The following is a 61,639-nucleotide window of genomic DNA, read 5'->3' as shown; positions in this document are numbered from 1 at the left end:
TATCGACTGATATAATACACGGTACACAATCATTGTCGATCCATCACTCAATCACCAAATTAAAGACGTTTGATCTATGTGTACGTGTCATTATCATCAATCAATCGATCATGATGATGTTCAAATCAGATTTTCTCACATGCCTGCTCTGGCATGTAAATCCATATTACATGATTGTCCCATTCTATTTTTGTGCAAGCGAGACTTGATGCCAGAGGAAAATGGAATGACAGTGGTGCAAGGGGAAGGTGTATACGTGACTGAAATGGATGAATTCTACTCAGTTTTACAGCATCGTTTGTTCCCAAGGTTGTAGGTTGTACTATTACCTAACGAGCCGTTCAGTTCAGAGGGTGAAGTCCAGCATTCGGATACCACTCATAGACCATGAAGGGGCGGTTGACGGTTGTTACACGAATGTCTGTTTCCACGCGTGTAGATTTATATACGTAGTCGATAATCACAAGACCCATTTCCAAAACAACATAAAACACCAGTTGCGAAATGAATTTGTAATAATTAAATAATTATATAAATAGTAAATAAAGTTGGTGACATGTGAGAGAGGAGCAGTTTTCGGTTTTCAATGACGCATGCATGGAAGACTCAATTCTAGGCATGACATCCAAATCAAATTTTAAATCTCGAAAATAATTTCCCGGTCGAATATTAATATAAGTATCTCAGTCTGGCTTTGATCGCAAATGTTCATAAAAAGCATCATATTGATGTAATAAACCTCGATGTTTATGCGCTCGCACGGGCGTTATCATCAGAAAGGTCGTCTATGCATCATGCCAAACCCTGCTCCATATAAGACAACAAATTGCTGTTCCGAAACTGGATGCTATTTCATACTAGTTGCACACATTATACGCTGTCTGTGTTATGATCACGTGACCCAGCATCATTAGTTCACTATACGACACTTTGCTGAGATATCGATAACGCCAAGATCGAAGCAACCCACCGATTGCAAAGGAAGATTGTTTTTGTTTGTTCATTTGCTAATCGCAGTAATTGATTTTAAAGAGGCGATTCCCGAGATGTAGGGCAAAATATCAATCAGCGCAAATTTATTCGAATTACACAATAGGTAGGTAACGTTGTCAAACTTTAAACGCATTTTAACACTATATATAGTGCAGATATGCGCAATGACCCTCAATGGGGTTGCTGTGAGTTCAAGTCCAGCTTATGTTGGCTTCCTCTCCGATCGTACGTGAGAAGGTCTATCAGCAAACTGCGCATGGTCGTGGGTTTCCCCCGGACTCTGCACGGCTTCCTCCCACCATAATGCTGCATGGCCGCCGTCGGGTAAGTGAAATATTCTTGAGTGTAAAACACCAATTAAATAAACAGTACACAAACTAGTCTGATATTTACCGAAAAGCAATAATTTGAACTATTCTTTGTAAATACAGAAAACTTGATTGGCTTGCGAATATGGATTTTTTGCCCCCCAAAATAATGTAATGATGCAGAGTACACGGTTGATAAGTCTTTTCTCTTTGCGTGTCTTGATTGCACATCGCTAGCTTAATTGCATAGAGCTTTGTTCTCGACGCAGCCGATCAAACCGTGGTCTTTTAGGTCTAAGGTTCAAATCCAGCTCTCGTGTCAAATCTGCAGTGGTGATCAGGAATCAATGGCGAATTATTAATTGTATTGTGTTCCCCTCACATGTAATTAACAGGAACATGAAAACAGCGCAAGTGCTCAGTCCCTCAGCAGGAAACAAATAGATATATACACTGAATGTGGATGGTCGTGGGTTTCCCCAGGGCTATATCCGATTTCGTCCCGCCATAATGCTGGGCGGTGTCGTATAGGTGAAATATTCTTGAGTACGGCGTAAAAGGCCAATCAAGTAACAAAATAATTTTAGCTTGTTGACTGGGCGGATGTTAACGGCACGCTCAAAAATATTTCTCTTACGCGATGGTGTTTGGCTTCATTGATGAAGGAAACCGAAATTCCCGAAGTAAACATTAACGGTTCTGAAGGTACGATGTCCACCATGCAGTATAAGTTTTTAAGGGCTCCATGTTTTCAAACTTAACCAGCGACACAATCATCTGAAAGAAGAATATGGAACCTTAAATCAGCTTAAGCTGCACATGTGATTAAACATTTTAATTACATATCAAATTGAAAATTCATTATTTATTTATTTGATCGTTACTTAACGCCGGTCTAAAATCTTTTCACTTATTGACTTCCATGTTACGTTAGTGGCATTACTTTGCTCTCTGAATTTCAATACAGGCTACAGTTAAACATTGAATCTTTATATACATTTACTTTACACGTAAGCGTGTCGTCGCTATTACAAGATAAATGTCTGGAATAAATGGCTAAACCGTATAAGACATGTCAATTTACCTCAGGGTTTTATTCTAACTGTTCATGTAAATGCGTATACAGTAGTAATTTGCACGCTTTAGTAAATCTGTAATAAATTTATACCTTGGCCTACAGTTGCGCTTGTTTGCCTGAAGAAGGCTTATTGGCTTACATGCACGTTGGTTGCGGCTTAATTGCCTTTTTATGCCGATGGATTTATTCATTTGTTTATTTGACTGGTGTTTTACGCCGTGCTCAAGAATATTTCACTTATATGACGGCGGCCAGCATTATGGTTGGAGGAAACCTGGCAGAGCACGGGTGAAACCTACGACCATCCGCAGGGTGCCGTCAGACCTTCCCGCGTACGGCTGGAGATGAAGCCAGCATGAGGTGAACTTTAACACACAGCGACCGCATTGGTGAGAGGCTCCTGGGTCATTACGCTGCGCTAAGGTGCTAACCAAATGAGTGTGCCGATGGAGGTCAATATATTGTGTGTGTAGCAGTATTATACTTTGCACATTTGCATACAAGGGCATGCAAGCTCATAAAGGGGGATAACATATTCGATGAATTCAGACAAAGGTAACGTGCTACATTGCCATCCAAACAGACTTGCAGAAGGTCATACTGGGATGCACGTTGACGTCCTGACTGCACATGACCTGCAGTTCACCCTTCAGCCTTTAAGACTGGTCAGTTACAGCGGTCAATTGACCAGCATATAATCTAAATCGTGCACGTGTACGCATGTCCATGACACCGTCACCCCCAAGGAGTAAGGCGGCTGTATATGCATGCTTCTAAGCATCATTTTCTCTCACGATCAAACGCGTATGTAGTAATTTGGTTTGTTACCACGTACCTGAATGCATTTATTCCGTATTGGGTACAGATTACTCAACTAGATCGACGAAAATGCAATTCGCCATCACTCAGGGATCGAATTTAACGGAAGATGTTTTTGAGGATTCAAATGTCTCGGCCTTTGTAATACAGTGCCAGGCGGCGAGAAAGTCAAGTAGAGATAGGTCCTCTACTGGCTTCGATAACCCAGGATAAGGAATGCACAGATTTGACATCACGGTCGGTCTCGTTTTGGGAATGGGTCTTGTGATTATTGACCTAGAACGTCCATATTGGTGGACGGCTGGTATACGAATGTCTGTATCGACGCATAGATCATGTTCTTGTTTACACCATGAACAACGTTAGTAAGCATAAGTTAAGGTACAAAACATTGATGATACAAATGACGTGTTAGAATAAAAAAAAAATCAAACTTATGTCAAAAGGACATCAATCTGGTGCTTGGTCGCGTACTTGACTCCAAATGTATGATGCACTATAAAAGCACAACGCAACGGTCATTTCGCGCGGTAGTAGATATGTCAGATGTTTTCTACACATTGCTTCAGTTATTTGATTGGTGTTTTACACCGTCCTCAAGAATGTGTTGTATTGTGAATGTTAGCAGGCCTTACACATAATCTGTTTTAATCTGGGAAGGAAACCGGATCCAGAAGAAACCAACGGCCATCCGCATCTCGCTTGAAGATATAACCGTGGACTTTTGAACTCACAGCCACCATGTTGCGCTAACACGTTAAGCTCTCGGCCACGGAGACCCCTTCTGCGTATCGGCTCATTTCTATTTCGATGAATGACATTCCACAAAAAAAATTTTCTTCATAACTTATATTGATTTAAGTTACATCTTCAACGTCGAACAAATATTTCACGTATATACGTGTTGTAGGTTCATGGAAGGACTAAGGTCCTGAAGTAAAGCAGTTGCCTTACGGGATTTTGATTTAAACACCTGAAAAGTTAGTCGCCTTCGGGAGAACAACACAGGCACTGTGAACGTGGGTGCTTAACTATGATAAACAGCCCCAAACGTCGCTTCAAACAATAAAACGAAGTGCAGGTTAGTTCACAAACATTTCAGCTTTATATTGCACAAGTTTTTCAAGATATACTGTACATGTTGAATACTTATAGCAACAGTCATATTTACATTTGTCTGGGAGAACATCGACAGTACAGAAGCAGTCCATGAATCAAATCAAAACCAATCATTTTGGCGGTATCTTGGAACCAACGTCAAGGGAGAACGCATGAACTGATAATAAAATGCCACAGATCACTGATATGTCAAACGCACAGAGCAAATTTCATTTTTCTGGTTTAAGATTACACAAACGGGTTTTTTTTTTGACATATTAGTGGAAGTAGTGAGAGGCTATGATAGTGTGATATGTCACAAACAACTTGAATATCTGTACAGTCCAAATGAAAAGCCAAAATATCACTGTTATATTCCAACCTCGAAAAAGCTGACTGATGTGAAGATGGACTAAAGCATCTATCATAGACTGGACACATTGGGCCCGTTTCACAAACTTATGTGTAAACACTGCCAACGTATAACCACAATTGCAGATTTCATTTTGGTATCAAGGTGCCAACGCAGTTTCCGTATTTCAAAACCGCTACTTGAGAAACGCCCTTTGCCACTTTTTCGCCTCTAACATTCCATTCCTGATCATCATCTTATCCCTATATAAGAGATTTGGTTCACGTAGCAATTCCTCTGTAACTCTAAAATCCAGGATTTACCAACTACTTTTAGCGATGACTAGTTAATGTCACATAACGAATACACGAATAAAGAACTCACTGCCGTCTAGGAACCATATGTTTTTATGACTGGAAATGTACAACCTAAAGCCAACAGGATGCCAAGGCGTAAATTGATCATCGAGGAAATACACAATAAAGAGGATTGCATGTATTCAGCTTATGTTTACATGTAAATCTGAAATTTGGCATGAAATCACCTTGACAAGGTTGGATATACAGTTTTAGGAATTTCAGCATCTAGACGTTTTATTAGCACACAGAAAACCCTCCCATTAAATTTGTATTTCAAATATTACCTGCTCTGGCAAAGGAGGCGAACCATAACAAGATCAAAGAACAAAGCACTCACTGGACCACAGATCGTACAAGACCAATACCAAATGCTAAGATTTACAAGAAACAGAAATCAGATTCTGGGAAACATGTATCAGTAAAATTGAAAACAAAGACATCTCAGCTGGATGAAGACACTTTACCAATATGCATAAAGCAATTACACTTGGTTTGCTTGGACAGGACTGACTGTCCAAAAAGAAATTCACATTAACAGATTAGCACAGCATGTAGTATATGCCACGGAAAATAAATAGGACAGAGAGGCCTGATTTTACACAATATTGACATAGTTCCACAACAAGGATTCTTAAAAAGGGGTTATGTACAAAGTCAACATGATATATGCTTCAACATTAACAGTATCATACATCTCTTCATTTACTAAGAACAACAGTTAGTAATAATCAAAGTGGATGGTTAGGTGCATCGTCGTCTTAACAACATCTGCATAGAATACATGGTAAAAAACGTCCACCATAATGTGGTAACAATTGTGAAAGTAAAACTGAAACCGACACTACATGTATCTCAGAGTGCACCCATGATGAATTAGAGAAAACGCAAAACCCAAAGGCCACATGATCAGTGCATCTAAAGTGTGAACCGTACAATAAATTGTTATTAATTACTACACATTGTGAACGAACTTATCTTCTGGAAAACATGATGGGTGCATATGAGGCAATTCAGCAAAACCTTGACATGTTTAAGTATACAGAAAATATTTGACAGCGACAAACTGCTTCACTTTCAAATGCCAACTAAGCGATATTCGCCATTATTAAAAAACGCCCTGCATAAATTTTCCAAGCGGATCAAATCATTAAGAAGTCTCTTTCACCTTTACGATATTGCAGGTCTTACACCTTCAGGTCCACACATTCAGAATATACAAGCTCATTCACAGGACCACATCGAACCTACAGGAAAATGGCAAGATCAAGCAATCTATATACGACAGTGGTTTAATGAGGGATGGAAGAACAAGACTCAATTCGCACAGGTATTGATGGATGACTGCCATTCTGTAACATGTACAAGGTGATGTAGCTGCATGTTAAGCCTACTCACTAATGCCTTTATTTTGTTTATCTGCACATGAATATCACTAGACCCGAGGAAAACACAGAGTGGATTGTACATTGGAGTGTACAATACAAGGTGTAGATTCTATGGGACAGACAACACATTGCCGTATAGTACCGTTGATGACAAAGGCATGGTACTGGTTCACCACATTCCATTACCATTCCTCAAGGTGTGTATATAGGCACTGTAGGTTGGTGGTATGTTCCACTGGCAAACAACTGTAACACACTCCAACCAGTGCACTACCATTCCACTGAAAGAAAACACTGACTGGCCAGTGGCACAGCACGTATGAACCAGTGGTAACACCTCTGACCAGTGAGAAACGTTTGTCTGGCCAGAGGGATACTACATGATAACCAGTGGCATACTCCATCTTAACCAGTAGCAACACCTCTGACTGGCCAATGGGAAACCATTGTCTGGCCAGTGGGATACTAAATGCAAACCAGTGGCACACTACACATAAACCAGAGGCAACGCCTCTGACTGGCCAATGGGAAAACATTGTCTGGCCAGTGGCATACTACACGTGAACCAGTGGCAACACCTCTGACTGGCTTCTGGGAAACCATTGTCTGGCCATTGGTATACTACACGTGAACCAGTGGCAACACCTCTGAGCAGCTGCTGGGAAACCACTGTCTGGCCAGTGGCATACCACATGCGAACCAGTGGCAGCACCTCTCTGTTGAAACCAGTGAGAAATCACTGCCTGTCCAGTGGGAAACGACAGCTTGTTAACCAGTGGCAGACTACTGGCAACCACAATCAGGCTACATGTGCATGGATACCATTGAAGAATTTGTAGCCTGGACTGCATCACTAGAAGTGGACGAAATACATTTAACCTGCTTTAACTTGTTTAAGCTCTCAGCTTTTTTGCAAATCAACTTTCACCAAATTAGATGTTAAATCCTTTTACAATTACATTCACAAGTAGTAAAAATAAAAAAAAGTGCATTTTACACTTTTGGTATGAAAGCAAGGTTTTCAACTATCTCTTTTCAAAAATGATTTCAATGTACCTTATTGCATATCTGGAAGACAGCAGGGTTACATGCACATGTACATAATCAGTAGTTTTCACCGTTTGGAAGTTACCATATGGCTTGTGCCTTACACGTATACGAGTAACTGAAAATGATACCCAAACGCTGTCTGGCATTTCATCAGCATGCTGAACATGTATTCTAAATAACAGTGGCTCAAACAAAATATGTGTATTCTCAGTCAACTTTGGCAGGTGCCCCTTCATGTACATATTAGTGCATTAACAAGCCTTACCACTGTAAGTGCAAAAACTACGACACAGGTACCATGCATTAATGACACGTATAAACAGCCCCACTGTACATAGAGGTCCACATTCACAACAAGCTCGACTTTTACCATTCAAATGTAACATTGGAGTCAATTCAAATATAGATGGTTGCATCAAATTTCCAACATGGCTTAGCTCAAATGTACATTGTATTTTACAAATAATCTGTATTTACATGTAACATACATGTACCTTGACACACAACTGTATTGAAATGCAGCCTCATATAACAATTGAGAGCAAAAGCTAAGACAGTCACAACCAATAAGTGGTCAATGCCTTAACGTTTGAAAATGTCACACCACAAGTAAAAGAAACAAAAACATCTCTATGCATAGCATGCAAAGGGCTGGTAAACAATATACAGAACAGTTCCATTCATCATCTACTAAAGTAACACAGCAACAGATCACATTTACATAATAAGTTCAAATTACATAATGTCCACAAGGGCCATTTTGTTGGAGCAACTATAGTAGGATCCACCATGTACATCAATAAGTTTTCTTATTTTTATGAGACTTCATACCTATGAGGTAGCATCATGTAAATGTACAGCTTGGAACAAAGAAGAGCGGCTAATATACATGCATCCAAATGCATGGGTGACTAGGTCTCAGACTTTACATTGATCAACAAACACTGATCAAGGGGAGAGAACTGACAGGCTTAATCATCAATCTGAGTGTGGATTAAAGACGTGAAGGATTCATGGGGAAGGTCTTTCGTGTGTCTTGAGAAACCTATCATGACTGTATTTCTTAAATATGATATGGAATAATCCAAGTAACACCAAAAGTGACTAATGGCTGTAAAAAAAAAAAAATTAAAATAGAGAAAGAAAGAAATCATAATACCTTGAACTGAAAGTGTTATGTTACAAGAAAGCAACTTAAGCGGTTTCAGTGAATGCAAATCGACGAGCATACAACAACAATAAGACATTAATGTCAATCCTCACATGCATACATGTACATGTAAATAATAAATACATAAAAAGCCGTCATTAATACGGGCATGTATGTACAGGTGCAAAGTATGCTTAAATATATGTTAAATGATATGGCACTTAACCTAACTACATTGTGTACATGTACTTGTAATCTACAGAGCATGTGAACAGGTTTGCTTGGGACTGGAAATGTAAAGTTACCTCACAGTGTATGTGTTGCACATTGCACTAGACAACATATCTTCACTATACTGATATAATGTATATATATGATGACCTATATACAAAAGTAGAGAAAATTTTACCCTGAAGCACAGGGTAAATCCCATGTTCTTGAACACACAAACAAAAAGGAACTCATCCATGAATCTGAACTTTCATGTAAATAGCTGTACACGTGCAATATATCAGCATTTCTGAAAAATAATGATCAACAGCTTTGACAACTAAATAGGTACATATTTGCACCTGGAATCTCATGTGTCAGTCATATCATTCCCAAATAAATGTGTACAGTCAACACAGCGAATCTAAACACAGCCAAGAAAAGTTTTGACTATAGCTGAGTTTTTGCAATTTCCAGTGGCACTAGGGGAGCTTTCTGTTGTTCCTTGAAACACTTGGAGCAGTAGTTATTGTTGGATTCACTGCCATAGAATGAGCAACCAGGAGTCAGACAGTGTTGATGTTCAAAGCCCTTCTTCTTCTCCTGGTAATCAACATTGTCGTAATGGCAGTCAGGTGACGGTGTACGCACCACTTCACGACTAATTGACGGCAGACTGCTGTTGATCTCGTGAGCTCTGTTCACAGTGGACAGTGGTCGGCATACGTTCGCTTGTCCTGCAGCTATAGCGCGGGTCTCTGCAGCTCCAGCGGACAAAGGCCTTATTGGTGGGACTTGACCTTGCAAGGGTGCTAACTGTGATTTCTCTGGGTTCCTGAGTTCTAAGCTCTCTTCCACAGCTACTGGGGCATAAAACTTGGACTTGCCACACTCCTTTCTGTACATGGCGTCTCCAGAGAGTGTTTGGGCACGGGGCCCCGGGTATGTGTTGTATACAAATGGGCTGGTTGATGAACCCACCTGTTCCAAGGCCTGCTTCTTAGATCGTATGAAGCAGTCTGAGCAGAGGTAACTACAGGATGCTGTCCCGAACATGCTGCAGCCTGGTGTCACGCACTTCACAGGTACTTTTCCGAGTTCCCTGTCAGCATTCTCTGGGGGAAGACGATTCCTTAGTTCCACACCCTTCTGCCTCTTCAGCTCCCGATCAGCCTCAAACCGCTTTTTCGCTTCTGTCAGGTAATTTTTAACCAGCTGCTCCTGCATGGGGGATCTGTGAGTGGACAGTTTGGCACATAAGACAACATGCTCCTGGTCAAACAGGATCGGAATGCATGCCGCCATTTTGGTATTCTGTGTCATCCCGCAGGCTATCGTAGAATTCTTCCCTCCTCCTCCATTCTTGTCAGGAGCTTTACCCTTCATTGCTTTGCTGATGTTACCGAAATTCTTCTTGAATTTTTTCCCCATGCTTCTACCGAGACTTCCAAACTGCTTACTGACACTGTGCATCTGCTGTTGCAGTTTTGTGTCTTTGCGTTTCTCCTTGCCCCCGCTGCCTGCACTCTCATCGGAGTCCACAGATCCGCTGGAGCGCTGGTCACTGTCATTGTCAGTGTCAGCTTTGTGGAAGGGCAGTTTGACTAGGTTCATATACCTCTCAATGAGCTCCAGCTTTTGACTGATGCTCAACTCGAGATGAGACGTCACTTGCTCACTGTCAGCAGATGACCAATCAAATCCTTCCCCGGGGTCAACAGCAAAGTGCAGAGGTAAAAGGTCATACTGGCAATCCACAATGGGAATAGCCACTAGAAATGAACAAACCATAAAAGTCATGTTACAATTCTGCTACATTTCACAATGAAATTTAAACTACAAGAACTTCAAAGGTTTTGGAATCAAAACATATCATGAAACTTGCCCCTATAACAAAAAATAAAATTGGCGTCACCTTTTACTATAGGGTAGATATAATTGTACCATGGTCCAACAGACTGATCAGTCAATGTACTCAACTGATGTCTAGAATTTTCAGGCAGTATGCACAAAAATATGGCAAGTTGCTCAATCTAAGAACAAAATTAAAATAAAACAGCAGGACACTTACATTCTAGACTTATACATAGCTACATTATCACAGGATCAAGTAATTTAATTTCTGAATAGCATGGAAAATGTTTACAAATGCACCGTATATTGTGATGAACACGGTACAAATCCTGATTGACCATTCCAGTTAATCATGTAACATATCTGCTTGTTTACTTGCATGTTTTTTAATTTTAAATTCACCAAATGCTAAACACAAAATCTGGATTACATACACAGACTGATCGTCAGAATGTGAAAACTGTAACCTGCAACAGGAGTTTTGATTTAGCTACACCTCCTCCCGCCCCCCCACTTCAACTCATACAGATTTAAACACTTACCAGGCAAACTGTGACCTTCATCCGGGGGAGACCCTTCCTTCTTCATGGGAACCAGAGCTGAGAAGTGGGCAGCATCGTAGGTCAGCAGTAACGGGGTGTGGTGACAGTTTTCTGGCTTACAACCCAGTGGCAGATATATCCCACCAAAGGGAATGGGGGCAAGAGCCTCTCCGTTGGTGTCCCTCAGTACCTTGTCAGCCACAACGAGCACGGGTCTACGCAGAACATGGGACAGCACAAACACATGTAGTTCCTCCAGACTCTCGTAGACCACAGGTGAGTGTTTATGGTTGACGGATCTGTAACAGGTGAAAAAACCACTGGAATAAGACACGAGTTGCTTAATCTGACTGATAGATCAGTTAAACACACAATGCAAGATAAATAACATACAAAAGAATAAAATAAGGTTAATATGCTGGTCTATTTGACCTCTCCTAGTGGCAGGAATTCTTAGGCACATGAATAATGAATGAAGAAATCTTGAGGAAAAAAAAAACAATGGATATGACTGGGAAATTAAAAGAGGAAGAAAGGTCTTCAAGTATCACAAAATTCCAAACATTCACAAATGTTTACCTGAAACGACTTTGTATATGGACTTGTGAAGTGCTTGAAATTTTAATGCCTCAAATGTGGCAGGTACTTTGGAATCTTGAATGTTAACAACTTTACGTTATAGTTTATTATGATGTCAACGACTAAAACATGCTGATGAAGATTTTACCATCTATAGCAATTCTAGGCTTTGCAAAGGTTCACATTGTACAACGTGGATTCACATGTACCTGACAAAGACACTAATTTAAAAACTGCCCTAATAAGCTGGTACTGACCCCTGAGTGATGGGACTATCACAGCAGCTTTTTTCTCGTGCTGTTTCCTCCTGGGTTCGACGTGGCTCTGTTGATGCCAAACGCAACAAGTTATCCCACTCTGTCTTCCATTCTTCCTCGGAGTAAATTAGTCCCGTCTGCAAACACAATATACTGACAATAAGCAGCTTCACCTGATCCACTATTAAACTTGTTCATATTTACACCACTGCATATGTTTTAAATAATTCCAATGCTGACATTAATTTAACAATGTTTTTGAAAGCTGTTGAACTTTTCAGATTTCAATCCCAGGTCGTTGCGATAGCTTCACAGTGAGTAGATTTTTGTACGTCTTTGGTTTAATTTGAAATTCTGCTACCTTATGAACGGAGCAACGCCAAAAAAAAAAAGCCTAGTTACCTGTTTGTTGACCTGTGTTTGCTGGTAACGCCATCGTCTGAAGAGAGCTCCATGGAATGCCCCACTTGTCATCGAGTGGTACAGGGCTTTCCTCAGTATCAGGTCTCGGTCATGGAAGCCCCACATGGCTGCAACAACAAAGCACAAATCAGGTATAATTAACACATAAAGGGTGTGGGAGTCGGGGGTGAGGATGGGGTGGGGTGGGGTGGGGGGGGGGGGGGGTGCCTTTCCAAATACAGAGACTGACTGCTATTAATTAATCAAGTCAGATTTAGCAGATAAAGACTGTGTTTATTTGGGGTTTAACATGTATCTCATCATCATTACAAAGGTGTCTATCGACACTGTATACACCGAAATCAGAAATCTTGAACTGGACCTTGAATCTTGAACTGACTTACCAAGTGAAGCTGCATGAAGCAGACAGTTGCCGTCCCCAGTTGTGGCCATAGGGTGTAATCTCTGTGAGATACCAACATCTGACCACCAGTTAAGACATCCTGTAAATGCAGTATAGCAAAATGATCAAAACCTTTTCTTTGAGAAGGCTGAAATGAAAAAAGTCTTTTAGTTTGTGATTTTTTTTTTCTCATGTATAAAAGAAGAAAAAAAAACAAAAACAAATTGAGCATGTACATGTAAAAACTGAAGTGGTTCATTATTTGCAAAAATGTATCGCCAAATCATCTGTTATGTCACTAAATCGTCTGTTATGTCACTATAGATTTTCCACAAGATTTCTAATGACAAGGGGAAATAACTCTCATGGTGCAGTCACATATGTGAGTAATCTCCCTTCACACTGACCCGCCTGCTCTAGGGATATCAAAGTGGAAGTTTCGATAAGGTCTTTCTCCAGGAATCCACGGAAGTCTTCTTGGTAGACGGTGAGGTCTGGTAGTATAAAGGTCAACTCAGGTGTGTCCACAAAGTACTGAATATGGTCCTCAACAGATTCCCGGATGTCATGTAGAACATCATCCCTAGCTTTGTTGACAAGCTGTAAATTATCAGAAGTTTTGGAAATGCCCCTCTTCAAAACTCTGCCTGATGAAGAAAGAAAATGTCAAATCAGTTATACACCACTTTCACACAGTGGGTATTCATATGCACACAGTGGGCATTCATATGCACACAGTAGACATTCATATGCACACAGTGGGTATTCATATGCACACAGTAGACATTCATATGCACACAGTGGGCATTCATATGCACACAGTGGGCATTCATACGTTCATATGGACACTTTTCCGACCAACAAATCAGTGATCAGGTAATATTTGCAATGCCGTAACAGCTGTCAAAATGGCGTTCATTGGCCGGAATTTCAGGCCTTTCTTTTGAATGGAGGAGTTACCTGTCCTTTGTCGACATGGATAATTGTTTCTATATACTGTCTTTAAAGCAATAATGCCACTATCAAATTAAATTCATTCGTGATTCTGACAGCTTGTAATGAGGTCGGCATCACATAACTTTAGCTATTCAAGTTGTTTGTGGATATACACAAAATGCTCACGGAAATTTCCAACAAAACATCCTCTTACCTGTCCCATCATCGGCTTCAGTTGCATTACTTCTTACTAAAGGAGCTTTATGAGTCGGTGTATCACATGGTGGACCATCCACTCTGGAGCCTCCTGATAATGGCGTGGGACTAGGGGCTTTCCTGACACCGTGGCTCTGTACTGGGGCAATTGAAACGAATCCTGATGATGCCGGTGGAGGCTGGGAAAAAGGCCGCTGTCGACTGTCGGCTGTGAAGTGAGTGATGGGCACCTCCACCGCACGAGTCCGGTCTGGAGCGTAGTCCTGGTAAGGGGGGGGCAAGCTTGAGGACGGGATGTGACGGACAGGCTCCTGGTACTGAAGCACAGATGCCGGGCGCCCCATCACAGCAGCAGGAGGAAAGACTTGCCGGGTTGGGTTGATCACAGCACTGGGCTGATGGGTGGGGGTGGGGCGTGTGGCTGTCGGGGTGGTGACGATATGAGGGACTTGGCTGGTCACCTGGACTGGCCTGAGGGGTGCTGCCATGCCCCCTCCCCCCACCAAACTGGCAGGTTTACTGTCCACGTTGTTGGTACACATTGCTGAGCCACTGCGACTAGAGTTGCTTGTGGGGTAGGCAGAGCTGTTGTAATTTGTACTGTTGACAGGCTGTGAGGAAGGCCTAGCCACCTGATTGGTAGGTTGGTTGGTCGCCCCCACGTATATAATGGGCACATGGCGCACCTGGGGTGCAGAGGGATATTGGTATGTATTGGGGGGTCGGGACGAGGGCTGACGACTGGGTGTGAACATCTGAAGGGCTCTCTGATAATCCCAGTTACAACCTGCAGAACAAACATATTCAGATCATCAGTGAATGACTGAAAGGTTAACTCAAACAAAACTCAATGTGTAAAGCAGAACAGATATGTAAAATAAACTTACAGGGGTGGGGGTTGTTGGGTGGGGCAGAGTGCATTAAACATAATATCAAGGCAGGAAACTCAAGACGTGCTTTAATTAGATAGAAAACAATGGACAATTAACATATTACAACAACAACTAGATCAAAGAGCAGAAGGCCTTGGCAGAAAGCTGGCCCAAATATGAGCTGGATATGTTATACCATCAACACCAACAGTCAACATACCAATGGCACATCTAACACTTTGAGTCTATAAACAAAGTCATAGCAAAACTACACTCATGAGTCACTTAATAATCTAATGACCACTACAGTTTGTGAATACTCTGCTGTGCTTATATATTTCTCTGCATGGACAGATGGCTTAATAACAATAGACCCTAATTCATCAAAACACACTCAGGGGTGCATAGCGTAATATCCCTTTAACAGTTTATAACTGTCAATAACTTGAAACGTCAAATTATTTAATTAGCCTTATAACATATCAAACATTGCCATGCTTCTACACATGTACCTTGCCCTGCTTTTAGCATTTAAATCCTGGAGTCCTGTTGACTATTGTTACCCTATGTTCTTACAGTATATTTCATAATCTTTGTAATACTGTAATTCTAAAACCTTTTCACATGTTTTCAAAGGTGTTTATTTAAAGATATTCTGAAGGCATTATTCTTTGTTGACTGATAAAATCATATTTTTTGTGAAACCCTGACACTGGCCAATTCAAACAATGTAGTTTTGTTTCTAAAATCACAAAAAGTCTATTTTTTTTTTCAGTCTACACAGAATAATGTCTTTAGAACATGCTTACATGAACACCATGCAAACATGTGAAAAAGTCAACGAATTACAGTAATAAAGACAAACCTTCCCACATATGATATACAGATATGCACATCATAATGGTGGAAGACAGGTGGTCTTAATTACACTGTGCAATTGTTACAATGCAAGGCTACATCCCACATAATGATCTAGGACTAAATGAGAATAAACATGTACATTGTGCTTGTCCCACATGAGGTCTACATCCATGTAATCAGATATGCCCGAAACTATTGTGTGGGTACAGGTTTACACGTCTGACAGTTATTAATGAAAGAGGGATACATGTAGTTGATGCTGACAAAAATGATCACATTTTCATGTACTTACATAAGGCGTGCTGGGGATCAATGTACAGGTATTGCCCGACTGATCAGTAATCAATATAATGCCGCAGATGTAACTGTATAGATGTACATGTATGAGATTACCACTGGGCAGTGAATATGCTGAGGAAGCAATCGACAGTGAAGCCCAGATTACACATGTATTATTAATATACATGTGTATGTATGTAAATATGCTGCTGAGAATGTTCTCAGTGTGAGTAATTAGTTACTTTTGTACCTGACACAGGTATGCTACTTCATACACCCTGCACAGATGACAGTAAGCATGACACAGACACAGTCACTAAAGCTGTCACACAGAGTTACCTTGCCTTATACCACACAAAAGCCAGCAAGCTTGTAATACCTGACACATGTCCTCAGAGCATGACCTACTGTAAACATCATATATACATGTGTACAAATGTGAACTGTAGTGGAGTGCAAGGCAATATAACCTTGAAAACAGGATGCTGAGTCAGGGCAATGGGCAATCCTCTTTTTGTTTACCTATAGAAATTACAATTTGACACCATAATCATCATTTTTTTACCTGTTCATATGAACATGATAAATGCACAAATTTCAATGATAAACACATCACACCAGTTTACACATGATACATAATGTCCTGAAAGATGATATACATGTACAGGTGTTCTCTTTCAGTGCTAGACTTGAGGATAGCTATAAAGAACATATGATTTATTTATTTATTTGATTGGTGTTTTATTTCGTACTCAAGAATATTTCACTTATTATATGACCTCGGCCAGCATTATGGTGGGAGGAAACCCACGACCTCCTCTGGGTATGGCTGGAGAGGAAGCCCGCATAAGCCCTGGCGTTCTATTAACCACCTCAGCTATGGAACACCCTCCCCCTTCCCACTCTCTTTATACATGTACGCTCATATGAATTACAGTTCACTTTCTTAAAATTTTAATGTCTTCAGCAGTCACTTTTCACGCTGCTTCATTTCTTTAACCAGGCATGGGAATATTAACGAAGTTGTAAGCTAGTATTTGTTTATTTATTTAATGAAAATAGCCTTAAATCTCTGCTTGGGCATGTACATGTAGGCTGGTAGGGGCCTACAAGCACTCATATAACTGATGCTACATACATGTAGATGTAGGCTGGTAGGGGCCTACAAGCACTCATATAACTGATGCTACATACACGTAGATGTAGGCTGGTAGGGGCCTACAAGCACTCATATAATTGATGCTACATACATGTAGATGTAGGCTGGTAGGGGCCTACAAGCACTCATATAACTGATGCTACATACACGTAGATGTAGGCTGGTAGGGGCCTACAAGCACTCATATAACTGATGCTACATACACGTAGATGTAGGCTGGTAGGGGCCTACAAGCACTCATATAACTGATCCTACATACATGTAGATGTAAGCTGGTAGGGGGCCTACAAGCACTCATATAACTGATCCTACATACACGTAGATGTAGACTGGTAGGGGCCTACAAGCACTCATATAACTGATCCTACATACACGTAGATGTAGGCTGGTAGGGGCCTACAAGCACTCATATAACTGATGCTACATACACGTAGATGTAGGCTGGTAGGGGCCTACAAGCACTCATATAACTGATGCTACATACAAGTAGATGTAAGCTGGTAGGGGCCTACAAGCACTCATATAACTGATGCTACATACACGTAGATGTAGGCTGGTAGGGGCCTACAAGCAATCATATAACTGATCCTACATACATGTACTTCAATTAATGTAGGTGTGGCACTTTCATATATAATTAAATGCTTTTCAATTTCCTAAATTGTGAAAACTTATGTCTGAACTAAGTTAGGACTTCATATAAAACTGTTTCTATCTTTACTACAGTAAATTCAAATAACAACATTACCTTTCACGCCTTTCTATTATGCACATGTGTCAGTTTAGGGTTGGAGAATGTGGCAATGTGAGAATTCTAGGCACTCTGTGTAGTGTATCACCCGATACATGTTCATTGTTTTCAAGCTTTAAATAACCCTTCCAGTGTAGATATGGTAGAGAGACTGGCCTGTAACAGTTTGAGATAGCCTGGCTTGGGGTCATCATCCTTTACAGCCTGTTTAACAGAGCCTCTGGCCTCATTCTGACCCACTATAAATTCCTGTATGCCTTGGTAGAAGTACATGTACATGTATGCACTAGTATACAAACATACATTGTACACATACACTGTACTACAAACATGAATGCAGGTCTTCAACATCAGAGATTTCATCTGAAAGCAGCCGGGAGGTGCACACAAATTATAACTCTTTTACACAGACCTACAATACATGTATATGTGCATGTGATCAGGAATTTACTAGAACCTTAGATAGTAGGGCTACTTCAATGGTAAATGAACATGTTTGTTTCATGCAAATATCAACAGATGTTTAGTACAAATAATGTATATTAGAATTTATTTATTTACAGTATTTACCCAAATTCTTCAACCTTTTCAACCATCACTGCGACCAATATTTTAAAACCTTCTGAGAGAACTGTATTGCACAGTTTTATGAAGCTTGCATCTTCAGTGACACAAACAAATCATTTTGGGTGCCATTTTCATGATAATTGTATGCACAGACTCTCCTGTAAAAGGTCGAAAATGTTGAAGATTTATGGTATGCATAAATCTGGATGTCTGATTTTCATAATAATTGTATGCATAGACTCCCCTGTAAAAAGTACTTTAGAGGTCAAAAAGGCTGAAGATTTACAGTATGCATAAATCTGGTGTTTGTCTGTACATGTATCTATGTAAGACCTGTAGATTCAGGAGTGGAGGACAGTAAAGTAAAATGCAGTGTTATACAAGATGCTTACATGTACATATAGTTTCAGTATACGTGTATCATTTTGTCAAGTCATCAAACTATTAACACTCCTGTTATACAAATTAAATCTGTAACTTCAAACTATAATAGGTTAACAAATTCTGATTTGAAGTTACAAGTTACAACTTTGTTCTTGTAACAGCTAACTAAAGGTCTCTATTGTCCACAAGTGGCAAAGTATTAATACAGGACAGGTTGAAAGAACAAACACAATGCATGACCATTTTGCAGGCTGTCTTGGTTTTGAACCAATCACAGGTGTAGAGTTTTCACAGCTAGGGCATGTTACTCCTTCACCTTAAACATGTGACTGCAGTCTAGGCCACACCTTTTCTGATCAGCTTACACTTAAGTTCATTCCCACCTGAACATATGTGGCACACAATGGACACCAGTAACAGGTGGCCTATAGCAGAGCTAACCCACCAGTCTTCCATTTTCCTACAGCTTTACAAAATACGTCCCCATCTGCATGTAACCTGTAATCTGTAAGTAGTCAAATATAACAAGTCTCCTTGATTGAGATGTCTTTAATAAAGCTACATGTTTATACTGGCATGCGTAATTACATATCAAATAAATGACAGTTATGTATTCCATGCATAGAACACATGCATGGTTCATCAGTTTATTGCCTCTGCATTATTGCATAAATTTTTGCCATGATCAAGAATACTGATGGTCATATATCACTGTTGGATTAAGATGCATGAATACAACAACAACATCGTGCACAAGTATGTGCGCACTAGCAGGGCAAAAAACTGTCTGTTCTAATTGAGACTACATGTAAGCATTTATACAAAATAAAATCTACATGAACCTGTGGAAAAAAAAAACAAAAAAACAAAAAAAAACAACTACCGGTATCCATATTAATTGTCAAATATCTTGCTTCATAAATAAGCCCAGTTTACAAAGGGGCTTGCTAGATTTGGTAGCAAGGCTACCAAAGATGTCCCCAGTAGGAAACACCTGAATGCAAAACTTCCGTTCAATACATAGATGCAGAGAGTTAATGTCAAAGGGCCAATACACATTAAAAAATACACGTAGAGTGTCAAAACTTTGACCAGAACCAACAAAGTGACTTACTGAGCTGTTTGTAAAAGCTAAAACGTATTATGAAACAAGCTGTTCGAAAAAAAATCAGTGAAACCATGAACATACCAATGCACTCCTAATTAAGTTCAGAGAAAACATACTCAATAACTGTTACATGGGCATGCAATTACCTTCTCCAATCATTTCTATTTAACTGGCAATCAGCTGATCTAGTTTGCAGACTGGTGTGTATCATCAGTCAAATTTACACAGGTTTTCCTAAAAGTCATCAAGTACTATAATTGTGCACTTGAACTAGTTCATTACTTTAGCACCAATATTATAAAGTAACCATGACAACGGCATGACCAGATAACTCCTGATGACTGCAACATGAACCGCTGCTGGCACATGTTTGTTGCCTGGTTATGTACTTTCTTGTCTATTTCCTCATGCTATTACCGGGACATCTTCAAAGAACAAGTAATTTCATCTCATTACATCTATCCTGCTTGCTACGATACTATATTATTCACTTTTATTCAGGAAGTCAGCCTATTTCATGTCTCTACCATATAGTTAGTTAACAATTACCTGTGATTATCTAACCAAGTAAATATGTCTTTATCCATGTTCTTTGTTTGTATTAAACTGTAGTACTTCCATCAAGGAAATAAATGACAGAAAGCATAGCCTAAAGTGAGCAATGTTACACACAAAATCATTATGTTTCAAATGTGACAGAAAAACTGATATTTTAACCGTGGAAATATTATAATATGGATGTTCGTATTAATTTTATGCATACAGCCAAAGTCCACAAAGCTGTTATTGACTACTAAGATCATGACTTTATGTACCCCTAAATGATCATAAATTTCGCCCATGACTAACTTGCTGAGAGTTCTGAGAGTTCTATTGATTTTAGTACGGTGTTTTGAGGTTTGTTTGAAACATGGGATGATATTCTACAAGAAAATTGTAATATTTAGCACCAAATATAATATTTTGTGACATTTACTTGCATTTTGTGGGTGGAAGTTTAGATCATTTAGGGTAACTACTGTAGCATCACCTCATATACATTTGCATGTACATGTATGTTGCCATGGTAGTCACATACATGTATGTTGCCATGGTAGTCACATACATGTATGATGCCATAGTAGCCACATACATGTATGTTGCCATGGTAGTCACATACATGTACGACGCCATGGTAGTCACATACATTTATGTTGCCATGGTAATCATATACATGAATGTTGCCATGGTAGTCACATATTTTTGTGTTGCCATGGTAGCCAAATAGAGACCATTTAAGAATCTTAAGGAGTGCATGTAAATCTACACGTGTTTGCTTCACGTAAACATCTACATATGGCTTATGAATTGTAGAAATAATGTATGTAAGAGTTCATTTTAATATTTTACCGTACATATTTATCTTGTCCGCATTTATATTTATGCTAGATCTGTGGGTTCATGAGTGGAGGATGGTCAAGTTAAATACATTCATAAACATGTACATATAGTTTCCATGTATACATGTATACATGTACTTGTACGCAAGCACAGTAATATAAACACGTACAGTACAATCAATGTTAAGCTAACTGTGAGGAGGTACTCAATGGTAGAGTGGTCTGCTTAGAGTGTACATCTATGCGAGCTGTATATATGTCCTTCTGCTTACTACATGTGCATAATGCATGTGAGCTGTATGTATGTATATTTACTTTAGCTTACTACACGTGCATAAAGTATGTGAGTTGTATATGTACATGTACTTTAGCTTACTACATGTGTATAAAGCGTGTGAGCTGTATATAAGTACATATACTTTAGCTTACTATACTTTCATAAAGTCCAGATCATCAGTACACTGAACAACATGGTCATTTATTCTATCTATGAGATTTATTTATTTATTTATCTGATTGGTGTTTTACGCCGCACTCAAGAATATTTCACTTATACGACGGCGGCCAGCATTATGGTGGGTGGAAACCAGGCAGAGCCCGGGGAAACCCATGACCATCCGCAGGTTGCTGACAGACCTTCCCACATACGACCAGATAGGAAGCCTGCATGAGCTGGACTTGAACTCACAGTGATCGCATTGGTGAGAGACTCTTGGGTCATTACGCTGCGCCAGCGCGCTAACCAAATGAGCCGCAGAGGCCCCCAACCTATGAGACCTTTAGTGTCAAGAGGTGTGTCAGCTAGGTACACATGTACCTGGTATTGTGCAGCGGTTTCCTCACTCTATTTTTTAGCAAAGCATATGAAATACCAAGTATTATAGTCATTATAAGTTATAATATATTATATTATAATCTCAAGACTATAGACTCAAGAACAACTGCAGCTCCTGAGTAAGGACTAAGGACTCAACGATATATCTGATATCCCTTCCGGCTCACTGAGTTTGGATATTAAGTGGTACTGCAGGTAGGATTCAGCACAGAAAAGTCAGAGGAGCATTAAAAATTTAGTTCAAATCATAGCCCATTTGTGATGACATCATTGTATAATCTGCACATACAATGTAACACAGATGTGCGAAAACCCAACACTGCACTTCCTTCCATCCTAAGCAATACACATTGCAAGTGTGAAGTCAACCAGAAAACAGCTGTGCAGAAAATCAAAACAGAAACAAAGATTCCTTCTTTAATACTTACCTGTACATGTAGATACACAGATTGCAATACTTACAGGTAAAAACACAGATACATCATATATCTACTTATGTACATCTATATGGTAAACATTCCTATCTTCTGAAATAAACATCACTTCTCTGCAATAGGTGATGAAAATTCCAACTCAGCTTCCAAATCCATGGGTCAACTGGGATACTACTGTAACATGTATAGCACCGATTGCAAATGTCCTGTTGGGACAGTCCGATTTTCATTTAAATTACAACAATGTGCATAAATCCATTTATCGCACGAACTATGCATATATGTACTTGAATACTGTACATGAACAGTGTGCGCAATATATCTGGGTCATGTTCGCTTGAATAAATATGCTGATATGCAAAAAGGGCCATCAACACTATTGGACATGCTGGCCAGCTATTGTCCCTAAGGTTCTACTAACAATGTGTCATTAACCGTGACCATGTACAGCCATACAGCCCTGGCAGAAGCAGGGCTAGGACAGCCTTTATTGTATACTGTGATTCCAAGTCGTGAAGTCTATATCTATACAATATGTCCACGCAGACTGACATACTGGTCCACACCATATAAACCCTCAGAGGAGCTGGAGCATCCATCAATAACTCATCAAGAGACAATGTAATTCTTCTGCATAGATGCTCAGGTGAAATGAGGCTTAACGCAACATGTCCTACATGGATGAAGGATTCTACACTCCTACCACACTGCCAGGATTTTGAAGAAATATTCTCATGCTTCGTCATCTTTGTAAAGCAATGATCTGCGACTAAGAGACCCCACTTGACATGTCCTTGTATACCGTTTTCACTTAGCAAATGCTATCTAGTCATGAACATTTGGTTTGGATTAATAAATTCATCAGAAAATCTTTGACTTTGGCTACAGTTTGTAGATGTTCTGGGTCCCTTTCTATATTTCTATGACTGGCACTTAACACTGCCTATAAGAACTTGTTACTCGCACAGTACATGTACAGCCATGACACTGGCCATCTCTATCGATCTACATAATCGGGCAAAGGTGTGGGAATCCCTTAACTTCAACAAATTTTGTGACTTAAGACTGCGACCAAACTGGCAACACAGCATTAGTACCATCAGTAAGCCTGTGTATTATATATCTGTCACTTCATTTGTTTATACTTGGCTCCTGTTCATATATATCAAACTCCCGGATGTTTCACTTCTATGAGGTCGGTCAGTTTTATGGATAGAGTAAACACAAAGATGGACATACATGTAGCATAATCTATGTTCTCCCCTGAATATACAGAGGAGAAAATATGATAAAAACATCTAAGATCGTTGTCATGGATGATAATGGAATAGAATGGTAAGAAAACACGTACGTGATAAAATATCCTTTGCAGCCTCTGGTTTTGCTCCTGTCAATTGCACAAATCTCTCCAAGATATCCCTGCGGTAAACATCCATAGTTTTTCCTGTTAGTCATCTTCGCCTTACATGTTCGGAAGTCTGCAAAGAGAAATACAGTGATAGATATTATTTTAACTCCTGGACACGTAAAATTAAAACAGAATGAAAAGTTCATTAAAAGTTAATGGTACAGGCATAAATACAACATAAACTTACGCTGACATGCTTCTAACAATAAAACTGAGCATAGCAGACCACATGGATATATTACAATGATTTGAATATGTGTACATATTGTTCCACGTACATGTACATTATAACTGATGTATATATCAATAACAGATCACTAACGTATACATTTTAGATTCTGATTTAATAACTTCTGGTTTTATTCTCAAATATCAACAATAATCAGTCAAAAAATTTTACACTATTTAACTCAGGTAGAAAGAGGCCTATATTACAGTTATCCATTTCAGCTAGCTGTTATTTTAAGTAGAACACAATTTATTTGATTGGATTTTTATTGTGCACATACATGTATTTAAAAATTTCTCGCTTTTCATGCCCCCCTGTAACAGTGGTTAGGTCTTAACATTCAGGGTGGAAAGACCAGCAGTCCCAAACCAAACCAGTTGAACTTTAGGTATGACAGGTACCTGTTTTACCTTCCTTATGCATATACATGAACAAATGTACCTGATAAACCTCCTTTTAACATACTAAACAACAACTACATGCATAGCATGACTACACATTTAAGGTACCAATACTCTTTACCCAGTCACAGATCAGCTGCTTGTTACAATACCTTGCATATGTTTCCCATGTGCTTACAGTATGTAACTAGTACCTTACAACATGTATACTAAAGCGATTAGAAGTCAGATGTGAGGTGCTAGATCAGTGCTAACAGGAACAGGGCTTGCAACGTGCCTAACTGGTTCTAGTCCTATGTCACATCCTGCTTTCTGCTTATCCCACTATTAATCTACCTGGTACACAGCATTTCACAAGAACATGTACATATATGTACAAAGATGTACGCATAACGCCCAAATTGTGGTATACAACTATACAAGAAAGGTGAAGAAAATACTTTAGATACTTCTGGAAGACAATAATTACATGCTGATGATTAATGACGCTAAGATTATATGGTAACATTAATGAGAAAATCAGAAACACAATAAGACTATGTTGTTCAATGACAAGTGGTATCAGAAGTGGTACCTTAAGTTATTCACTCAATTTCCATAAATGTACAAAGTGCCTAATTATTGTCTCCAGGGTGCCAAGGGTAAACCACCAACCTTTAGGAAGTTATATTTACTGATGAACATCCATCATTTGATGTACACATTTGCATGGCATATCTGTTATTTTCAATGGGTGTTTTAAAGACAACCACATATTGTCCTAAAGGATCAACAAAGAATGAGGCCGCAAAACCACCCACAATAGCACACCCACCCACACCTCCAAATCAGAAGGTTTTTTGAAGCACATATATCCTGCTTCCTAGTTTAGATTTATATGTATATTTATTGCATTTAAATTTACGTTGAGACAGATTTGCTTGCTACAGTGCTAGTTTAATTTGTTATAGCTTTGTTTACTTATATTTAAAGTATGCTTCAACCTGTGTTGGTTCTTTTTCCAATGATACAGAGAAAACACACTACCCATACAAATCCACAGCTACCTACTATGTGTCTGGTGTTGAACGCTCCAGCTATTTGCAGGATAGCTATAACCTGCTAAACCAGTCTGAAGAATATAGCAGTCATCAGCTACATGTAACTACAGCATAAACAATAGCCTACAGGTAACTGTATACCCCATCCCAATCAGAATATCGGACGCATTAAATGTACACAAACAACACTAAATCTCTGCATAAAACCGCCATTTTCTGATCATCAGGTTTGCGTGCATTCTCTGTGTTCTGCATACATGCAGATGCCCAACCATGACAGAATCCACGCACAGTACAACTGTATGCACACACTCTCTTACAACAACATGTGCATGTACCTGTACCTGTACTTACACATAGGCATTCATGTAGATAAATCCACAGCATGCACTCTAGTATTAAATTACATGTATATTGAAACTGGCTATTAAACTATACATACACATCAAGGGTAAAGCCCTCCCACACTTGTCTGTAAAACATAACTTCTAAGACCTACCGGTACTTTACTTACAAGCTGACAATCCTTCTGTCTGGATGTACATCTACAATGTAGCTTCATGTCCAAAATCACTCAAGGCATGTAAACTTTCACGCTACATTACGCATCATACTTACACAAAATGCCTATAAATGTACATTTACAAGTGTCTCTGTTTTTGTTTCAAGCTTGAGTGGAGATACCTGATGACTTCATTTTTTCCACAAATCCTTGCCAATTTTTTTTTTTTTTTATGACTAAGTTTTTATGGATTCCTAATGGTTGAAAATTCACCTACCTTTAACATGTTCAGTACATGTATAGTACATTATCGTAAGTTACTGACAATTCAATCAGTGATTCACATAGCCGAGTTATACACGTCATATAAACTTTGTAATGAACCCAGGCTTCACCTTGTTCATGTTGTCACCAGCACAGATTTCAACAAAACATTTTCATTGCTTGCTTATTTGCATTGGGTTTTATATCAGATTGAAATGTTTTTCTCTGTTCAGAATGAAACGCAATACTGCCAGGTCATACTATCACATATCGGTACTGCTTCTATCATATTACAATACAGGCAAGCCTACAAGTATTTAACATACATGAAGTAGAAATAATGCATACGGGATTATTATATGCATTGCATGTATATTTATACGCCTGTACATATATTTGTAAGAAGACTAATCTTACTTTGAAAATTTTGAGTGTGCTCCATGCAATCTTAAAATGAAGGAATTTGCTTAATATATTTTGTTTTACATATGAATCTTTGAAAATTAATCATAGTCTGTCTACAAGTCAACAGGTGTACTAATGCAAATAAATGCCAGCTCTGTTTAACTAAAAATACTGTCATTGACCTAATGATTGGCATGTAGGCAATTCCTGGCACAAACAAAGGCCTTAACATGATACTTCGGATGTCAACATTTTAAGTTTTTCTCTACATCGTGGACAAATCAATCAGAATTAAGCAAACTGTGTCACTTGAAAATTGATACGACTACATCTGAGAAAGTAACAACACTTTATTAAAACAATACTTACACAGTGTATTTGCATTTCCTGCAGAAAATGGCAATTTTGAATTTACATGTGAGAGTACTGCTTGATTATGTTCACTGCAGTGATCCGACTTGCACATAATGATGCAAAGAACTAATTTTTTTTTGACATGTGCATGTTTATGCAAATAGCATTTTTTCTTCTTTCATTTGTGTTAAAATACACCCTGAGAGAGTAAGCCCATTAAAACTGCATCCAGATTCCTCTGGCTTGTCTGGGGCAAAACGTTTACACATTTAATTTATTATACTGGGATTTTCTCCTCACGGTTTGAAATGCAATATGTACCAGTCTGTTCTTTGCGCCCCCCCCCCCCCCCCCCACAAACATATTATTATGGTAGTGTACAACAAATGTACACATTTAAATGGATGTTAGCAGCTAGGGCGACTTGCAATCGTAAGCAACTAGGTACAACTCGATGCAGTCCACCTACACATAGCGCTTATCTCGAAAACGTAGACTGACTAAAACCAGCGTCCGGCCATTTGCTTCCGGCTGTTCCTAGTTGTTTCCAGTCGCCAAAAAGCCAGTTGCTCTCAGTCACAAGGTCGATCTACACCCGGCTATTCACTACCCTTTTTCCACAGCTATGGCTCTGTCAAAAGTGTGGCATTAAAAGTTAGTATATCAGTTACAATCACTGCAGATAAAAAATATTGCTACACTGTCAGACTGTAAAAGATGAACATATATTCGCATCACAGCATATGATGGATATATAAATCAAAAATATTAATAATTTCACAAATACATGTATTGATTAAAACACAGATATTATCAGAAAAAAAAGAGAAATGATTCATTTGTTTGTTGGTGTTTTACGCTCTACTCAAGAATCAAAAAATTGAGGTTGATGTTATGTGTACTGTATATACATGTATACATATACACATACACACTATGTATTTCCCAATAACTTCCAAGCTTCAATCCACAATATGGCTACAATGTTGCTGAAATAGTGTTAAGACATGTTCATTCATTCATTCTGTATTAAGCTTGCTATCTTAGATATCTAAAATAAAAGCATGTAGATCCACACATAGATAGCTGTAAGGTTAAAAGTGGGCTTGTATTAATTCTCTGTACTATTTCTACTCCCCAACACACCTCAACACACACAAGAAGAACACCACCACCAGCCTATGTCTACAGATTTGCATACATGTTATTGCAAGCTTAAACTACATTGTAAAACACATATATGCAAGCTTGCCTATGTCAGCGACACTTTCTTTGCCAAAACAAAGTTAATTCAGAGTTGAGAGCATTTTGGAACCTCAAGAACAACAGTACCAAAGTAGACACTTTTCCCATGTACTACTGATATGCTCCAGTGGTTTGCTTATTGTGGATCTTTATAATGGAGGCATCTGTTCTATATGTACAAGGTGACATGACCTGCCTCTGCCCACCGTCCAATTATAAAGTCCTACATTCAGGAATAATGAGATGACCTCTACTCGCCCACCACTTACTTGCATGTATTCTCTTGCAACTGTCAAAGTTCCTCGCATAGTCTGACAATACTTGTAACTATTCACCACCATGGCATTACACACGCATAAAATGCAGTTCTCATTGTTGGTAAATGTCTGCACGTAGAGCAGTTGAATTGTATATCTGCATGAATGCAGTCAAGGGTAACGCCACACGTATATAACTCTCAGACACGTACATGTTAATCTACGCATCAGGTTTTTCCTCAGTTTTTATATTTAATGTCTGATTTAATTCTTTCCTTCCCTATGATTCAATAATAGTCAGCTATTCACCAGAAATAACTCTCCATACATGTATGATAAGGAAATCATGCCAAAGATACAAGAAGATTATCTGAGGTTGATGACAAGTGGAAAAGCCTTCTTTCTACAGCATGTGGTATCATTATGTATTGGTGCCTTGATAGGAAATATAGTTACATGACTGCATTACTTGACATTAACATTTGATGCTATATTTAAGTACAGCTTAATTCTCTTAGATCATTCAGTACACACATGCATGCAGGACAATGCATCATCCTTATACATCATCATGTAAGCCATGCTCAAGTGCCGAGGAGATCTCCTGAGATCCACAGAATTTTGCTTGTTAACAGATTATGAAGAGTTCCATCACTTCACGCTGTATTCATCAGTTACAAAATAATATCATTCTCCTCCTTTTCATATAATTATGACTTTACAAAGTACCGGACAAAATTTATGCTGACATGCGCTGGTATATAAACACTAAAAACTGTTGTCCATGCAAATCAAGTGCAAATTATATATATATGTACACACAAACATACATATATATACATATTATATAATTTCTTGATATCAATATGTTATTGCTATGTTTAATTCACAGAGTCCGGTTGCTCTTGCAAAATTTTTGTGAAATTTGAATAGGGCTTATTGACAGATAATCATGAAAGATACGTTAACATACATGCACTATCAAATATAGTCAGAGATTGCTCTGACGTTAGTTTTGGCAAAATTTTGTTTGGCCAAGGATGGCCCCAAGCCATCAGAGCATGCTCCATTTAAAAACCTGATGCAATTTTCTGCCCTTGCCAAATATGTTCGCTTTGAGCATCACCAAAGAATCTTGGACCCTTTCGGCCTCGGAAATACGAGATCAACATTTTACTTACCATATATCGACAGCCGAAAAGGTAAGGAACACAGACGTCTGTAAACTTGAAGGATTAGTGTCCAGATTTAACTCCTGGTCCTAATTGTAAGGATTCTAACCTGTTTAGACATATTATTTATTACACAGAAGCAAATATACTGCTATCTGAATTTGAACCCGTCAAGGATGACGTTGATGTTCTGATTTATGACACTCTGGTCAGACTTCGGATTCCGAGATATCCGACGTTGACCTTGATCTTCATCCAGACATTTCCAACCACACTGACAATGTGGACCGTACCTTTATCCTGTAATATGCTACATGTATCTAATCTTAAGATTTAATATTTATCTACTATCCTGTCTTTCTATCCACTTCACACTAAATATTCTATTGTTTGGAAACTTAAAAAACTAACTCCATGGTTCTTCAATGACAGCAAACTTTTTTGTGGAGAAATTTAATACACTTGTTGTTACTCAACAAGTTTAGCTGTTTTCAACAATGTAGTAAATGGTGAAGCTTTGACAGCTCATAAAGGTTGGACTGGTATGATGTGATTCGAGGGAAAAAATAAAACCAGCCTCATTATATAGTGATTTTAAGTGCCATATTACTTGTTCCACCCTTTTTCAATATATTTTGGCACTCAATTTAACGATGTATCCAGGGGTAGCTAATTATGAAACAATGATGGATCTGGACACTAATCCTAAAGGCTGTGGAGACGTACTTGATAAATACTTTTTGTCCCAAACGCTGTAACACACTGCCACGGCAACTGCATCAGGTTTTTAAATGGTGCGCACTATGACATTAGATTGGGGCCATCCATGGCCTAACAAAATTTTGCCAAACCTAACGTGAGAGCAATCTTGGACTATAGCAAAGGGATCATCCTGAAAACAGACTTTGTTATCGTACATTCTGTGAATGTTACAAGTACAAGTATATCTTTATATACAATCATACATGCAATCATACATATAAGTGTAACACAGACTACCAAGCAGTATGCATGTCTAAGTCTTGCTGTACATTATTATACAGATGCAGTGCATGCGGGTAGGCGTTCTGCCAGGAGATACTGCATGGCACATGCTATGAAATGATGCAAGTGCACACATGAATGACCATGAGCTAAACCCCAAAATTCTATTGTATTACACATGTTCAAAGGAAGAGACAAAATCTTGTATGGATGAATAAAATATTAAGCTTCACATGTGTACCAGTATTTATTATACATAACATGTGATATACACATGTGTATTTCACTACCATTATCCTGACTTGAATCTTAAGACAACCGGATACATGTACGTGTGCCACTTTAGCATGATTAGCATGTAATACTGTGGGTAATCAGCAATAATTTAGCTGCTGTACACACAAACTTGAAGGACTTGTGCACGTTTGTTAAGCATGTTACAGAGGACTATTGGCATTATCGTAAATTTTAGCAATTGGCTTACATGAACATTCGTATTTGTGTAATGATAAAAAAAAAAAAATTGTAAACTTACACTGAATTTCTTATTCTGAGATGATTGCTCATGCTTGTTATAGATCTTAAAAAAAATCTCAGGTGACTTTCATATGCTGCAAACCTTAACCTGCACGATAATAACTGAATCACGTCAGAACCTTCTACAGAAAATGAGGTAAATTCCAATAGAGGCCAGCGAGATCTCCCAGTTTGGAAATGAAATGTCAGTTGACTCCCGAGAACTTCGAAAATACCGACAGTTTGAGAGAGGCCGCAAGCACGGACTGAAAGAGATTTAAATTAACCATGGCACTTTTCATGAGGCATGCCCATGAACGACTCACATGTTTGTTATTCTGTTGGGAGCGAATCATACCATATTTGACGCAAAACTATTAAACAAGCTTGTCGGATGACTCACGTTGAACGAAGGGCACTCTCGGCTGACAATCAGATCGACGCCATGTTGCTTTAAGCCGGCTCCCTTGCGCATGCGCGATTGGCCAGATCAAAGGTTAAAGGTCATTTGTCATTCTTAATAAAGAACATGTTGACCAGAACGTGTTTACTGCGAGGGCACTCAACCGTAAAATTTAATAGCCTTGTTGATGTCAGAAATATGATTCATAAGGATGAATCCAGAAATCTGATTCAAATGGGTGGACGAAAGATGCATGGGAAGGTTAATTTTCTTTTTGTGTCTTACATCTCTTCACATACCGGTATACGATTTATACTGCATGTAGCTTAATTATTCGGAAGCTATATATGGGTAACAAGTTTGGTGGCCGTGTGATTTTTTGCTATTAAGCCTGATGCCAATTCAGATGCCAGTTGCCAATTCGTTCCTGGAGGCCAAACCCAAAACCAATGTCACAAAAATGTGCCGTGTGTGTGTGTGTGTGTGTGTGTGTGTGTGTGTGCAAACATCCCAAGTTTGGTGGTGATATTTTTTTAAATAGCGTGATATAGCTGTTTTAATCTGAGTATCAAACTGGGAACTGGCACCTAAGTTACTTTTGAATATCGAACTGGCAACCGTGAACTGGCATCTAACTTCACAAACATCCCCTATGCTTGTTTTTTTTTCCACTTTCGGACGGTATGGGTACGTACATGTATAAAGAAGCCACATGTCCACTTTCAGATTAAATGCAATATGGCAAGGTTAAAAATTACAATTAAGTACATGCTTAGGCAGGTCGAAGCTGTTGTCATTTTCAGAAAAGTTAAGTGTCTATTTAGGCCTGCCCAATTCTTTAGCAAAGGAAAACAGGGAAATGAGTGATATCAGAAGAAAAAAGGAACACTAATTAAAAATACGTTGATTTTTTTAATGCATAAAATGAAGTCTACATTTCCCTGATGAAGTCTACATCACCAGCTGAACACTTGTTTGCTTTGATGTGAACCGGTTTATATATCCGACTGAACCCTGAATTCATGTTATTAATTCAAATCCATCTGTCAGACTGCGTGTCCATGTGTTAATGCATAATTCGTCTGCGACGTTAAACGTGAACTGCCCAGCTTTGAGATTTTACAAAAACTGTCGCAACAAGATTATCAGTTTTGTGTAAGATTGTTGAAGTTTTCTTTGTGAAAACTGTTCAGTAAGCATTTTTAGTATAAATCTTTACAAGTGCCCAATGAATAACGTTGTGTGGATAATATCCATCGTTTATAAGTCTCTCTTTGATTGGTCGCAACGTCGTGAGTAGTGCCAGTCACTCATATAAAAAAAGTAACAGATTTTGTGAAGTTGACGGCGATGTGGATAAGCCAGGGGCTAGTTGTTAAGCCAGGTTTAAATCTTAATACCAGTCTCATCCTAATACACAGTAAATGGCACTTCAGTCTGGACTAAAGTTAATACCAGGCCTAAGTTTTTTTTTTACACTTTGGAACAACTGGGCCAATTTGGCCACTTTGGCGTTACTACGCTTCATAATCCAAGTGGAACAAGCCCTGGCGTTTTGAGCAAATTATAAATTCTTCAGATGCTCCATGCGAGTCTTACTTCACCTGCCGTATTACATGTGAAAAATGTTTGCGTGACGGCTTGCGAAATAATTTTCACATAAATACATGTAAACCTGTAACCGAAGGCTTCAAGCATTTTATTTGGACACATTTCAAAATATTTTGTTAAAATCGATCCCATAAATATTTTTTAGACCCTCCTATTGATTCAAGGGCGTAGGAAGCAATTTCAAAGTGGGGGGGGGGGGATTGAGGGGGGCAAGAGTCCCAGCAAAAAAGGCGAGGGTCCAGGGGTCGCCTAGGCCTCGGAAGCTCTGAAGGAGCTATATTGCCTTAGGGACGATTTGCCATATGTTAGATATACCAAGTGAGGTGTTACTGACTATTTAAGCCTGCCTGAACAAATTGAAATAAACGTTCAGCTCAGTTGTTGAAGCTTTTGCCTGGAGATCCACGTGTCAACAAATAACACTGTAACAATTTATCCCGAATTCAACATTAAATTTAAAAAGGTCGGTGTAGATAACAGAAATAATCAAAATTCACAACCTTACGGCAATTGCAGCCATGGTTGCATGGATGCAGAAAATACAAAACCGACGTTGGAGTAAAAATGTTATTAAAAAAAGACCATTATTTCAGTACACGTGGCGTGAACATTTGAAAACATACGTCAAAGACCATCTACGCTACGTAACTCTCATAAAAAGAAAGGAAAACAATAAAATGAACTATGTGTCAAACTCCTTGAAAAATGTCCAGGTGGTTGGATTTATTTTAAAGATTATTTTGAGCCGAGCAAAACTCATGAGAAAAATTGCATGCTATGCAGACGTATACATTAGATACAATAGGTGCCAGTGCACAGCACTTTTATGCCGTGTAAATATATTTATTCAAAACTAAACTACCGGGCAAAAGAAACGTATAACTTTTAAATGCAGTTTTTTTCTATGGAAAAATAAGTTGAATAAGTTTGAACGTTGTGCGAATACGTTTGCACATAAGCACCCTGTGTACACGTCACTTTTTAACGAGATTCATTGAAATTGGTGTAAGACATCATGAAAAATCGGAAAAACAGAGTTTCGGGCCCTGTTGAAAATTCTCGATAATGACCGCCGTATAAATACCGATGTAGCACATGGTAAGGGTGCAATACCATAAAAAACATCGAAGAGATGCCGAGACTCACACAAGCAGAACGTGATAGAGCCACTGGTATGGCCGACATGGGGGCCAGCCAACACCACATTGCCAGAACATTCAATTGCAGTCAAGCCACCATCAGCAGATTGTTGGGTCGTTAACGCCTAACAGGCAGGACACAAGATCGTCCAAGATCGGGCAGGCCAAGTGTTACAACGCCTGGCGAAGACCGGTACATCCGCACAATCCACCTGCGTAACCGGTTTGTGACGGCGACGTCAACGGCGGAAACGGCGGAAAAGCCGATATAACATCTTCAGAAATAATGGTCGAATTCGTGTGTATCGACGCAGGGGACAGCGATTGGCACAAAACTGCATTCAGAATGCCCACCCTTTTTGTGCTGGTGGGGTGCTTGTATGGGGCGGAATTTTTGGACAGGTGAGAACGAGATTGGTCATCATCCAGGGAAATCTGACTGGCCGAAGATACCGAGAAGAAATATTGGAACCTGTTGTGGTGCCATTCGTGCATCAACAGCAAAGGGGTATCCTTTTGAAGCAGGACAATGCACGACCTCATACCGCCAGAGTTGTACTAAATTATCTGGACACCGTTGATGTCAACGTAATGCCTTGGCCAGCACGATCGCCAGACATGAATCCCTTAGAGCATCTGTGGGATCATCTTGATCGACGTCTGAGACAACGCTTCCCTCCCCCACAAAACAGGCAGCAGCTCGAACGGGGTTTATCTGAGGAGTGGGACAGAATTCCTGATGACGTCATCCGGCGGCTGACGACTTCCATGAGGAGACGTATTTTGGCTTTAATTGATGCAATGGGTGCTCACACACGCTACTAACGATCTGTCTTATGGCAGGATAGGACATTAGGTACACCTTTTTAAGGGAGTCCCTTTACTTGCTTTTGTGTAATTTTTCAGATTTACCCCATGCCTTCTTTACTCGGCCTGACAGCAAGTGTAATATCCATATGGCTTTGAATTTTTGAACAGAACTTGGAAAATGGTTTATTGCAATATAATGCTTATCATGTTGATACTGTCTGTCTTTCTTTCTCTTTCTTGTGGTGCTGAACAAGGTTATACGTTTCTTTTGCCCGGTAGTTTATATAAAGAAGCAGTTATAAATGCGTTGTTAGAAAATTGCAGTTTACCATGTTTCGTTTACCGAGAAAATATATTTGCAATAGTGTGATGTTTTATTCGACGAATGGGCCTGTTTGTGTTACAATATATATACTTTCCGGAACATGAACACTGTCCTACAGCTTTAATTAAGGGACCTCGAGTGTTTCTGTATTCTTTTTCATGTGCACACTGTTGTTAACTAATTGTAACAGTTCGCTTTATCCTTTAGCGCGTGTTAATTTATGTATTTAATTATTATTATTATTATTTTTGGTTTCCTGAGTTTACTTAATCTTCTTTTGCAAATGCCATAGGCCTTTAATGGACACAGACCCGCATTACAACTTCCGTTTTTCGGTAGGGTTGTTGCGATTGTAGTTCTGTGTATTTTAGGGTATAAAGTTTTTTTTTGCACCCAGGCGGCCATGTTTGGTGTACAGGTGCATGTTTGGTATTAAATTGCTGGAAACTGTCTAAACTTTGAGGAGGTATGAGCTTTATTGATGAAAGTTTGAAATTCTGGTCGGGAGGACACAAGGTGTGAGGTAGTGATGAGGCTGCGAGTGACGTCCCCTTGGCGTTGCTAGGCACGCCTCCCAGCTGCAGGCATGGAAAGGTCCAGAGTTTGACGGTCAACCTATGTCAAGATTTTTATGGCTTGTTTCTCACAGGCTGGGCCAGGTATGCACCAAAGCTTATTGGCTACGGAATGTTTGGGACTGAGCCACAGCGCTAGACGTTAACATTGTCGCTTATGGAAAATTAATGGGGGTCTGAGGCCTGTACTGACAAAGTCACCAAAATATGTGAAGTGTCACTATGCGCTCAGATTTTGCAGCAGCCTGATAATTTTTGGTGGGTATGTCTGGGATGTGTTTTGCATTGATTGAGCCATTTTATAGCTTCTTGGGGCTATTTATTTTCTGAAAATATCCATTTTGATGAAAAATTAGTAAAATGCTGTTCAGTGTAGGGTGACATGCGTATAGGCATTCTGAAATGAACACAATGCAACGTTCTAATATTCCTACGCTTGAAAATGGAGACATCCGGAGCAGAAAGTGCTGCAAAAATTGAAAAATTCAGTGTTTATAGTGAAAACGGAGCCTGTCGACTGTGGACTGGAGCATTGACAAGGGATGGCTGATATGGCCATGCCTCCTACAAACACTCCATTACACATCTGTGGAAGAAAAAACACCGTAGTAGACTTGTTTATATGGCCGGGCAGGGAGTATTATATTTAGATCCCAAGCTTGATTGCTCACACGTGTGCCACAACACACGTTGGGTAAATGTGGATCACATAAGCTTGGAACCGCATGGTATTAACAATAACAGGCAGCGCTGCTACAGCCATGGCGCTGTCTCGGCCGTGGGCAGTATGCAAGGTGCATGCTGCATTTAAGACTGAGCAGGTTGGTTTCCCCTCATTAAAAATAATAAACAAACAGATGTGTCAGGTTTTGCTCAATTTCTGTATTTAATTATTTATTAATTTCTTTCATAAGCGACAACAGCACTGACAAATTATATACAAAACTGGCGGTTACAAATATCTAGCGTATGTGTGATATGCTGGGGTGTTGCCCAGTTGTCCCTTGGCATAGTCAGTTTTCTCTTCTGGATTTGAAAGCCTGTACTGAATGTGCTCTTGGAGTTTTCTGGCTGTATTGCAGAGTGATCTCCCCTTAACTGTCTGTCGCTTCTTATAAACCTTGTGGTACTGGTTCACCCTTTCAATCTGTTGTACAGTTTTCTCGCTCCTAGGTGAAATACTGGCGCCGACAGCTCGGAGTTTGGCAGCAGTGGACTTGTCCTGGCCATTGTTAAGTCTGTGGACGCCGTCCTTCCCTCCATATTTATGCTGTAGTTTACATTCTTGGGCAAGGAGACACTGAGTGACCTGTTGACAGCTTCGCACTTTTGAGTGCTGGTGTTCATCCGGAGGCTGGCGACGGCTGTCTTGCTCAACTTCATGTGCAGTACTTCGGTCAATAGTTTCCTGTCGTTGTCAACCATGTTGAAAGCGCAGAGTTTACTGGTGGATAGAAACAGGGACCTCTCCCACCAGCTGCTGGGTTCTCCTCCAGAGCAAACCACACTGTTCCTGCGGCACTTGGAACAGTCCCCACTGTAACACCTGACTGTTGCATCCACAACCCTGGGTAGGTAAGTTTTTATTTTCTTCATGTCACCACCGTGCTCAGACATAAGTTGAGAAAATATCAAGCTACACCAGGCGTTAACATCCTGGCTCAACACCTTCGTGCTTTCTTCCTGGCTTCCCTCATTCGGCCCTGTCCCTCGAACATGACATCACTGAACTTGGCCTGGTTACATTTCTTGAACTGGGATCTACCTAAGTGAGTGGGGTCTGCTAACCGTTCGACCTCCCACAGTGGCTCGACCAGTCGGATACCGTCTTCCACTCCCTTGGCTGACCTGGAGTCGCCGTCCGTGGTTACATGCTTGGTTAAACACCTTGTCTCGCCAATCCCTCGCCAGTCTCATTCCCCATATTATACTCGGACCAGGGGGCATGTGGGTTTGTGTTCGCCGTGCACTCCTTGCGTCCTCCAGGGCACTTTACTTGGAAGCCCCCCCACCCCCCAGCCAGGACCCAGTCCAACACAATTTATTCTTCAGTGCAGCAGAGACAATGTATTGCTTGTCTGTTGATGTCTCCACAGCCAGGAAAATGGCCTGTGAAGCATTCTGGCCTGGTTTCTTGGGGCTTGTTATGGTAATGCTGTTGTAGCGAGTATCTGTGGCCAGATCTGTTGTGCTGTCATCCTCTCCTCTTTGCCTTTTGTATGCCTTTACCTCTTCCACCTTATTTGCCATATCCTCTCTGTTCGGCTTTGCGATTGCAGATGCGACATGGTTTGCAGTGCGAAGCATGTTCCTACGGGTGGCAGGAGGCACGTCCATCGCTGCAAATAGGAGTCTGGCTCGAGTGTTTTGCCATTGGTGTGTCTGGAGGCCTACTTGAAGAGCTCGTTCACCGCCGCAGCTTTTTGGCCAGGTCTGTTGTATTCTACCTCTTTGTAGAATTTGTGGCAGCCAGATACATAGTCACAGTCACAGCACTTAAAACTGAACGCCCAGGCTGAACCCCACATTTTCTCTGCAGCTACATGTATCTCTAACCTGGGCAGTGGACAGTGGTCCTCGGTCTCACTATGCTCAAGCATAACTGTGTTCCATATACACACCATTTTCTGTATATCTATGAGTCGCATTCCTTCAGCAGCCCATTGCCGCTCATGTGTATCTCTGTCTGATCCAGCCGTGGAATCTACCTTGCCGTCCTGGCCACCGTAGACTCCTGATTGGGCTGGAAATCTGTCCCCTTCCAAGAACACCCAGGCACATGATTCAGCATGTCTGTAACTGCTGACAGGTTTTTTAAGCACCCCTGGGTCTTTCCAGGTTGAAATCTAGACTGTTTCCTGTTTCCGTCTCCCTTCATGGTGTTTTGGGGTAGATTGTTTGCCTTGTTAACTGTCAGACTGACCAATGTAGGTGTACTTGGTGGCTGCCTGATTGGAAATGTTAAATTCATGTTTTTCCTCTCTATTTATCTCTTGTAGATGCCAATGTGACACCCTTTGATGTGACTGTGCAGAGTAATAACCTGCTGTGTGACAACAGCAATGGTGCAGGGATGCGTGGTAAGCTGGTCAGCCAATCTGCAGTCATGGGGAAGGAGGGGGAAGGGGGAGGGGGTGGTGCCTGGCTGGGTAGTCTTTTAAAGGGTTTCATCATGTAAATCAGTGGGGAACAGGGATACTAGTCTTTTCTTAAGTCCTATCCACTGGAAAAGTGCCTGTGAGCAGGTCACCTTGAGGCATTATTCTTGCTTTGATGTTGGTCACAATTGATTGTTCCGAAATTGTGACAATCCGTTTTGATACCCCCTACCACACTGTCAGTCAAATTTTTCACAAAGTTGCTGAAGTAATTGTCTCATATTTTGACGTTTAATTGTCAGATAAATTGCCTATATTTTGATGTATGCTTTGACACTTTGGGCTTGTAACTTTGGTTTTTAAAGCCGCTCTGAGTAGAAAAATCTTCTTAAAAATGCATATTTTTCGAAATGGTTGCTTTTGAAAAGTCTTAAGTGCTCTGTCAATGTGATTTTTTAACTTTTCTTGCAGATAAACATCTTGTCTTTCCAAAGCAGTTGACCTGATGGAGACATCTTGAGCGGTATATGTGCTGCAATGCTTCAAAGTTTACCCTTTAGAGTTTTTTTACCCTGAAAAAAAGACACATGTCCAAGATGGGGGTAACCCAACTTGAATTCATCCAAATCCAAAGTTTCTGTATGTATCAAGCCCTAATTTTGCCTGTGAGGTTCAGAAGTGTCAGGAATTATGTGGTGCAAAAATTATCGATTTTGATAAAAGTTGGCTGGTGTGATAGGACACAGATCGCCATTACAACTTCCGTTTTTCGGTAGGGTTGTTACGATTGTAGTTTTGTGTATTTTAGGTTTAAAGTCTTTTTTTGCACCCAGGCGGCCATGTTTGGTGTACAGGTGCATGCTTGGTATTAAAATGCTGAAAACTGTCTAAACTTTGAGGAGGTATGAGCTTTATTGATGAAAGTTTGAAATTCTGGTCGAGAGGACACAAGGTGTGAGGTAGTGATGAGGCTGCGAGTGACGTCCCCTTGGCGTTACTAGGCACGCCCCCCAGCTACAGGCATGGAAAGGTCCAGATTTTGACGGTTAACCTATGTCAAGATTTTTATGGCTTGTTTCTCACAGGCTGGGCCAGGTATGCACCAAAGCTTATTGGCTACGGAATGTTTGGGACTGAGCTACAGCGCTAGACGTTAACATTGTCGCTTATGGAAAATTAATGTGGGTCTGAGGCCTACTACCATCTAGGAGGGACACAATCAGTTCTATTCAAGGGGTATAACTCTCAATAAACATGATTTCTTTGCATTCGATAGGGGTTACCCCCCTTCAATCGCATCTGCTCTTTAACTTAACAAACGCCTTGAATTAAGTCGAATTCGATCACTCAAGCTTCACTGAATGGACCCTATTAAAACGTATTCATTTAAAAGTATGCCTGTTTATTCGTTTTGCATTTTCAATATCATAGAATTATTTGGATTCAAACCCAAACGCTTTTTAAGGGTTATGCATACAACATATATACATGCATGGGTCTAAATTTTCGCCTTTAATATCACTGTTAAACCCATTTCTACCCCCAGTCCGGACTGTCGTACTTATTCAAGCCCGAACGCAAATGTATGGATAACCAACATCTGTTTTTACATCTCGGTCGTCGTATTTTTGAAGATTAATTGGATAACTTGATAACTTATTTTATTTGATTTAACAGGCTCACAGCATTTTGTTCTGATTTCTCAAATCTGGAAGACGGCTTCGACCGCCTTAGCGGATATGCATTGAGATACACAAAATTGTTCTTCGTCCATTTGTTCGAAAGTGTATCAGCTAATACTGGTATTGAGTCATTTTTACATTTAAGATTTTAGCCAAATTCCTGTGCAGTTGTCAAAGTATAAAAGCAGAAGATTTAGTTCCTGTTTAATATATTGTGACCCAATCATTTTTGAGCTAAGTATATTAAATGGAAGATTTGACTTAATATTAAATGTGGTATTAATTCTTTTAATTTATAACTGTATCCGATATAATGCAATATATAGCAGTTGTGTGTTTTGTTTATACATGTGTGGGAATTTACCATGAATTGGCAATGGCGCTTACCGAGAGGACTAAACTCGCCCTTTATGTGTATTATCGCCAGTATAATGACTTAAATCCTGCAAATGTGTCGTTAAACTTTAACCATTCAACCGTTTAATTCGTTCATTCACTACATATATTCCGAACAAAACCATTGAACATTCCATTAGGGAATGCCAGGTGTATTATAGTGTTTTTTCCCCTCCGTAATATACGATGTGTTTTCTCAAAGTTCACAGATCCACAGGAGAGTTAATTTGGATGTTAAAAACTCTGAAAACTATTCTCTTTGCGGATGTTTCCTAGGTTGTCTATGAGTATCATTACCTACAGTGCGCCATTGATGTAGGCACGCCGACAACTAATGGGCCAATTTTCATCAAACGCGGGCTGGGAATTTCAAGAGATATTTCTTTGCAGAGATCTCTACAATCAGACATAAATAAGCCTATCACGTCTAAAGATTCCTTATTGGTATGCCAGGATAACGTTTTCTTGAAATGAAAGGATGGTGGAATGTGGTCTGTAGGCGTAATGTAAACATGTCGAAGCACAGTCTTTACCACAATGTCTTCTTAGAGTGGAGATACGGTATGCTTGGTGTGCAGGTGTACTCCAAGCATGTCAAAGCACATTGCTTAGTTGAATGTCTTCCGGTATAATGGGAGCGTGGAATGGTTGGGTCGGTCGGCGTATACGCCAAAACATTTCCAAGTACATTCCGTACTTTACACATAAAACCATTACAATGACTTTATAGAACAATAGTACAACATTGGAACTACTTTGTTCGGGTGATAAACGAAGAGCACGTGTCCACATATACACGCTATGTCTCTTAAATGAAGAACATGTAGACTATTTTTTATACACTACTTCAGACTCGCAATAGTGCACGTGCTCCTTGATAATGATGATGAAGTCAGGTCATTTTCACATTTCAAATATTACACGGTCATGATGATCGAAAGTGCGTGTAACTGGAACGCCATATTAAAGACACGGGAAATAGTATACCGACACCCAACTGAACATTGAAATGATTGATTTATTTAGTTGTTGCTTTAACGCCATAATTATACCAAAAAATTCTCACCAAAACAGCTGTTGGCTCTGTGGTTGGAGGAAACCCGAGTGTACAGAGTAAACCATCGACTTTTGGCGAGGTGCTGGGAACTCTTCCACGTGTGACATACGTCATATCGATGGCAGGCAAGACCACCCTAATGCACAATCGATCGACATACCGGTGTTGCCCCGAGAGCCACTGAAGCTGGAGAAACTACACTATTCCTTATTCCAATGTGACAAATATCCTGCCTAGCAATAGTTACGAAATAGGACTTTATACCAAATACTTTTACCTCCTATACACTTCAAAGAGTCAATCATGAAAATTCCAAAATGTAGCTATCACAGAAATAAATGCGACCACTGAAAGTCTTAAACTGAAAAGATGCGGGTACTATCCAATTTTAGCCACTTGTACAGTGTGTCTTGAATGGTTTTGTATTTGGTATGTCTTGTACCAGCATACACTATCATGCAGCATTTAATAATCTGTAAGTTCTTTCTTCTTTCTTAATAGAATTCACAATAAATCTCCTGAATTATACATTTCCTGAATTACCATATGGAGAGGGTGGTTAAGAGATATAATCTGTGAGAGTGGACGTTTCAGAGAGAAAGCATTTCTGCACCATGGAAACCTCAGCGTAAAGCTGAATATTATGAATAAAATTTGTCCAACAAATGTTGAATATTACAACCAGTTTCTACAAGGAGCACGTGGCTATGTGAATGTGGCTTTGGAAGGGAGAGATTTGTTAAGAAACCCCAAGGGAAGAATTATCTCAGAATAAAAGCACTGATTATGGATCCAAAATAAAGTGCTTCAGCGAATATCAGACCTTATGTAAACTTTTAGGTTGACTGGTTGCAAAAATCGATACGTAGAGTAACCGATAACCCAGTAATCAAGAGCACCGCTGATGTACGGGGGCAAGACAGACAGGGGTGTCGTCCTGAGGAATTGTGTACAGCGATGATTACCCTACTCTGAGTTTTGTTACTGAAGAGAATATTTTTCACCAAGACTGGTATCTAGACTTACAAATCCTTGCCTGCAGAGTTTCACTGTCAAATATATTGCTCTTAAGGAAAATTTAAACATACTTCCCACGCAGGAAAACTGTTCATACAGTTCAATATCAGATTTATTGTCAGTTGTTTCTTGTTTTCTATGAAACTACTTTGGAAGGTAGATAAAGGATCTGCCACTTTTTAAAAAAAAATATACTAGTTTGGCGTAAATAATCAAACCCGATCTCAGTTAACTCTAAGGATTTGTCTAACACATTGGAGGGTAAAAAAGATCGTAATGTCACGGGAAGTAATACTAATAACAGGGACAAACACATGGTTACCAGGGACCTTTTATTCCAAACTCTATTATTTTAACGGTACGTTAAATGCTTACATCCCGCTATCCTTTCAACGGGCTGTTAGTTAACGGACCGTTAAATTCCTGTTGCTGGAAACCAAAAAGTTCCCTCCTTTAACTAACGGCTCTGTTAAAATTTAACTCCAAGTTATCACTAAATAATTTCCCACAATTCGTTGGTATAAATCCCACGATGCTTTGCACCTGGGCAACAACATGGCTGCCATATCAGAAGGTGAACCGATTGCGACCCCCCCACTCCCATCCCCAAATAAAAATAAACAAGAGATGAGGAAAATATTATTCAGTCAGTGGTGAAGACCTATTCAGAAACAGTTAACGCCAAACTCTGCAATGACGTTACTAACAGGCAAAACGCAGCAGTTTGGCAAAAAATCACTGACAGTGTCAATATGAAGGTAACAAATGACAGGCACTCTCTTTCTCCCACAGAGTTGCTTTGACAGTTACCAACGCTGATGCTACCACTGGAGGCTATCTATGTTGATGCTCTAGGCAAATTGCAATGTAAAACCATTTTTTCGCCCTAATAAGAAATCCAAGGAATTTAATGTCAGGAAACCGTCCTAAACTGCATATTAAGGAATAGAATTCAAACGTTTTATTTCTCCTGTAAATACAAGGTATAAACAGAGATGCTCACATTTCCCTTAAGCCCTAGTTATATTAAGGGGAATGGGGCATGCTTATATGATACTGAATGTAAGGTACCCTGAAAGTATCGATTTTATCTATCAATTAGCTGCTCACAAAATTAAAAAAAAAAGCTGAGATAGTAGGCAAATTACAGAGTATCGTTGTTAAAATATATGGTTTCTTCTTTAAACAGATGTGTCGAAGGATGAAGTCATTCTTGGTTCGTAGGATATCACAAGGGTAACGAGATGTAATTTGAATTCCATATGCCATCACAAAGTTTTTTGAAAATATTTTGTCATAATAACTTGAGCTCATGGCAATGCAGAGGAATGTGATTTATGACGTTGTTTGAAAATGATTCTTATTTTCTGAGAACAGGTGATTTGTAGTGTCAACACTGAAATTACCCCTTTAGTCCTTCAGGCTACAATTAGATAATCTATATATTGCCTATTAGGTTGGTTGACAAATAATTCTGTAATTAGTAAATCTGAAAGAAGCCATCTGACGAGGTGTTGTGGTATAGGTGTTCGCATGACGGGTTGGGTTGGGTTGAGGGGGTGGTGTTGAGAAGTGGGGAAGAAACTTCTGTGTTCTTATCTGGCTCTATGGGCTCACGGCTATCAATATTGTATTCAGGCCTAACCCGTACTTGAGAAATGTAATTATTGCAGATACATTGTGCTACTTGTCACCACCAGCTGCAGCGAGAGAAATAATTATCAGTTGTCAAGTTTTCGGGTTTTTTTTTCATTATTTCGTATACCAAAGACAGAACACTCTTTACAAAGTGCACATAGACTGGGTTAGAGCTTGATGTTTGTGAGAAGGGTGTAAAGTTGCCGACCAGCTAATGAAATTAATATCACTGACATTCTTGGTCGCCTTGTAGCAACGGAAATGTTTAAATTCATGTATGTTTGGACTGTTATAAATATATATGTGGATGTGTGCCCGGGGAATTGCGTCTTACTAAACAAGATATGACGAGTCAATAGGTGTGTGTACATATGCTGCGTCGTCTAGTAGCTCCCATTACACACCGAACGAACCAGTCCTGTTTCCTTGCTCTAAACTCTCAGTGCTGAGTGCCAAGGAGGTACCATTTTTAAAGTCGTTTGCCATGACCAGGGTTTGGTCGCAGATCTCGACTTCGAGGCAGACGCTTAAACCATTAGGCCACCGAAGCGGTCTTGTGATCGCAGAATATATTGCAGGTAAGATACTGCAGTGTAAAGCGAAAGCAACTTAGACAGCGAGATATTACTGTTGTCTTCCATGTAACAAGATATGTAATGAAGTTTTTAAAAGTTATAAAACAAAAACTCGATCAGGAAGTAATACAGAAACCTCGAAGTGCAACTATGCTCTAGGCACCAGGATGTGTTTTTTTCTAAGTTAATACCATTTTAGTTGTATGGGTAATAGGGAAACCTTCCAGCGACCTTCTGGTAAAAACCAGTTAGGTCGAATAGATTACCCTTTATCCGTTTGATCCAGTTTTTCAATAACACCGAGACATCTGATAATAGAATATACGGAAGAAGCTTAGTCTTGATTTAAGCACTGAAATATTATGAAACTGACTGACATGTTCAAATCAGAATTTTCAAATGGAGCCAAAAAAGATTTGCCTAGATGTATTGCAAAACACGCGTGCTCTTAATTCATTCACATTTATATAATCTTATTTTCGAGAGTGATTGAGGTGCTTGGGGTTTACCGTCGTACTTAGCAATTTTGCAGTCACGTGACGACGAAGGCGGTCCTTAAAGTGTATGTAATGTGCTCCTGTTGCAGGGCGGATTTCCACCGCTCCTTATCTAGTGCTGCTTGAATGAGACAACTTACCAATGGCAAGTAGCCGCCCCGCCTGAGCCACTATACTGATACGGGTCAACCAGTCGTTTCGCTACCCGTTTAACGCTGAAACGCCAAGCGTGTGACCTTCCTCTTTTGGGGTCTTAGTGTGACCTTAGTTTCGAGAGATATGATCACCAACCGAAATATGCCTTAATGAGGTATGGGTGGATTGTCCTCTCACAAAATATGGCACTGCTGTACTTCCACGTCAGAGGTGTTTTGCTGCATAATGTGTAGATCTGAGATCTGTTTTATTCTTCCCAGCTGATCTGGAACCATTCTCGGAGCTTTGCGACGTGAAATGTACAGCGTACATGGGTTTCATGTATGGCGTTAATGGTATGCATACTCAGTGTGACTTCACGCGGTTCAAGATGCAACGAAACGTTCAACGTCACTGAAATGATGTAGCACATGTACGCCTACCTCAGAGTTCTGTCAATATGCCATTAATAGTATGGTGTCTGAGATAGTGAGAAACACGGCTTTGATTGAGAAGATTGGATGTTTCACGTATATGATGACGTGATTTGCTCCAAATCGTGATCCTAAAGAATACTGTTTAAAGCTGTACACATAGTTTAACTATAAAAAAGTAAGACTGTCCCTGGGTAATGGCTTAGAAATGCTAGACCACAACTCGTACAATTTAGTTGATTTTTTGTTGATCAGATTTTTAGTAGCTATTCTTCGCGTTTTCAGTTTTGTATCCTTGAGGGGAACTGATGTTTGACCTATGACATGGCGTGATTTCTTCATACTGTGATATTACAGAATACTGTTAAAAGATGCACACAATGTTTAAGTATAAAAAATAAGACAGGCTAATGTTTTAGGAATGCTAGACTATAACTTTTTATTGATCAGGTTTCTGATAGCTATTCGTCACGTTTTCAGATTTCTACCTTTGATGATAGGGTGATTATTTTCTTCGAGAGGCGAAACAAATAATCCCTCCGCGGAGTTGGTGAGTGCCAGTGAACAGTTCACCAGTTGTTATTCTCTTGTCATTTCCACACAACTTCATTAACATCCTTGTGCACTTTTAACAATGGTACACCTGCAATTATACACGCAAGGTATCAAAGACAGGCCTAACGGGCTGAACACGATACACCTAGAAGGGTCACTTTCTAGCCAAAATGCCCTACGGAGACGGATTACACTGTGTAACAAAGTTATGCGGGCAAATGGTTAATCGAAATAATCCCTGGGGCGAGGATTATTAAAGTGTTGTTAAACAAGATCCACGGGGTGAGTAATGGACACAGAAGAATGGGAAAACCAAAGTGGAGACTGTCCATCGTGTTTGATGTGACAAGGCCGGTGTTTGTACACATTCATGAGCTTACGAGCAGTTAAAGAAAATGATGTGTACATTCCGAATAAAATGTGTAGATTTACGTGTTGTATGTTGAAAACGAAAGTATCAAATACTAACTACATCTGACTTATAGGAATGGTAAACATCATCAAACAACAAGGTATTCTTGAATATCACAGAAATAATAGTTTGGTTAAAATAAACTCACATTTTGATAAATACATCGCTGTATTGCAAGAAATGCACAGCTTTATTGCAAGAAATTGTCAGTTTATTGTCACATTGACTCAGGTTATATAAACCGAGGTATAATGCAGCTTTATTGTACAGTACATAGTGCCATTTCTGAGCGTGGTGTTTGGCAGCTTACGCATTGCAGAGGAGTTCCTTTAAACATTGCTGTCGCTGTGCGGTGTTATATATCAGGAGAGTTAGGCCAGAAATTAGGCTTGAAATACCGACGTCATAAATAATTAGGACGGAAAAACTGGAGAAGATATAATCTCCCTAACTTGATGTCAGAGTAGTGTTTAACAGCTGATTGACATCACGACTTCTGTCTGACGACAGCAAGAAGTTTCTTTGCTCAGCTGGAAGTCGCAGGGACATTTATCATTTGGTTCTCTTGTTATTCTTTCTAGCGAGTGAACACTAATGCAAGATTGACAGAGAGCTACTGCGAAAAGGGAAGGCCTGGAATGATATATGTGGCCAACGTCACGGAGTTTTAGCTCCCGTAACGTTCCTGACGACCGTACAAAATATTAGACACGAAAGAGAAAACCGAAGAAGCGTTCCACTAAATAACAGATCATCTCTATTAATCTTTCACGTCTGTCTACGAGATATCTTAGGGATAGCGACCTGTCGGGAGAATCGAATGACAAGTAAACTTCGGTTTCTGTGGCAGCTCAAGTGATAAAATAAGTGAAGCAGACGATTTATTCTGCACACTTGTTACATTCTGTCATACTTAACTTTCTCACATACATGTAGTCTAACTGTTCTTTCTTACGACCAGGCCATTTCTTGTATAATAGTATTTCATTTCTTATGTGCGTGTATACCAAATCTCAACTACAAGGCAAGCTTTTCACAGGAACCTTCGTTTATTTACCTTTCAAGTATGTCTGGTTGGAATGTACGCGAGGTTTAGTGTCATGTTTGGTTTATTTATTTATTTATGTCTTTGATATTTGTTTTATGCCGTACTCACATGGGTCTTCGAAACCCATGACCATCCAAAGGTTGCTTGACAGATCTTCCACGAACGGCCGGAGAGAAAACTAGCATGAGTTGGCCTTGAACTCAAAGCGACCGAATTGAGAGAGGCTCGTGGGTGCACCTCACTGGCGTGCTTTCCTCCTGGGTGATGGAGGCCCCGTCATGTTTGGTGTCTTGCATGCTACAGCATGACGGTTTAATAAAGAACCGTTATATACAGTAACTATGTGGTAGATTTGCTCTTTGTGGAAACGCTCGTCATATGACTAAAACAACATGAACAGCAACTTTAAATAAATCGAAGCTTAATGAATCTTATCCGATCACTTCTTACATTAATGCTTGTAGATTCGGTTCTGTTTAGGACAGTTTCATTCGGTACACTGGGTATAGTATTACAGTTTTTCTACACAGATATGTCACACTTACTCAACAACTAACATCATACTTGTAGGCCTATTTTACTCGTGCATCTCCTGCACTTGACAAAACGGCGTTTGACTATTCCCAGTCTCACACATTGAAGCCGAATGCTGAGGCATCCTCGCTAACAATAAGCTACGTCATAACATAACGTAACATAGATACAGTCGTCATATGACGTAAAGTAACGTCACAGATAAAAGCGGACGAGATGTTACTCTGAATGACAAGATAATTGTGACGTCACTATCGTGGACAACATTTTGTATTGGTAAACTGTTTCAAAGGATGGAGAATCGTAGGTTGTCAGGAAATAGACAAACGAGTAGGAAAGACGAAATGACTGATCAGCCGTCAGACACGTTATTTACAGGGAATGGCGGTGTCTCATCTGGCTGTCTGAGGCTCGGATCTGAGTCGGCTGATGGTATCTCTCAGGTTTGTTTTAAGACAGCTTTAGGAAGGACCTAGTGATGTCTACAGATGTAATGTAAAATATTAAACCTGTTTAGAGGTCTTGTTGTCATACTGATTAACTTAACCTGTCAAAAAATTCCGAACGATGAAATTTGGTTTATACATATAAACATAGGTTAACGTTATTTATATTTCTACATTGAAAATAACTTTAATCAACAGAAATGTTTTCTATATCATTGATTCTCGTTCTGATCAGGCCGGTGTTTAACATATTATAGCATACATTTAGACAGAAAAGTGTATTTGCTTTTGCATTTAAATTGCACTCAGGAGAAGTTTGGGATAACAAGCGCCAGCGTGGGACATTCTGATAAGTCTCCTTTGCTTAAACATCCAAACTCAGACCAAAGGAAGAAAAATACCTCTGCACTCGGACATTTCTCGCCTCAGCTTTGGCTCGTTTGTTATACGATCTCCGATTGACAAATGAAGGGATAGATTTTGGCACCGGTCTTTACATTTCCCGTCACCCAGGTTTAACTGACGACCGTTGTCAAGGTGGTTTATATCGAAAAGACGACACATTGTTGGATAACGGAAGAGAGAAACAACTTCCTTCAGCAAATAAAGGACCAAATGAGGGTAGCGTTTCGGGTTGGGATGGAACAAGTTATGAGGTCAAACTGCAGTCTGATATACAAGAGGATGGTTCGAGCCTGGAGGATACCTCACCAGACAGCCTGTCCGGAATTCCGGCCAAAATTCCGGACAAGCAAAGAAGAAAGAGAGAGACGTTCCTGAAGCATAACAGAATCGGTCGGCTTTTGGCCACGGAAGCTTTCATAGACAATCAGATGACTGACCACATACCCAAAGGAATCTTTTCTGATATTTGTGAATCTGAGCGATATAATATGTTCAGTAACTGTCGTTGTCATAATTTGTGCCATCAATTATATTCCGATTCTGAAGTTAAGGATGTTTTCAAGAAATGTAAATGTGGTGTGGACAGCTCTAGTGAAGCCAGTAAAAATCTATGTTGTAGAAGCCCATTGATTACAGCATCTGGAGTTTATAAGCAAAACTGGCATAGGACGGATAAGAAGATTATGAAAAGTGGCAATTCCCCTCGAGATAAATTCACATGTAACGGTTCCCTTCTGTGCAATCGATGTGTTACAGGAAAACAAGAAGCTTGTGGAAATAGCATTCCTAATACAATAACACATGTAGAAAAGTGTTTTAATGGACGCTTCTCGTCTGTAATGGTAGATAATACACAGAAAGTGGACGTTGACCTACAACGGCACGGACCGATCTGTAACCATCTACTAACAAACGATTCTAGGGCAAGATGTTTATTGAAACGCAAAGCGCCCCCTATCTTCTCTGTATTTTCATACGAAGTGACACCACCTAAGCGAAGAAGACTGTCATGACTGGTAAAAATAACATTATTCATTAAATGTAGAAAAGATCCTGATTCTGTATTACGAGATATTTTTCATTTTATAATTTTCTGCTCAGTTTATCCCAATTGTAATTTGCTCATGCGATTAATGAGGTAAAGATACATGCACTTTGAAGGTTTTACATAACGCTGTCCACTGTCATTTACAGGCAAGTAATCTCACTATTTTTCTCTTTTCTTGTTTTGACATATTTAATTTATTTATTGTTCGGGTCTTGGCCATGAGTGGTAATGATGATTGTCTTTGAATGCTTACGACTCGTGTTGTGCGGGTCCAAAACCCGACATTGGACTGATAGTTCAAAGCAGCATGGCAAGTGGCTGTAATGACACTATGCGGTGTATATAGAATAAATTTATTTCACAGTAGACGTAGAAGAAACTCCAGCTTAAAAAACAACTTTCTGCGAATCGGCGATCATTTTGAGGCAAAATAGGCAAGACAGAAATTAGTGTCCAAACAACAACAAGATTAACTGTATTGGCTCTTTCGCCACTTTTGACCACTATAACCGGTATTGCCTGACAGCACAGTGATTTTCCATTGCCTGTTTCGATAAAAGCAGATCACCCTTCATGGCACTCCTTATTGCTGTTGCTTAATGTTGTATCAAGGAATGAACCGCATCCGAACGTATATGCATTTGATTCGAGACAAAGAAATAAACACTTATAACGGACGATCACTGATTCGCTGAAAATGTCCTGGTGGAAGTACGCAGGCAATAAAGCCACTGATTATCGAAAGAGCAGGTTTCTAAACACTGTCATATGTACAGTAAAGCAAGGGTGATTACGAAGCCTCTGGGGTAGTATCACCCTTGCAGGAAGGAAGATGCATTTTCAAGAGTGTAGTACTAGACCAGTGACCTGTAATAAATTGCAATCAATATAACGACATTACTTTACCCCACTGTGATTAAACCATGGTGCTGCAGGGAGAGGGGAGGAGGTGTATTTATTTATTTATTTGATTGGTGATTTAGGCCGTGCTGGAGAATATTTCACCAATACGACGGCTCCTGTTTATTGCACCGCGCTGGGACGCTATGAATCTCGGCCATGGAGACTCCGTGAGGGAAGGGAGGGGTGTAATTTGAAACTATTTAGGCCTTTACAAGAACAGTTGGAATAAAACCGTAACTTCAATAAACTGACGGGAGAACGTTTTTCACCGGTTAGGTGTGACCATTTGCCAAGTGTCACAATAGCAACGCTGTTCTAGATTTACTTTCTGAGCTGTAAGTGTTTTATTACATTATTTTGCATGGTGACAAAACTGATTGGGTTTTACTTATTACGTATATCAAGAGAAAGTAAAATAAAATACCTTTGGATGAACACGTATTATTTTGGGTATTGGAAACAAATCCACAAGTCAATTAACCAACTAACGGTCAGTCATCCAGGCCTTGGGCCATTTAGTCAACCAACTGTATAAAGGTATAAAAGTCTTGGTGCATCTGCCCTCGAGTGTTAAAGCTTGTCCTCGTCAGCAGCTTACATAGGCAATTCAGTTATGGTGTACTTATTACATTAATGAAATCTTCTAACCTTAATCCCTGTAATCTTGTTACTTATCACCACAGTAGAAGGTTTGGGTAGGTCTCCCACGGTTATGGAAAACTTACAATGTCTAATGAAGCATAAGCAGCTAATATTAAAGTAAACTCCTTAGCACATTTTCAAAATTGCGATTTGCCGTTGGCGTTGTATAACCGTGTTATAACACTTTTAATTATACCCACTATGCGCTATACTTCCGGTCACTGAACCTAATATGATGAAATCTTGTTTCTTAGCATTTGCTTGCAGAGAGCATGGGCATGGTTAAAGTCGATCCACCCGATATCATTATGTTCTGCTTTCTGGGTTAGAAATCATAATTTGTGTCGTCAATGCTGGTGTAATTTATCAGTTACGTAGCCTTTAACGTTTTATTGTATTTTAGCTGTCCCAGTACCCCGAAGGAAACCAGCCAAACAAATACACATATACAAAAATCATTTTTTAATGGATATCGTACCTGTAGCGTTATCGGTATGTAATCACGTCTAGTTCGATTCTTTTCTTAACCCGTCGTGCGAAATTAGGCATTGATGAGAACGATTGATGAAAATTTTTTGCGGATAATCCATGATAGGCGCACCACACCAGAAATAAATAACACCAAGACGATTTGAACACCTCAGTATACCTGTAGCTTTAGCTCGAAAAGTGTTCATAAAAAATGTTTTGATTACGGACGAAACGTTACATTTATCGTTCTGAAGACCGACTTTTTCATGAGGAAAGATTCCTAATTAATGGTGTAAAAATATTCAGTCCCTACTGTGCTTTACTTACAAAAAGTTACTTGGCGGTTTCCTACAGAAGACATATAAACCATATATCTTGAAGATTTGTACAAATAATCAAACTGCTTCTGTGGCCTCGGAGATAAAGCGTCCGCTTCGAAGTCGAGAGACCCAGTAATCCGAGATATCATACCAGATATTAAAATAGTACTTGTTGCTGTCTCGCTTGGCATTCAGCACTGATATGTTAGAGCAAGGAAACAGGACTGGTTGTCCTTGCGTCAGCGTAATTTGACCGGATGGAGCATCATGTCTGATGTATTGGGCTTGATACTTCAGTGGCGGCGGCACTCTGGCGGCATGTACTCACCCTGCCACAAGAAGACACAGTATTTCCACACACCAACTGACTACTCGTCGTAAAATCACTGAAAACTTGATAAGTACTATGTAAAACTCTGTGCGTGCATACACGCATACACACTACTGTTGATTTGGCTTACAGTGATGTTACAGCCTAAAAAATTCAGGGGAGGTTACTTCTCCAGGAAACGAAAACATCTAACCTATCTCCCTTGATTGTAAAGGCGTGGAGAAAAAAGTGTCTGACGGGATCAATTGAGCTTGCTTTTGGCGCTTTGCTTTAAATCTAGATAATATTACCTCTCGGTGCTTCCACAGTCTAAATCCAGGAAGGTGTGCCAACTTCACGAAAAAAACAGGTCTGGTTAGCAACAAGCGGCTATTAAATCTAACATTAGTGATAGCGCTGTCTTAAAGGGTAAAGCGGATGGATTTGAGGGCACTATGGCGCTGGCGGAATTAAGGCAATCGACCGGGAGTGATAGCTCACCAAACTGAGGTTTTGCATTTTTTCATGTCTAGCATCTCCATGTTTTCATATCTGCATATCAACAAGTTCAGAAGTGAACTTAATGATGTAAGAGGTAACATTGCGCTTGTGGTGAAACAGGCCCAAATTTATTAGAAAAGTTCTTTTTCTGCAAACCTTTGTTGTACCCAGTTGTCTCTCACTCCATATAATTCTAACGACCTCAAGATTAAGACACCAGATGGCCCCTGTCACATACCAGCATAGTTTACTGCGACACTTAAGGAGTATATCAGTGTTTTATCGCTAACTGCAGTCATTACATAATTACACTGAAGTTATTTATTTGATTTAGTGGATTTTTACGACTTACTCGCACAACGCCGTGTAAAATTACATAATGACACATGGTGTCTGCAAGGTTCTATTTCCAAGGTTCTCTATCGCCACAGACAATTAGCATTTTACTAACGAAGTCACTTTCTCGACTTCCGAGAGTGATTCAGTCTGGATGTTTGTTAGGCATACCTGGCAATGGGCGATACTTTTTCTCCCACCCATAAATTTAAAGTATAATCTTGAATATGACTTCCATCCATTAGGGTAATAAAAAATACCCTAATATAGCGTGCACATGATAAATAGTGTACATGTCAAATTGTCTGGTCGCTTTGTCACATATTTTAGGATTGTTTGTTGAGCACTCTGTTTCTGTGTCTTTACATCTGTCTCTTATTTGCCCTAATGTGTTATTCCAATGTATCCATGTATGTACTGAATTTATTTATTAATTGGACTGGTGTTTTACGCCGTACTCAGAAAATGTTTCACTTGTGCGATGGTGGTCAGCAATATGGTGTGAGGAAACCCGGCACAGCCCGGTGGAATCCCACGACCATTTGCAGGTTGCTGGAGACCTTTCCACATAAGATCGGAGAGGAAGCCGATATACTGGCGGGAACCATATACTGAAGAGTTTTTTTTCTGACGACATGAAGGTTACTCTTTGTGGGATTAAGTGCAAATTACTGGCGAACACACCACATTGCTGGAAAACAGTTGGTCTTCAATCCACAATAGACTGCGCTATTGGCCATAAAGGCGTCTGCGATCGTTTCTTCCAACCAAGGCCTCACTGACGGTGAAATTTAGTTGCATGTTGTACATAGATACGAACATGTAGAGTAGTTACGACAGTAAGTTTGACACGGTTTTTCTTTAGGTGCAGAGCGTGATAAAATAACAAGTTCAGTATTTTACTTGATTTAATCTGAAGGCAAAGATCACGCTTCAGACGGTACCTCCTTGTAACGTATTTATTAGAGGCAAGAGAAACCCGAAAAGTTCCCTTTCCCAAGGTTTGCCCAAAAGATTTGAACCGTGAGACTCCCAACTTTGTATGGGACAACAGTTGGATATAAATCGTTCCAACTAAATGCCAACTCTCTTTTAAATCCAAGAAGGCTGCCGAGCAGAATGTATGTATCCACATCGACGGCAATTTGGTGTTAGACGTGGAAAGCATATATACTGCTGCAGTTAATTGGCCCTAATCAATACTTGCGTATAAATCTTATGTATCCTTTCTCGACGTCTTTGCGTAAATATCCACAGATGTTCAACCTTCTGATTAACCAGGACAACATTTACCTGGAACAGTGATTACTGTACAAACTCCTTAAAAGTTCCATGGAACGTGATATGAAAAAAATATCTCTCGGCTAGCTGTTGAAGAAATCTATCTCTCCTGATCTAACATGCCTTTATACAGGTGGATCGAGATGATAAATCTTTTGCGTTTTAAAAATGCTTAATGAAGAAGCCATGAAGATTCTTAAAATGGCAACTAAACCTTTAGCACGCATAGGGCTTACAGCGTATACTAAGAGAGAAACTTTTGCCATCGCCATTTTGCAAACTGTGAAGTGTCACTGCAATAATGGAATAATGGACGTGTTGATTGACTGGTTTATTGATCGAGTGGTGTTTCTACGAAGGGTTCTGAGTTTTGGAATCGTGGGGTAATTTCTTGTCCTTTTCTGGGTGCCTACCATTTTAATGGAGTATGTGTTCATGTATCATGCTATATGGTGGTGTCAACCATGTTGTGGTCTCAATTTATGGTAGGAATGCTTCTTGTCCCCATATCTGGCAATGATTCTGTTTCATTAGCGAAGAGCTTTTCTGATTAAATGATACTTAAAAGCTCTTGCCACTAAAGAGCACAAAACAGTACACCACGTTACCATGCTATTTTAAGCTGGTTAGGTGTCCACCTCGGAGATGATAAACTAGATTGCAAGAGTCTTCGAAAATCCGGATAAACAGCCAGGAATTGTGAGCTGGAGACGAAAACTGATTCCAAATATCAGCAACGATGGGAAAATTGGCGAGAACCCAATCACCTTATACACCTTTCTGAAGGACACATCTCTGAGTGATGACAGGACTTACGTATGACCGCGGTGGCTTTTTACCTTGAATTTTTGTTTCCTTCACTGCATAGTGTGAACATTCGAAACACCCATCACCCATCCAACGCGAGCGCACTGTGCTATATCTGACATATAGATTGTCAGCTATTCACACCGGCTTCGATGGATCTATAACTGTGGCGAACGGTTCATGATTGAAAAAAAGCCAATGTCACTTCCGACGGTAGAAAATATACGACTCAGAAGAGCTTAAAGAAAAAAGTATTCATACTTCACCGGCTATGTGTGAAGTGAGTCAGCACGATAAGCAGGCTATATCACCAGACAGTCCGATCTGCTCCACGGAGAGATTGAAATACTGATGACAGCTGACGTTATGACTCTAGGGAAGCCAGTCGGTATGAAAAACTCAGTAAAGCTTGTGTTAATTTGTTTTACCTCCAACCCGTTTTAAAATACGTTTTATCACATTCTGCCTGCATAGTTTATTATTCTGCAGTTGTACTATAAGCTTCGAAGCTGGATGTTTTATCAAAAAAAATCTCAGAAATGATTGTTATTAAAATTTAACATCAGACAGTCTCTGTCATTTTCTGCACATATGAACACCTTGGCCATTGCTTTTTAATGACGTCGTACATCTAATATACTTCATCTTACCATTTTCCCTAGTACTATTTACTTACTTCACACTTCGGTTGTGGCTTTGGTTTTCTGTTCCCAGGCATTAGATTATCACTGTTTTTCTTCTGTATTTTACAAAGCTGACAGAACTATTATTCTTGCAAGTCTTTATTTGGCCGACAATGACCTGCCGACAGGAGCATGCGATTTTTTGGCGGACTTACTTTTGCACTAAAACTTCTTTTCCTGATTGAGTCAAGAAAATCTATTGAAAGTTCTTTCTTCTTTTTGGTCTTACATCATGTATGAGACAGAGACGTTGCATGGGGACACCTCTAGTTGGAGAGGGAAATGTCTTGGGCGAAATGTATTCGGAAAGCGCAATATTCAGCCAGTACAAATCTCGGTAAGACACCAGTATATCAACTGACAACAGCAAGCCACCTACAAGGAAACTCCAAGTTACCTCTTATGCGTTTACCACATGAGCTTAGGTGACTATCAGTCACCATAAGAATGGTTTCTTCCCCTGTTCTTCTGTCTAATTATGGGATTTACTAGCGTCCATTTCCTCTGAAGGGACTAAACTGAAGATACCTACCTATTATACAGGCTAAAATATCAGTGACCTGAGATACATCGGTCAGGCGGTGTCAATTTCAAAAATAAGCTTACATTAACTATTCGTACAAATTCCGTTTGTTCTCATATGGCCGTACGTTGACTCTTTAATCTTGTTAGTCATTTATTACAGTTATCAGTGTGAGTGCGTCAGACACAGTGGCCGATGCTTTGTAAGCGAAAATATGGCTGTAACAGAAGAGTGCACAGTTCCAGGGAATGAAAGAAAACAGAAACCTGGCCAGTTCCTTTTCTTTGCTTGCCCAAAGAGAAATCCCATAGATGAAGGCGATTCTATTAAAAAAAAAAACACTAAAAAGTATTAAAATTTGGTTTTGCCTCAGTGAATGGTACAATGACAACAGTTATGTCCGTTCCCCGTCCGGAAATAAGGATTCATACACAAAAGAAAACACACAAAAACACTTGCGGTGAAATCTAACACAACAACTGTTGTTTTCATTCAACACAGAAATATATTACCCCAACACAAACATGTGTTAATTAAATGTGAAGTATACGTGTTGAAAATAATGGAACACAAACTTGTGTTGAATCAAAATGAGATAATTTGTGCAATACAGCTTCTATATTTTGTAACATTCAACAGAACTTGTGTTAATTTAACACAGGGCTTTCGTTGGAAATAACACAAATTTGTGTTCACACAAAACAAGCTTGATATCATTTTTGCCAGTATGTGACCGGAAGACTAAGGTAGATTTTAGCTTTACAAGCCATGATCCCAATTGTATTGCGTAGCTTTAAATTGCTATCATCTACATTTCCTTACAGTTTTTATATATACAGCCACTTTGTTTTCATTGTTATCTTTTATTTTCAACAATTTCTGCCATTTGCCTACATATATAGGAGAAATTGATTGTTTTTAATTACACACTTGAACTGAAGATTAAACTGAGGCTTAATGTATGTACATCAATTTGTACCAGACATTCCCATAGAATTCAATGATTTTTCACACGTGGCACCTTCGTTTGACTTGGGATATATTGTATGTGAAAACTTGGAAATTGGAACTCAAAGTCAACATTTCTAACACAATTAAAATTGTATTGTCTGATTTCAAGTATTGAAATGAAAATGACAGTTATGTAACCTCGACTCGAACAAGCCATTTTAAATGCAAGGAATCGAAGATCAGTGATTAGGTTTAAACCATATTCTTTGCTTTAAATCAAGTTGAAAATTTGGACTTCAGCACGGAACTGGCCTTGGAGAAATTCCCCTGCGATATCGCAATTTTTAGCCGACAACGAGCGACAGGATGCCATTCATTCATTAGGATTACGATAAGGATGAGTATCTCCAGACAGCCATAATTAAGACAGGAAACTGATGTGAGCAACACATAGATTACTTCCGCCAATAAGGAAGCCTGCACCGAGGGAACTGATCCATATTCTTGCACACACACTCAATTAAGTGGCTATTTGCAATTCCCAACATAATGAGCATATACGGGTTCTTTTACATAATATTGCCCATAGAGATGATGCCGGATATGGCATGGTTTAAAAATGAAATTTTTTTAAAGATTTGATTTATTTGATTGGTGTTTTACAGTGAATTGAAGAATATTTCACTTATATTTCACTTGACGGCCACCAACATTATGCTGAGAGGGAAACAGGCAAAGCTCGCGTGCGGTCGGAGAGGAATACAGGATGAGCTGGACTTGAACTCACAGCGACTCCATTGGTGAGAGGCTTCAGGGTCATTGCGCCTCCCTGTCACGCTAACAACCTCGACCACGTGGTAAGAAGATGAAAAAACGTGAGAAATAAGCAGACCTAAACACCTAATAGCTTTAATGTTTGGAATTGTATGTTTGTAGCTAATGGTGGAAATATTGAATAAACAGATTGTGTGCTTCTTTGTAAAGAGACACTGTACTAGCTAGCAGCAAGCTGTGGAGAACCCATTTACTGTCAGACGTCAATGTAAACACAGCCCCTTTAGACGGCTAGACTTTGTTATCCCTGAATTTAAGGTCTAAATTTTTCTACAGAGTGTAAATTAAGAATAAATCCACCATCCTGATAAAGCTTGCCATACAATAATTTGTAGTTTCTGTAATTGGCATAGTTAGTGCATGGTTGTTTTCGGTGCCAACTCTTACATTGTATGATGGCGTGTATTCACGTATGTGTGTATGTGTTGCACGGCGGAGATGATACTAGAGACCGGCAGATTTCAACGACGCCGACGGGATATTAACTTTATCCAGTCATGTTTACCAGAGCCCTCAACAACTGTGTCCTGCTAATGAGAATTTTTATCCAGCTTAAGATGTTTACATTTGTAGACTGTACGAGTATGGAATCGCTCCTGTAGACGCTATCATATCTGGAGGTTTACTAATAATGACCTGGAAATTGTCATGTAACAGTGCTACACAGGTATCTTTCTGTGCTGCCCAACAAGGACAATAAATGAAGAAAAATTGTCCAATTTGGAATGTGGCTTTATCTTGACATTGAATGTTGCTCTATTCTTTTTAGTCAACAGTGTTGTATGATATGCGACATAAATGAATTAAAATGCCAGTATAACACGCTTGATTATCTACCTTTTTAGCTAATTGACGATACTAGACCTGCGAGTATGGCCGAGTGAGATCTGTTGCCATGGTATTCACCCCAGTAAAACACAGATTCAGTGACACTTATAGTCACCTTATGATCCAGGAAAACATCACACACTTACCGTTACCCTCGTGAGTGAATTTAATGAGAAGCTTACGAAAGTCCACATTTGAAGGCAACCATAACATGGCAAGTTATTAACATATTTTTACGAACAATGAACTGGTGTAGTTGCTGTAGGCCTTGTTTTACTCCATATCCTGCAGTTCTTTTGTGTTCTAAACTTGAACAACGCAAAATTCTGCTGGCTGACTAAGCCGAGGCCATTACCCTTTGCATTGTTGTAACCTGCCTGTTTATAAAGTGTGACCAGTGACGTCTAATAAATTGCAGCTGACGCGACTGTTTTATAAAATTCTATTCAAGCCGGGGCCTCCGTGGCTCAGTCGGTTAAAGCGCTAGCGCAGCGTAATGACCCAGGAGTCTCTCACCAATGCGGTCGCTGTGAGTTCAAGTCCAGCTCATGCTGGCGGCCGTACGTGAGAAGGTCTGTCAGCAACCTGCGGATGGTCGTGGGTTTCCCCCGGGCTCTGCCCGGTTTCCACCCACCATAATGCTGACCGCCGTCGTATGAGTGAAATATTCTTGAGTACGGCGTAAAACACCAATCAAAAAAAAAAAAAAAAAAAAAAAAAATCTATTCAAGCCGTCGTGCTAGGAGAGTTGTAACTTGTTACTACTTAAACATTTATATAAACAGTTAGAATATTTATTAATTTATTTATTTGATTGGTGTTTTACGCCGTACTCAAGAATATTTCACTTATACGACGGCGGCCAGCATTATGGTTGGTGGAAACCGGGCAGAGCCCTCGGGAAACCCACGACCATCCGCAGGTTGCTGTCAGAACTTCCCACGAACGGCCGGAGAGGAACAGTTAGAATAAAACCGGAAATGTCGGATTTCACCAGTTACCATTTCGATAT

The 61,639-nt window shown here is 39.7% G+C and overlaps 1 protein-coding gene and 1 long non-coding RNA gene across 5 annotated transcripts; one reads left to right on the top strand and one right to left on the bottom strand.

Moving 5' to 3' along the window:
* Positions 1-4,280: 4,280 nt before the first annotated feature.
* On the bottom strand, positions 4,281-31,833 carry LOC135472801 (OTU domain-containing protein 7B-like). Of its 4 annotated transcripts, none has more exons than XM_064752476.1 (9): positions 31,801-31,833; positions 23,972-24,098; positions 13,990-14,778; positions 13,247-13,486; positions 12,841-12,939; positions 12,437-12,564; positions 12,035-12,171; positions 11,199-11,497; positions 4,281-10,574 (listed from the first exon to the last, which is right to left on the bottom strand). In XM_064752476.1, exons 2-9 carry the CDS (start codon positions 24,054-24,056, stop codon positions 9,253-9,255), a joined length of 3,099 nt encoding a protein of 1,032 aa, XP_064608546.1. In that variant the 5' UTR covers positions 24,057-24,098; positions 31,801-31,833; the 3' UTR covers positions 4,281-9,252. The 4 variants fall into 4 exon arrangements, with proteins under 4 accessions (XP_064608546.1, XP_064608548.1, XP_064608545.1 ...); XM_064752478.1 differs by lacking the exon at positions 31,801-31,833 and adding an exon at positions 31,756-31,800; XM_064752475.1 differs by lacking the exon at positions 31,801-31,833 and adding an exon at positions 31,724-31,794.
* Positions 31,834-36,246: 4,413 nt separating this feature from the next.
* LOC135473075 (uncharacterized) lies at positions 36,247-45,005 on the top strand. The gene is made up of 3 exons (XR_010444578.1): positions 36,247-36,344; positions 39,260-39,340; positions 39,830-45,005. It is a non-coding gene; the product is annotated as an uncharacterized LOC135473075 (long non-coding RNA).
* The last annotated feature ends 16,634 nt before the right edge of the window (positions 45,006-61,639 follow it).

This window comes from Liolophura sinensis, chromosome 8 (genome assembly GCF_032854445.1).
Source record: "Liolophura sinensis isolate JHLJ2023 chromosome 8, CUHK_Ljap_v2, whole genome shotgun sequence".
NCBI classification, from domain to species: Eukaryota; Metazoa; Mollusca; class Polyplacophora; order Chitonida; family Chitonidae; genus Liolophura; species Liolophura sinensis.
Note: the sequence above shows the minus strand (reverse complement) of the source record. Positions and strands in the feature narration are given on the sequence as shown.

Excerpts from the sequence above, each read along its gene's own strand:
- LOC135472801 (XM_064752476.1), bottom strand. The coding sequence starts at position 24,056 with ATGGATGTTTACCGCAGGGATATCTTGGAGAGATTTGTGCAATTGACA. Across the intron at positions 12,565-12,840 it reads GCTTCATGCAGCTTCACTTG|CCATGTGGGGCTTCCATGAC; the intron begins GTAAGTCAGTTC and ends TTGTTGTTGCAG. Across the intron at positions 12,172-12,436 it reads AAACACAGGTCAACAAACAG|ACGGGACTAATTTACTCCGA; the intron begins GTAACTAGGCTT and ends TTGTGTTTGCAG.